The following is a 72,089-nucleotide window of genomic DNA, read 5'->3' as shown; positions in this document are numbered from 1 at the left end:
TGAAAGGTTGCATAGATATCATGATGATATATATTTTTAAGAAGGAAAAAAATGTTCAGTACTCAACTCTTTCCCATGTTACCAAACACCTAGCCTCCTGAACACTTTGTTTAGTTGACAAATATTTATTGAACAGCTAAAGCTCTTAGCCCAGTACGTTTTTTAATTTTTTATTCAACAAGCAAGCATGGATCATAGGATTACTCTGTGCCCATACTATATTGGACACAGGCCCTGCTCTCATGGAGCCCAGTCTGGTCAAAGAGAGAGAGAGTGAGGAAAAGAGAAAGAGAGAGGGAGAGAAACATCAACGAGAGAGAAAAACATTAATCAGTTGCCCCCCAAATGCACCCCGAGTGAGAATCAAACCCGCAACCAGGGTTCAAACCCTCAATCTTCTGATGCACGGTCCAACCAACTGAGCCACCTGACAAGGCTGTAAATCAGTTTTCTGAGTAAATCAATAAATAAACTAAAAATTTTTCTTTGTATTTTTTACTTTTCCCAGTTGAACTACATCTTGAATTAACATACCCCAAATCATGTTTTTTTCTATACATATTGACCCAAAGCCCACTCTGCCAGGTATTGTGCTAGGCACCAGCAACACACAGGTAGCTAAGACAGGCTCCAACCAGTTCCCAGAGTCAAGTCAAAGTGTAGCTACCGAGCCACGTGTCTTAGGGGACGCGTGCAGTTGTACGTAGTGTGGAGGTAGCTGGGTCAGATTTTAATGGGAACTGGCATAGAGGACCACAGAGGACTTTTAGAGGAAGCAATTTTTTAAGCTGAGTATTAAAGAATAAATAGAAGAAAGCCAAGCACATGAGGGAAAGGGAGGATTCCCAGAATAACAACAACAACAACAAAAAAGCATACTCAGAGGCCCAGAGTCAAGAGCGCAATGCTTCCTGGGAAATGAAAGCACTCTGTTGTGAGGAGAGTGGGTAGGAGGCTTCATTTCAAGAAGTAGATGCCCAAACAAAGTCTCGCACTTCTGTTAAATAGCTGGCGAGGAGAATCCTGCCACACCCGTGATTGGAGGGAATGTATCAAATGAAAATATAAACACCTTTATAATGGTGCATATTCCCAGAAGCGTTACACGCTGACACAGGGGAGTAAACGTCCCTGAGCCAGGAAGTTGCTTTTACTCTTCACGTAGAATCTAACCAGCACATTGTATATGAGTCGATGTATCAGAACTCCGCTGTTAATGTGTTGATTCACACTTTTAAAATGAGTTGCCGGAGAGGAGGGGTGACGGGGAACTGGGTGAAAGAGGTGAAGGGGTTAAGAAGCACAAATTTGCAGCTACAGAACAGTTGGGGGATGTAAAGTACAGCTTAGGGCATATAGTTGGTAATGTTGCAATAATTGTGTGTGGCTTCCGGTGGGGCCCGGAAGTATCGGGAGAACACATTACAAAGTACATGCTTCTCCAACCACCACGCTGCACACCGGAAACTAACACAAAATAATATTGACGTAAACTGTAGTTGAAAATTTTTTTTAAAATTTCAGGAAAAAGAAATAACTCTTACCCACCCCCTCCCCCAAATAAATACAAATTAAATAAGCTAAATAAATAAATAAATAAATAAAATGAGCACTTTTCTCAAAAGGGGGCTGTAAAGTGCTGAGAAGCGGCACGCGACAAGACATTGTAACATAACATTCCCCATGTTTTTTGTGTGAAGTTCCGCTCTCGCTCACTCGCCACAGAAAGGCCCAATGCGCAATACCAGCCCATTTTCTGATAGAGGGATTGGTGATGAGAACTTAGTCTGGGAGACAGCCAGCCAACTGACGTGCAAATAGAACTCAAAAAAAGGTCATGCTTACATGAAATCCTTTCTTATATTTCGATCAAGCATAGTTGAAAGCAAATCTCCCAAATATACACTGAATTTTTTTCCTCTTCTAAGCGGAGATCAGAAATGTTTGCTGCCAGGAGATCAGAAATGTTTGCTGCCAGTCGTAAACTCCCGCAACCTGAGGCTATTAGCCTGGATCATTAAGTGACTCCGTTATTTACGAGAAGGATTAAGATAAATATTCTTCAAGGAAAGAAACAATTGGAAAAACAGACATATATCAGCTAGTTCCATGGCTGATTTTTTTTTCCCCTTCCCTAAAATTAAATGAATTCTTCATTGCTATTATAAACTAAATATTTCCTTTGAGTCCAATTAGCATTGCTGAAAGAAAAGGCAAATCAACGCTCTGTTCTGCAGGCATCAATGTAATGGAAAATCAGGTCTTTTGTTCTAGCTTTAATAACTGCAGCTTGATTAGAGGCAAAGAAAGGCTAGGAAGGGAAAGGGGGGAAAGGAGAAGAGCTGCCAAACGAGTTCTGTAAGAATTCTCAACCTGTCTGCTCTCTGGCTCACTATTCAAATGCTAATTGAGCCTTTTGGTAAACAGAATGGGTAATCAGGGAAGACAAAAACAGATGCAGAAAACAAATGAAATATCACTCCTTATCCAAAGCAGCGTGGCATTTTTCTGATAAGCTTTGGAAGACTTAAAATTTTAAGTCCTTGGGTCTTTTTTTTTTTCTCTCCCGGAGAGAGTATAATTAATATAATAAAATAAATATTACATAATCGAATAAAAAAATGACAAAGAACTGCTTTGTTTCAACAATGAAACCAGTCATGTTATAATTAGATAAGAGGATTTATATTCACAGCTATAAACATGAAAGTAGAGCATGAGGCTGGATAAAGGCAAGTTTTTAATTCTTAAAAATTAATTACATGGCATTATTCTTATCAGTACACAGAATGCATTAATTATACAATTAATAAAAAGATGAAAGGGATTTTTTTTTCTTTCTTGGCAACCGTAATGTGCATGGGGGCATCTGGTTTTTATACCCAGAATTGTCCTTCAGGCATTCCTATAATCTCCTTACTAGGCAATGTCAGGACCCTAAACCAGTTAGCAGGAACATTGAACGGAGTGGGTCTCCGTGTTAGCGCTCAGACGCATTTCCAAAAGGTTATGGATTTCCATGTAATGGGGACCTAAGGTGTAATAGGTTTAATCTGAGGTCCTCTTTCAAAGATCCTCGGGAAGAGGCATTGTCAGCAACGTGTAATAGCCAGTGAGCAGGGGCGGCTCGCTCCCTCACACGGGGCTTCCTTAAGAATGACAAAGTGATTATCCTCGTACAACAGTTATTTCTCTGAGTGCTTCCATCATCGGCACAGCACCGATAACACCTTGTGTGCGCTGCTGTTTCAGCTGTGGAGACGTTTTCCAGCTCTAAATAACTTTTACGGAAGACGAGACGTGGCTGGGAAAAGACAGCTGGCCATTCGGAGCGCAGCCACAGGCCAAGTCCATTCGAGCAAACTCCAAGAGACGGTCCACATTCTCTGGCTGTCTTGCGATTGTGTTTTTATCAACTATTACTCGGAGTAAATGGGCCATAAGCCAGGGGCAGGGAACCTGTTGTTGTTATACACAAATTGTTGATGTGACCAGAGTCCTGCTGTAGCAATGGAATTTGCCTGGGCCGACCTGCAAGCAAAATCGTACATGGGAACGACATACTACAGATTCTCACCCCAAGAGATCTCCCGCAGCTACTTTCAGAGGATGGGTTAGTTGCTCAGTATTTAGTTGTGTGAACAAAGAAAGGAAATATGAAGTTATGTTTAAGAACAAAGAAATACGTAGACCACCAGTGGATAACCACTTAATAGTCTATTTTTTTTTGACAGTCCTGAAGACAGTATTTTAAGCTACTGCTTTTTGGTAAAGCATATGTCTAAAAAGGACTATTAAGAGCGGGGAAAAGAGCCCTGGCTGGTGTAGCTCAGTGGATTGAGCATGAGCCTGCAAACCAAAGGATTGCGGTTCAATTCCCAGTCAGGGCACATGCCTGGGTTGCAGGCCAGTTCCCAGCAGGGAATGCACAAGAGGCAAACATACATTGATATTTCTCTCCCTCTCTCCTTCCCTTCCCCTCTAAGGATAACTAAATAAAATCTTTAAAAAAGGGTGGGGGAAAGAGAAAAAAATCAAGCCTTCTTAGGTTTTCAGTTATAATGTGCTGAAAGCACAAAGTGATTGTTCTTATAAATATAAGGAAACTAATTGGTTATGAAAATACAATAAAAATTGTGAATGAAAAATAAATCCATCCAGAAAGTATCCAGCCAAGTACTGTGAAAAACAGAGACATTTATTGAAGAAGATACAAAAAAAGTTGTACACAGGACAATGATGCCTCAGTCCCCTTCAAAGTAATGACCATCTTGAGGACATTTGGTTCATTGGTAGTGGTTTGAACCAAGCCATTTGCAGCTGCAGCACAATGTTCCCTTGCTCTGGTAGCAGAAGCCGTGGAACAAATTTTGCCACCCCACGTTTCATGCCAAGATCCTGTGTCAAAATCTCGGACACCGTGGTTTTCAGAATCCCCAGATCAGCTTCTAGTTCTCACACTGTCAGTCGCCAGTCTTTGTTGATTGCAGCCAGTACACATTCAACCTTCTCAGATGTTCCCCTTGTTGCAGGCCTTCCAGAGTGTGGATCACTTTCAACAGATTCTCAACCACCTCTGATGCCTTTGTGCCACATTTTTATCTGTGCTGCATTCACTGCATCATCCCCCAAACCTTCTGAATCACCTGAATAGTTTCCATGGAGGAATGTTCAAGCTTAATGCAAAATTTGATGCAGATTCATTACTCGCTCAGTCGCTTTGAATGTGACAACCACACAGTACACATGCTCACTCAATGGCATCTACCGCCCCCACTGACTAGTACAGTGAAGTCATCATTGTCCACACATGCACATTCCAGTCCACTCTCCTTGGCTGCCAGGTTATGTTTATGTCACACAAACCATTCTTGTTATATCAATATATTAACAATGGCTGGAATTTTTTCTGGTCAGACTATATACATATATATACACACACATATATACATATATACACACATATATATACATATATATGTGTGTATATGTATACATATATATATGGTCATTAAAATCATTAGAGAAATTTCTTTCCCTCTTTTCAAAGAATGTTTTGACAGCTAAAAATCATCTGATACAAACACAGAGAAGTAGTCACTGCTTAAGGATCAAGTTGTGTATACTATATTTGATAATCATAGTTGCTAATACTCAAAAGAAGCTCTTGTTTTGGCATACTTTTTGTATTTCAACTGGCATCCGGGGTGTGTTCATCTAGATACTCAAATATGTGCACACACGTGTGTGTGTGCAAAATACATAACCTTGTTCCCTTGTTTCAACAAAATTTACCTTAAGACTATTTACATAGTCTAAAATTTAAACAATCAAGTTAAAGACCAATTACTCTGGAAATTATTAAGATGATGCATCATCGCCATAATATTGGATAGATCTGGTCAGTATAAACAACTCAAGAATACCTTTAACCCCTTCTTTTATTCATACGTACACAGGCATGGATAGCTCAAGCGCAAAATGCTTTCAGATTGGTCTCCCAGATTCATTCTGTGTATTGCAGAGGCACCCTCCCAAGTAACGCAAAACAAACTGAGGAAGCATTTCATCATGAGAATTGACGGTGGTGTGAAAAAGTTTAATATAAAATATTTCATCCAGATTGCTGATCCAATCCAGATCAAGCTGACTAACTATGACATTTTGTTATTCCAACTGTGGAAAATTACAGATTTATGTACGGTCCAGTTAGCCTTATTCCATTTTTCTGGATAAAGGTTTTATGACCCTTGTGTGGTGACTCTACTCAGTCAGCCTGCATAACTAGATTGTGACATTTCTTAGATGTAAGAAACAATCTAAGTGTACAATTATTAGTCAGTTTTATAAGATAGCTAAATTCATTGCTTAACACTATGAAACTGTAAAAACATATCTTATGAAAGATAACAGTATAAATCACGATGAGAGACTAATTTTTTGTTTTTGTTTTAATTTTGCAAGTTGCAACCTGTGGTAGTTCTGGACTTAACATCAGTGTGGAGCACTGAACCTAGGAGGCAAGGTAACTGTTCTTTAAAAAAAAAAATGAACAGTTATTTACCAAGAAGGAAAACTCGCACACCAAGAGAAGTGTTTCTTATTGTAATAGAAGACATACCGTAGTTATAACTGCTCTCATTGCATAGATAGCAAGTGGTAGGATATGCCAACAGATGTTTCGGGCAACCTTGTAAATAGACATAGTGCATCTCTATAGTCTTTCTCAATCTCTCCCGCTCTCTCTTTTTTCTTCTCTCTCTTCTGCTCTTACCCTTGGTCTATCTCTAACTCCCAGGCCAAGTTTCTAATCACCATGCTGACCCTTGATGACCCAGTTTCCACTGCTTCCTTAGCTCACCTGGGCCTTACCTGGGTCTTTTTATAGCCTTGTCTACACGTGGTCTCTCCTTCGCCTCCTCAGAAGACACCATGCTGACACAATGTTACAGGCAGCAACTTTGGAGTTTAAAAAAGTAAATTGTAGATATTCTGTCTATCAGTTTGCCATCTTAGGTAAGTTACTTTCTAAGCCTGTTTTCAATTTAAAATGTGAATAGTAATAGCATCTCCCTCCCGAGATTATTGGGTCAGTAAATGCAAGAGCTACAGCAGTGTAGAGCACAGTGTGAGCACTCAAATACCAACTGTTATTATGCCCACGTGTGTGACCCTGGGTGTAGGAGACCCCTCTGCCTGGAGTGGGCCCAGCCCCCAGTGGCAAACATTTACTGCAAAGTAACTTCCTAAAATCCATGCTAAACCTTCCTAGGAGGAGTGTAACCAGTTCAACCACTTTTGCCCTTTTCATTTGCAAATATCCCTCTTCTGTGATGTGATTAGCACCATTGGTTCCCTGGCTTCGGTAAAAGGTAACCACCCAAGGCAACCTGTAATAGTAAATGAGGACCATCACGGAATGTGCCAAGAAACCCTTTGAAGGAAAGGGCTGAGGCTTCTTGCTCCTCTTGAGAGAAAAGCCATGCTGTCCCTTTTCCCCCACAGGACTCAGTAGTCTGTGTGAATGTCTGATTTCATCTACAATGACACGGACACTGCAGGCCCGTGTCTGCGTCACCTGGGCACGCCGGTCATCTGCGAAGTGGGACAGGCATTTTCTACCTAACGAGGGGTTGCACTGCTGTTAAATAAAATAACCTACGTTATGCGCCTTGCACGGACTCTGACATAAGAGTCAGTGATGTCTAACCTTTCAGCACCTCTGCCCCACACACGGGAAGTAGAGCTGTCTGGGGCCACACATTCAATACATTGTGACGTCTCGTCATAAAAAAATAATCTCATCATGTTTTCAGTAAATTTATAGTTTCGTGTTGGGCTGCAATCACAGCCATCCGGGGCTGCATGCGTTCCACAGGCCACAGGTGGGACACCTCCAATTAGATAGTAAGTATTTATCTGGAAGTATATTTCTTCAGTTTTCCAAAATGTTACCTATCAAAGGATTAATGTCTTCTAATAAGTAAGACAAGTTAATTAAGTGATTGTAAGGAAATAAATATGGATCATAAAGGAAGAGGCGAGAGAGCCGAGTGCTGGGAACTTCCGTCTTTGGAAGTGACCCACGTGAGAGATGAAGAGAGAAATGCCAGAGCTTCCGGAACCTTGGAAGACAAGTGAAGAAGTTGTATCAAGGAGAGAGTGGCCAAGGGCGTGAAGTTCTGCCGCTTGCTCAAAACACAGCAGATGTTATTTTCTAGTATCTGGGAGCTCTCCTCAATCCACATTTCATTCTGTTTGTGTGGAAAACAGTGAAACCCAGACTCCCCTCCTTTGGGGTCTGGAATATTCATTACTGCTAAAAGTCACAGAGACGGGGTTTCGGCAACCCTGTATTTGCCCGCATGTCCACTTGCCTTATTTTTAAGCCTAATTTCTGACATTTCCCTCTAGATAAGATGCCATCAACTTGTTCCATTTTAGCCACTTACAGTTTGTGAGAAAAGCAGATTTTAAACCTGTCCTTAGTCCCGTCATTCACTGCAAGTGAACGTTTTACCATAACTGCAGGTTTGGCTCAACGCTAAATAGCTGCCCATCTCCTTGTGATGCTCATCTCTTGTCATTTGGTGTGAAAATATTTCATTTAAAAACTTTGCAGTGTTGATAAGTACTATTAAAACTATGTAAGCTGCGAACCAAAGGGTCACTGGTCCCACTCCCAGTCAGGGTACATGACTGGGTTGTGGGCCAGGTCTCCAGTAGGGGGCGCGTGAGAGGCAACCACACATTGATGTTTCTCTCCTCTTTCTCCCCCCTCCCCCTCTCTGTGAAATAAAGAAATATTTTAAAAAACAAAAACAAAAAACTATGTCAGCTTCACTCTTTAAGTTCCAAGTTGTTAGGCAGAATAAAGTTAACATAATGCTTTTAACACTTGGCACTTCCACTAAGCACCCTAACTTTATGCTGTTAGAGAATTGCTGAGCCTTTCTTAGTAAAGTGGACGGAAGTTCCTGATGTATGGACAGGAAACAGTGACAAAAAGAAAGCAGTGCTCCCTGGTGTTCCTGTTGACATAAACATGAGAAATGAAATTTGCCAGAAAAGAGTATTTTGTGGATGTTCTAAATCGGTGTTACATGTCTGCAATTGACTCCACGGGCTCCCCAACAAGGAAGCTGAGAGAAGAATGCTTTGCACATCAAAAGCCGATCCAGTTGACGATACTCATCTAGTTTATTACATTCCTAAAGCTTGGAACTGAAAGGAACTTTACTTCTGTTTTTAACTTTGCCGATTCCCACCAACTCATCTTCACGGATGTTTCTTCCTCAGATAGAATTGCGCTGCGGTTGTGGGTCATCAGACGTTCATCTGGCCTTATTTATTCTGTGCTTCGCCTTTTTACAGAGACGATTATATTTGCTCCCAAGCAATTTTACCCCAATTTCTTTGCGGTTTCCCATCATCTCTATTTTCTATCCCTTTAGCCATTTAGACATTCCATATTTTTAACATACTTTCAAGATATCAAGATTATATGTTTGCTCAACTGCTGTGTTGTTCTGAGCCCAATTTTTGAGAGACAGGAGTTGTTCAGAGGAGGTTTTATGTTTGAAAATATGTAGGGAGTGGCTAAACGCACAAACTCTAAGGACCAACTGCCTGCTTTAAGTCCCTATTCTCCTTCTGACGCTCGGTGCAACCCTAAGCAAGTCATTTATCATCTCTGTTTCTTTGTTTTCTGATCGATACAACTAGATTAATAATAGCATCTCTTTTATGGCATTGTTAGGAGGATTACACTGATTAATCTCTATCAACCGTAGGAAAGAGCACCACACAGAATAAGTGCTCTATATGTGCTTGAAAATTAGACTTATTTAATATCATAAATAACGGCACCATGCAGGAGATAGATGGCATTTATTTACTGCATTTCTCTCTGGTAGATATTTATGTCCAGCCCAACCTCAAAACCTAGAGAAAAGCCACATTCCTTTACTGGTGCTATCTGTATTTATAATCATGTGGCATAAATATTCATGATCAAACTCTGCCAGTGCCTGTAACTCTGTACATGTCCCTCTAATTAATACTAAAAATCATTAGACTGAAAAAAATATTGTAGGAATGTGGTTAATATAAAAGGAAGACTAGGGACCATATCAATTATTGATTTTCTAAAAGAATAATGACCCCAAAAGACACATTAAAAATTAATCATTCCAAATTGACTGTCTAGACTACCCTACACCTAGATGTAGACGATTCTGTATTTTTAAAAGGTGAATTATTATAGTGAGTTTAAATCATTAAAGACACACACACTTATGAAAATAAAACCAATGTTTATGTATTAAATATCAACAAAATCATAAACTGTTGGAAACTTCAGTTATCTAATTTGTAATTTGATAAAATTAAGAAAAAATGTTTTTAATCAAATTATGAAACTATAAGGTAAAATAGCTAGAGTAACCTCATTCCCTGCTTGCCAGGGACATCCAGATTCTCTTTCTGTTTCTCTCATTTGTTATTTTGGCTGTTTCATTAGTTATCCACAAATAGAAAACAGAGGAGTAAACTTGAGACTATAACACTGAACCATATTGCATAGATGTTTAATTAACTCAAAATAAAGGTAAGTGTGCTACGTCATTGCTGACAGTCAGATCTGGATGTTAACCAAGGCCACGAAGGTAGCTTCTGGGACGGAAGTGCCCACGGTATGGACATGAGGGAGGTACCATGAAATCAGATCACGTCAACATCAGAAGCCTCGCCTTCCTCTCCTTGGCCCACCTGGCTCTACTGCCCAGACATTACTGTTCTCGGGTCATTCATTCTCCAAGGAGCTCCCACTAATACACCATCATTTAAAATAATTTAAATCCAATTAGTTTCACATTTAAATTAAATTTTGACAGTCCATTCCTTCCTGCTAAATTCCATTTATAGAATCTCTCCAGCAAAAATATCTGCAAAAATGTTTATCATACTATTATTTGTAGCTCTGAATGTTTATAAGGGAAAGGGTTAATAAGAATGAGTTAGCCCTTTACACATTGACTAAAAGATTGCCTAAGATACATTGAGTAAGTAAAACTAAAATTTGTGTGAAAGTAAAAATAACCCTATTTGTTATATTCTATATACTTTATATATTTTTAATTTTTATACATGATATCATAAAATGCATATAGTTTTATCTATATGCATTTAGATACAGGCACAGATTTGAGTTCAGAAGAAGCTATGTGTTTACATACATATGTAAGTCTGTATACACATATGTGTACATATTAATCACCACTTACAGAATACTTTAAAATTCACAGTCCTGGGTCTCACTTTAGACCAACTGCATGTATCAGAATTACTGGGGCCAACCCAGATAATTCTGACAACCAGGCCAGGTTCGAATAGCCGAGTTTGAGACTAGCTCTTCTAGCTTTCCAAGGACTGGCTACTCATGCCATTAATTGTTTCAAGCCTGCCTATAATTTCTACTTATTATAAAAATTCCAAAAAAAATGTGTACTTCTATTTATTGAGAGTTTGTTTGCTACATTAAACAGTGCCTACTTTACTAGAACTTTTAGAAGGAATCTCGGGGACTAGTTTACCGTTTCAACAAGAATTTACGGAGCATGTACTATACGGCTGGTTCTGTTCCATGTGGTAGGAATGCAAAGTGAACAAAATAAGGAAGGTATGTCTCAGGAAGATAATCTTCCCCTGCGTATCACTCGACCGCTTCTACCACATGACTGCTTCTATCCTGTTGTGGTTCTCCGATGTGAGTGGGCATCCAATGAACCCATGAGGGAGATCTGGTTCAGCCAGAGATGACTTGTCTCCATGCTCACAGGTTCTGACTTACGAAGCCTGGGGTGAGGCCCAAGCATCGGAATGTCTAAGGATTGACCAAGTGATACTGATACTATGCACTGAGGACCACGGTTTTTGAGAACAACTGCTAAAATGCCATCTGTTTCTTTTCTTCCATTGCCTGACACAAAAGTGAGATCCAGCCCTGAAATCATCTCTCTAGCAAGAATGTAAGACTTGTATGTTAAGTGCTAATTTTATAACTGGCATTCTTTAACTTCCCTGATAACTAAAGCATATTTTATCTGGAGTTCATATACTTGTATAGGTATCTAAGCTACTTTTTTTTTGAAAACTATCTGTCTAGGTATGGAGAGAAATACAGTGAGATAAAGAGAAAGAATCTGAAGCTTATAAACACATGCAACAGAACAGCTAAAGTTTGGACCATCGCACTTGCCCTTTGTTTTTTCTGAGCGTCAGTCTACCCTACACAGTTACCAGAGCAGCTGAGATCAATGAGTTAATATTTATAGACACTTTTTGCAAAATGTAAAAAGCTATAAAGTGTAGGTTACTTAGAAAACCCCCAATCTCATGCTAATTTTTAGAAGGAAAACCTGAAACATCTCTTGCTTGGCCGAAGAGATGTTTGGTCTTGGCCGAACCAAAGACCTGTAGACCGATTGCATATAGACAAAAATCTTTGCATTGACCATGCTGAGTGTGACCTCTTTTCTCCCCAACAGGTGCATGTTCTTGGCCCGGGAAATGCTGTGTGCCACTTACTCAATGCCACTGAGGTGAGTGTCCCCTTTTGAATATACCTCTAAGTCTCTACACTGTGGAGAGAAGCCAGACACAGACAGGCTTTACCCCTTGAGTTTGCCATGTGTGTGTCATCCCTTCAGAAAAGCCCTGCTGAAGAGCCCTTTAAGAGTTTTCTAGAGAAAATGTGAAGAAATAGTCATGCAACTCACCACGTCCTACCTTCCCACTGAACCTCTTATTAATTAACATGTTAATGGTCTGTTTGAGTTCTTAAATTTAGTTTGAGAGACAGTGAAACAGCTATTTTCAAATTAAATTACATTGAGCTGGGAGAAGATTTTCAACCAACATAGGGCTTTTTGGACTCTACTAATTCCAGTTCTCATTAAGGTAAAAAAAAAAATCAATGCGTTTGAAATGGAAGTGTTGATATTATTGTAGGCTAAGTCGACTTCTGAATAACATTCCCTCTGTGAGAATGTTTTACCATGTATGTGACATTAGAAAATGCAAATTACAATGCTTAAAAAATAGGGGAAATTTTCCTCGGCTACCATAAGTGTCACCCAACTATCTGTTTGGGGAATTAGCCTACTCATAAATGGTAAAAATTAAGATTTTTATCTAGTACAGTAGACATCTTTACTGTTAATAGTTTGCAACAATCCTTTGATTTTCAATGGTGTATCGCTCTTAGCTCACAGAGCAAATTTCAGGCACAATTAATTATCTTTTATCTTCCTCCAAGGCTTTTCTTTTTATCAAAAGGATTTGTTTAGACTTCTGTTCTAATGGATTTTAATGGGAAATGCTATATTAGGTAGTTCTTAAACCAGAGCTATTACACCATTATAGACCAAATAGTTATCACTTACTCTCCTTCAATAAATAATTCTTAAATACCCCCATTTATATTGACTTGAGTTTTCTAAATCTTTAGATCATTTTATGTTGAACTTCAGAATGTCTTCTACTGCCAGTGTTTGGAATTATTCTTTTTTTGAACCTTAATTAGCCTTTCTAAGGTTAACATGCAGTAGCAGCTTGGGCTGGTACCAGAACTCTGCCATGTACAGGAATTACCTATGGCCATGCCAGAAGTTTCCAGTCAATGTTTTACTCCTGGAGGATGAGAGTGTTTCAATGCTTCTCAAACTTGGATGGGCTTACAAATCACCTGGATCCCATACTCATCTGCAGATCCTAATTTAGTAGGTCAGGAGGGTGGAGTCAGACTGTGCATTTCCTAAAAGATTGGGGGGAATGCTGATGCTGCTTTGAGTAGCAAGGGTTTAGGTATCATTGGTAAGCCAAGAGTAAATTTGACTCAAATCAAGGGAGTGGACCAGAAGGAAGAAAGAAACAACCAAACAGAAAAGAAGGAAGAAATAAGAATTAAAAAAAAAAGGAGAGGCTTAGGAACCTCCAGGACATCTTTAAACGTTCCAACATCCGAATTATAGAAAAGAGGGGAAGAGGAACAGCCACAAGTGGAAAACTTATTTGAACAAACAATAAAGGAGAACTTCCCCAGTCTGGCAAAGGAAATAGACTTCCAGGAAATCCAGGAAGCTCAGAGAGTCCCAAAGAAGTTGGACCCAAGAAGAAACACACCAAGGCACATCATCATTACATTAGCCAAGATTAAAATGAAGGAGAGAATCCTAGAAGCAGCAAGAGATAAGGGGACAGTCACCTACAAAGGAGTACCCATCAGACTGTCAGCGGGTTTCTCAAAAGAGACTTTACAGGCAAGAAGGGGCTGGAAAGAAATATTCCAAGTCATGAAATCCAAAGACCTACAGCCAAGGTTGCTCTATCCAGCAAAGCTTTCATTTAGAATGGAAGGACAGATAAAGTACTTCTCAGATAAGGTCAAATTCAAGGAGTTCATCATCACCAAGCCCTTATTACATGAAATGTTAAAGGGACTTATCTAAGAAAAAGAAGATAAAAAATATAAATAGTGAAAAGACAGCAGACTCACAGTTATTAACAACCACACCTAAAAGAAAAGCAAAGCAAGAGGACAACTAGATCGGGAGCAGAACCATAGAAATGGAGATCACATGGAGGGTTAGCAACAGGGGAGTGGGAGGAGAAGGGGGGAGAAGGTACAGAGAATAAGTAGCATAGACGGTAGGTAGAAAATAGACAGGGGGGCAGGAATACTATGGGAAATACAGAATCTAAAGAACTTGTGACACATGGACATGAACGAAAGGGGGCGGAATGGTGGGGGAGGGGTCTGCAGGGTAGAGGGGAGTAAGGGGGGGAATGGGACAACTGTAATGGCATAACCAATAAAATATATTTTTAAAAAATAAAATAAAATAAATAAATTTGACATAATGCATTTAATAATTGCAAGTCTCACAGCTATTTTGGAGGGCAGAGTTTGCTACTCATAAACAGCTTCAGCAGGACTGAAGTACGATAATCAAACAAAAACAAATATTTCTATCTTGCTTGACCTTCCTAAAGCAGAACAGATTGTTAAGTGAAAGGCATCTTTAGTCATTATCGATGCAGCTTTGTCTATTTGTAATTGTACATTGTAATATAGTTGTATTATTTTTCATCTTAGTTTGCCATTTGAACTAAGCATTTTGGGGGCTGAGTTCAGGGCACTGTAGAAACTCTTCATATTCCATGTGACAGAGTTTCTTAAAATGTGTTTTTTTTCTTCACCTTTTTTTGAGAAACTTCCAAAAGTGATGAACAAATTCATTTCAGGAGGGGAAAAGAAAAACACTTTTATCTTACAGATAGCAGTCGTGGGTAGTTAATATTTCCTAAAGATCGACAGTGTTTCTTAGGGCACTACAAGGAGTGTATGGAATATCAGACAACAGCTTCTTTGCCATCCAGTTGCTAGGTCTCTTAGAATACCTGCCCCCAAACGCTTTGCGCCTTTTCAGTTTTCAATAAGGAACATACTTCTTTAGGTTGTTTGTTTTTGTTTGTTTGCTTCTCTTTGTCACTGGCAGAAGAACGTTTAAGAGGCATTTCTTTCTCTAGTGGAACCTTCCTTCTGTTCCTAAATGTGTCATTTAGATCAGGGCAGGGATTCTGAAACCTCAGGTGCTTCAGGACCACCAGGGTCTGCCTGCTCAACTGCTACTTGCTGGGCTCCGCCTCCAACTTCCTGATGCAGTAGGTGTGATGTAGGGAGAGAGGACGGGCGCTTCAAAACAGTGTTCAGGTGAAGCGAATCTGCTGGTCTAAGGCTCGCACCATGTAGACTAGTACTCAACGAAGATGGACTTCCCTGTTTTTCTGCTTATGAAAGATGGTTCCTCTAATTATGAGGGTGTTCGGTTAAATGAAGAGGAAAGGGAGGATCAAAGCCTCTGTCTAAAACTTCAACACAGAAGCTTTAGGGGCCTCCAACCCTGAATCACTCAGTAAACGCCAAGGGGCATTGGCTTTCCCGTGTCCCCAGAAGCGAGAGAAGGTCTTTAGGCCACTTGGCCAGGGACGCCTGGTCAGAGTCTCCTACCAGGACAGGTGCCCTCACGATCTTCCAGCACCCTGGGATTGACCTTCATGGTGACAATCACAATTGTAATTATACCATTAATTGCAAAAAAAAATATTTGTTTACTGATGCTTGTTTTTTTACATTTTTTTTTTAGCCATAACTGTCTTTCCCAGCTACCTCTCTGTGTCAGTATCTAGTAGAGACTGTGGCCCATAGTTGGTATCCAGTATCTGCTGAAATAAATGGTGGAAATTTAATTTAAAGATTAATTTAAAGATTTAATTTAAGCACCTTAATTTAAAGATTCCTCTGTGTCCAGGAAAGCTATCTTTTTTTATTAATTATGACACTTTTTGCTCGCTGAACTCAGTCTCCGTCCAGGAATTATTTTCCGTACAGACAGCCTCGCCCGCTTGTCATATACAGCGTGTGAGATAAAATCTAATTGCCCTGTTTACAATGAACTCTATTCAGAAAGGCCCTCACTGTGTTCACTCAATATTCCCTGAGTTTTTCCTTCTACCTTTGTTCACACGGCTTCATTAATCTCAAATAGCTACTCTCCTCCAAACACACTCTATTTGTTGAAAACCTATTAATTCCTTAAGTCCTATCTCGAGCACCATCTTTTCTGTGAAGCCTTTTGGAATCCCCTTCATTAGATGAAATCTCTGATGACTCCGACCTTACTCTGCCTCACAACATAGTGATTCGTGTGCTGGTCTTGACCTTCTCACTAAAACAGCCTCCCCAAAGATGGGGAACACTCCTTCATTTTTTTTTACCATAACTTCAGTCATTAAGCAAATATGCACTGATCTCCTCGTATGTGCCAGGACCTGAGCTAAATTCTGGGGGTATAAAGATATACGAGACCTGATATCTGTCTTCAAAGGGGTCGCCATTTTCTAGGGCAGAAAGCAGATGTCTAAAGGCACAATTGTGGAATAATAAAGCACAGCACAGGGCACCATGGCGGGATGCAGAGAGAAATGACTACCTCCCTGTGGGCTGAGTATGGGGACTGAAGATACTAGAATGGTTAGGGGCAAGTAAGAAGCCCCAGAGATACGATTTTTCCAGGTGGGAACTATGTGCGGTAGATGTTCAGTTTCTTCCATGTATCCTACTTATTTGAATTGATTTAAACACAGCTCATAAAATGAAAATGAGTTAAACAAACTCTACTCTATTTTCTTTCATCTCTTTAGTTTTCTGAATGTCAGCTGCAATGTTTTTATGGATCCCATACCCTAACTTTCCTGCTTTCAGCTGCCTTTATACAACAGCACAATATGCCCAATTGGCCTTACCCAGGTGCCTGTTCAATGGACCCACACTGGTTGCCTCCTACCCTGTAGTTGTAACATTTTTCCAATAGGAGATAGCACAATAGGCCGTATCAGACATTTGGACCATGCCCGAGTAGTCACCCCCGTACCAACATATGTAACTGCACAGGCCGAGGAAATGAGACAAGAACCCGAGTCCAGTTTTTGTTCTCGGCCAGGCTACAGCCAATACAGGGTTAGCAGGATCACCAAGAGAGATTTCAGAAAGGGCCCAAGACTGAGCCCCTAAGCCTACCTCTCTTTTTCAAAATACCTCTCCATCACCGTTGAACCCTACTCTCCCTTTCAGACACAGCATCAGACAGTTAGGCCTAGAGATTTGTTTCAGAAAGTGTGGCTGGGCGTGACTGGTTCAAACTTTTTAGTTTGAAGCACCACCACACTGGGTAAGGTGGCAGGCGGCCCACACACCGTATTTTATCCCAGGTAATCGTCGCTGATCTTGCAGGCTAACTTAGAAACGAAGGCAACCTCCATAATGTTCTTCCTACCACAAGTTCCATAAACTGAGAACTAGAATTAAAGTCAACTTAAATGAAATTATTTAAAGATCAAAACTTTTACCTTTTGCCCAATGGCCTCCCCCAAACCCCCTCCTTTGCTGTGCCTGGTCCATAATTAGCTCTTTCTGTCCACAACATGGGGGAAGGGCGGTCATTGTTTTTCCCTGCTCCACATCAGGGACATAGAAACAATTTTAGAATTGTTTCTTTTGTCCGTCCCTCTCATCGTTATGGTTTACTTAGGCAGAAAGAATCGAAACCGTACCTGATAGTCTTCCAACAAATTGTTCACTGAAGCTTTAGTGTCAGTGGGACCCAAGGAGATTTCCTGACTGCACCTCCTCTCACAATGGCTTTAGGAGGAGGGAGCAACTGTCCTCCCTTCCCAGATGACAAAGGGGGACTTCAGATCCAGGTGTCTGGTTCGATAACCCGTGTTGCTTTTACCGCCTCCAGCAGCTGCTATTTCACGTCATCTTGTCGGGGCTACAGACATGAGGACATGATGAGTTTGTATTTGCCACACTGCACCAGGCTATTTACACCAATGACACTGTCCTTCCCGCGTGTCCTTCCCGTGAAATTCTCATCCTGAGGTTGGGATCGGTAATGATGTTCTCCTGCACTAGGCTTCTAGCTTCTGCGGTTTCCTCTCTCTTTGACAACCACTCTTTCCTCTTTGTTTCAGACTCTGTATCATCTGTCTTTGATCCAAGCACCTCTCCTTTCTTCTCCAGCGTGTTTCTTCCCCAGTGGCCCCCCAGTTTTATTAGTCAGGATTTCAGAACTACCTTTCTCTTTCAGCTGTAAGCTTGGGGCTTTCTCTTCATCTGAGGTGATCTCATGCCCATGCTGTTTCTTTCATTTCGTTTTCTTTTGCACGTTCAACCGTATATTCTTTTCTGTTCCCCATTATTCTAGATTTTATCATACTGCCTTCATCTTCACGAACACACTGGAAAGGGTTTCCCCTCCCTCGCATTTCTGATAGCAGCCTTTTAACTATGAGGAAGTACTATCAACACCCTCGTGATTCATTGTATTGATCGTGCACCTATTTCTTCAGGTGTTTGTGTGGTTTTTGATTTACTCGCACGGTGAGCATCTTCTCTGCGACCTAACGAAAATGAACTGGCATGTTTTGATGTAATTGTCATTAAGGCTCAAACTTCACAGGGATAGGAATTTATCGCAAGAGATAGGAAAACGTACTCACACCTGGAACCACAGCACCTCATTAGTGAGGAATAGAAACATCTCCAGAAAATAGCTTCCAGAAAACAGGCTGGCTTCCAGCCATTTTAAATCAGTGGGTTTTCTATTTTAAGGCCTTTTCACAACAGTTACTAAATCTGATGTGAAAGATCAATCTTTCTTCTCTCAGATTTATATCCATTACAAGATACTGTAATGGATTATATAAATTCTGTCCTCAGAAAGATTTACTTAGTACTATCACACAATGCATAAATAAAGTAGAGAATAGCCTAATTTTTTTTAGTAACATAAGTCAATCCCTTACACTGGGGTTGTAGTTTAGTATTTCTTTTCTGCTTAGTAGAGGAAGCAAAAGCAAGAGTTTCCAGAGCACGGGAACTGTGATGGCTAGCCCCGAAATGCAATGCATCAAAGCAACACAAGGTGTCGCTTTTACATAGGCCTGGGCTCCGTGCGACCCCGGGTGGGGAAAGCACCAGGCAGGTTTGCAAATGCTTCAGAAGCAACAAACGTGCCAGAATTCTTACTTTGGCATCAGTATGTGTAACAACATCTTGAAAAGTACCCCCGAGCTGGAATTATCCCCCCGTAGCGATATAAGCCCTCAGAATACAGCGAAGTTTCCTCTCCCCTTTCTGGAAGGCACAGGGGCTCCCTGTGAGCTTATTCTCAGGGTCTAGCCTATTCTTCCTCCACACGTCCTTTCCCTGTGCTCTTCTCCCACTTTAATCGGAGGCCTGATCTATTGCAACAGACCCCCGACTTCCTTTTCCTGGCTTTGCCCAGGTCACCCGCTTTGCACATTGCTTCTAAGCTAACCCACAGAGCCAGTTCTCATCCCAGCGCTCCTGTTTCCCTAGCATCCGTCTCGGCACACATAGATTGCTAACTTTCACTTGCTGCTACGGCAAAGTACCACACACGTAGTGACTTGAAACAACACATATCTGCTGTCTGTAGATCAGGAGTCTGATTTAGGTCAAGGTGTTCGTGGAGCTGCGGTACTTTCTGAGCTCTAAGGCAGAACCATTTCCTTGGACTGTCCCGTTTCTATGGGTCACCTTGGCTCATGGCCCCTTCCCTTGTCACCAAAGCTAGCACCATGGGGCTAAGTCCTGGTGCCGCTTCCCTGGTTGTTCATAATCACGACTTCCTCTAATTGTTTTAAGGACCTTTGTGATTCCCCACCCAGGTAATCCAGGCTAATCTGACTTTGAGGTCACCAGGTTAACGACCTTAATTCCATCTGCAACATTAATTCCCCCTTGCCATGTATTTTAATAACTTTATTGGTTCCATGGACATCTTTTGGGGGGGGAGGTGTCATTATTCTGCCCACCACACAATGGAATTGAAAGTGCTTCAACATCTGGTCCAGTTGAACTCTCCATCCTAACCCCCTTCCAGGGGACATCCTCGTTTCTCGTGTGTCAAGCGCCCCAGCCACACCAAACTCCCCGTGCACGGGCCGTTATCCGTTCCTGCCTCCCGCAACCTGTTCATGCTGTTCTCGTTGCCTAGGCGGTTGCTCCGTAACATCTTAGAAAATGTCATCTTCAACCTTCAAGCCCTCTGCTCCAGGAAACTCTGAAATTCAGGGGGAATCGATCCCTCCCTCACTTGTGCACTCAATATATATTAGGCTTGGCTCCCAAAGACACACTTTTCCCCAGCCATCCCAACCATAAAATCCTAAAAGGTGGCAGACATATTTTGTTAAATGTTTGAAAGAGTGTATTGCATACAGGTTAGGCTGAGCTGCCACCATAAACACAAACACACCCCTCCCCACCCATCAGTGGTTCAACAAAACAAGCTCTTGCTTGTTCATTTACAATGCAAAGCAAGTGTTCCTGGGCTGCGGGTACCTCTTCATCCACGTTGAGGCCAGAACTGGGCTCCTTTCATATATTAGCCCTGTCATTCGTCAGCCCCTTCTTATTTTTGAACTCAGACAGTAGGAAAAAAAAAAGCAACCATTCAAGAGAGTCACTTGCCTTTTAAAAAACCTTGGCCCGGAGGCCGCTTCATTTCTGTTTACATTCCCTTGGAGAAAACTGAGTCACATCATCCAAAAATGCGGGAGAAACACATTCTAATCACATACCCCCCCCCCAAATTTGATTAACAGGGAAAGAGAGTAACGGGTTTCATTGGAAAACTGTGATCCCTCCTATACACAGAGTGTTGTTAAGGAGTCTGGCTCCTGCATGGTGCTTGCCTATCGCTGGATGGAAGTCACACTCCCACCCTACGAGCTCTTGAAGTGTTTCCACGTGCATCTCCTCAGCCCTATAGCCCATTACTTCGTGAAGCATGCCTGACATTTGCCGAAACGTAGGAATCGGGTCCATTTAATGGGGAAATGTTTAAGGTGGATATAAGTTTTACATTGTACAAGAATGTTCCTTGAAGAATATTTATTAAATACCAATTTGGTAAGAAGAATATTAATTGCCCCTTAGAGGGCCATTATGACCTGGTTACATAAAGGGCCTATGATTCTAAAGTCTTCAGAGAGATCTTTAAAAGGCAAGAGGAAAAAGAAGCGTTATTCTGCAGTATAAGATGTCTGGCAAGATGGTAAGAAAAGGCTTATAATAGGACTTGACAAAAGCTGAGATACTGGCAAGAATGTTAGTTCATAGCATGGTTTTGGAGTAAGATGGATTAGTTCTGCTTTTATGGGTATGTAAGCTAAGTGAATTAAACTGTCACTTTTAAGATATTTTTTAAATGTATTTATTTTTAAAGAGAGGGGAATGGAGAAAGAGAAGGAGAGCAACATCAACGCCAGAGTGAAACATCAGTGGGTTGCCTCTCATACACGCCCCCAGTATTGACTCGACCTGTAACCGACGCACGTGCCCTGACCAGGAATGGAACCGGCGACCTTTCACTTGGTGGCACGATGCCCAACCAACTGAGCCACACCAGCCAGGGCTACACTGACATTCTCTACATCTGTCAAAAAGGGTAAAGGCTTACACTTTGGGGGAAGTATAGATTTAGTAAATTTTATAAATTACTTACAATGTCTGATCAATAAATACTCTAAAACACTAGGGTTTATTGTTCTTAAACATCGCTGAACAAGGAACTCTGTATTAACCTTTTAGATTTTTAAAGTGCATGTACCAGGGAGAGAGACAAATGGAAGTTTTTGAGCTAAAAATGAGGTCAGGAAAGCTGAAATACAAAGAGCTGATGTTTACAAGGACAAACCAAAGATCTTTCAAGGTTTTTATATTTACAAGGACAAAAATATAGAAGTTCTTTGGGTTGACAAAGCAAAATAGTTTTTTTTCCCATAAGGATTGCATTCCAAGAGTAAAACAAATACCCGAGAGGGTGGGTGGGGAGAATCAATCTGCCCTCGACAATGATGTGCCCTGCCTTGTGATTTCTACATTCCAAAGTGGCAAACTCATAAGGAAGGTTGAAAACTCAATCCTGAGTTAATCACAGGGAACCAAAGGCCCAAGAAAAGAAATGCAGGGAAATTGAGAAGAAAATATAGCTTCCACTCTCCATAAGAGAATAAGATGAATATTGATAACTACAGACCAGAGCTTGACCTTTGGCCTTTAAAAGACCCCAGGACATTTCCCCACCAGGAAGGACATTGGTGTTGAGGAGCATATAACTACCATGCCTTCCAGGGGTTGGACAAAACCTCAGGTATCTGGCCTTCTGGCCCAGGGTCTGTGGTTTCCTATTGTAGGGGCCATCACTGAATCCCTTTCCATAAGTTTGCTGTGGCTGAACAAAGAAAGCAGGCCTATGCAGATTTCTACAGAAATTAGGATCCCATGAAAGATTTGGAGGAGATGGGGAGGCCAGTATCGTGCAGAGTGCAAACTGGTCTTGGAATTCGAGAATTTCTTGGGTTGAATTCCATGGAAGTTTTGCCACTGACCTGTTGTTCCTGAACTATGAAACATGAATATGTAAGCTAAGGGATAGTTTTTCTTGACAAATAAACAATGAAGAAATACTGTGGACAGTTAAAAAAAAGATTTTAGCACAGTTACCCTAGTTCCTCAATGAAGAAACTGCGCCTGTGAAAACTGCACCTTCAGAAACTCCACTGCATTGAAAGCATACATCAATTTTTCAGGGGCAAACTGATTTCGGGAATATGACAATGTAGGTAGGCAAAGTAAGGGTCTTATAGTAACCACACGAGCTGATTAGAAGAAGGCTGGCAAGTATAAATCGGCAAAATGTTATGCTGGAGTCCAGATAGGTTTATTGAAGCCTCTAATTACATCCTTCTGGGCAAGATATTTTTAACTTCAGGTAGGTGAGATTTCCTCGTATAAATATAACCGGTTGTGTTTCCTTACTTAAGCAAAAGTGACAAATGTGTGTGTTACCCAACAATAAGTTTCTTTTTACTTTAGGACTTTGACTCAAGTCTTACTGTACATTTTACTAACCGAAGGAACTGGCAGGAGTGATTTTAAAATTTCAGAAAAACAATATTATGATGGGTAAGCATGTGGACCTTGAAACTGGGGGACTTAGACCAGGGTCTCGGCTCTGCCACTTACTGGCTGCGCAGCTTCGCACAAGTGCGTTAACCATTCTGAACCTCAGTTTCCTCATCTATACAATTATCACAGAGGAAGAGCATTTGCACATTGCATGGATTATATACCTATATGGAACTTTATGGGATAAAAACACCTGTCATATAGTAAATGTCATTATGGTGGAGATAATTACAATGTTGGTGTTCCTACAGATGCTTCCTAAAGACGCTTCAACAACAGACTTCCCAAACAGAAACAAATGAACCTAATCCAGCAAGATGAAAGTGAACTGCCTCGTGCAAATTAAGTAGAACGATGTTTTTGTACGGGAGGGAATAAAGAAGACATAGTCTATCAGAGGCAGGTATAGAAACACTTGAACCCTTTCAGAAACCACATTCAGTGTGAGTCAGTGAAAAGATGTAACTACCAAAATACCTACCAACCTCTTTAATTGCACCTGTACAGATAGAGAAAGTAGTCTAAAGCCAAGAGCAGATACCCTGTGCTTTTTGCTGTCAAGAACACCTGATAATCTTGTAGGGGATTCAAGGTCCAGTCTAAGCTGAATGCAAACAAAACAGAAACATATTCAGACAAGACCAGTCAGGAAAGAAAAAAAAATGTGTCATTGAATAATGACTTGGAGAGCAGGGCTGAGGTTGTTCCTATTTGGGACTACTATGAAAAATAAGCTGGTGGGGATATTTTTCATATACCGTATTTTGCTGTGTATAATGCGCACCTGTGTTTCTGGCCTAAACTTGCAGGGGGAAAAAGATATTTCACTTTTGGAAATATATGATCTTTTAATTCAGCATATTATTTATTTATATTTAGAAACAAAACTAATTATCCTATTTCAGGGAGTGATTTTGCATGTGGATGTCTTTTTTGCTCTCTAGAGCTACACTTTTTATTCATAAGCATGAAGAAAAGAATTAAGAACATTTATATAGATAGGGAATTAGTACAACTCATGTATAATGCATATCTTTCTTTTGCCCTCCAAAGTTTGGGCAAAAAAATATACATTATACATGGGTCTTTCTGTGGACATGCTTCCATTTCTCCAGGGTAAACACCTGGGAGCAGGATTTCTGGGCTATGTGGTAGGTGTATGTTCCACTTCATCAGAAGCTGCCATTTTCCAAGGTGGTTGTACCATTTGACATGGATGTTTTACTTTGTGGGTACTTTAGTTAAGTCTCATTGATGGATCATTTTATGCTAACCTTAAAAACACAGATTTCTGGCTTTCTTAGGAAAAAAACTGGAAGACTGACATTGGGCCTATATAGCCAAAAAATAAGTAGAATTGAATACTCACCAATGCTTTTAGGTGGGAACATAAACGGTCCGATTTCCCATAGATCTCACACATCACTGCAACTCAGCGCAGCCATTTGGCAGCAAGGGACACACACCTCTATGCATGCGTTCACACACCCGATGTCATGGGGGACTGGCAGGGTCCCAGCCAGCGTTTGCCGCTTACAATAGACCATTGTTAATTCATATTTGCATGTGAGTAAGAACTTGAGTTTCAGTGCGCACACGTGCAATCTCAGAAACACTTTTACTTTTTCCTTGCACCCANTTAAAAACACAGATTTCTGGCTTTCTTAGGAAGAAAACTGGAAGACTGACATTGGGCCTATACAGCCAAAAATAAGTAGAATTGAATACTCACCAATGCTTTTAGGTGGGAACATAAACGGTCCGACTTCCCATAGATCTCACACATCACTGCAACTCAGCGCAGCCATTTGGCAGCAAGGGACACACACCTCTATGCATGCGTTCACACACCCGATGTCATGGGGGACTGGCAGGGTCCCAGCCAGCGTTTGCCGCTTACAATAGACCATTGTTAATTCATATTTGCATGTGAGTAAGAACTTGAGTTTCAGTGCGCACACGTGCAATCTCAGAAACACTTTTACTTTTTCCTTGCACCCAGAAGAGGCTGAGAGAAGGAGCAGCTGAGGAAGAAGGTTCTAAAGAAGGGCTGGCTATCCCAAGTCACGGTTTGTATAACTTTGGGATATGTCCCCAGCCTAGTATTCCGTTACTTACTTAGTTTATACCTAATGATACGAAACACTGTTGCTTATGCTGAGGTTCTCTTACCCTTGCAAGGTGCTTCAGTCCCCTGGGGGGAGAACCAAACAGATGGAGCCCCTCAGGCTGCAAATACAGAAGAGTTAGCTGGATGTGTGCTCTTCGTCCTTGATGGGAAGATTCTGTCACTTTTAATTCTCCGGCTTGTTTACTTTGCTACTACATAAGAACTGGGGTTTGTTTTTAGCGGCATTGATTAAGTTGTCATTGAGTTTTAAGATGGGAAAATAGAACTTTCAAATTTCCCACATGAATTTAGAGCAAGCCAGACATTAACATCAAGGTAAAAACATTTATCAGGGCAAAGACAGAATAGGTGAGTATCATTCAAAACCGTTTAAAGCTCACAAATGCATGGGATTCAGATGTCAATTTGCACATGAGTATGTATCAATTATTATTATTTAATATGAATAAATGCACCAACATGCTTCCAGCCCAAAGAATGAATAGCTCATTTATTTGTATACATGTTTGTGTTCATTCGAAACACAATTTGCATCCACATTTATTTTCCAACAGCCATTAGAAATGGGTCCTGTTACTAACAGTTAGGAGTTACTGAGCCAGGCATTATGAAACTATGCAGCACAGTCTGATAGTTCCTTATACAAACCCTGAGATCAAAGTTTCTCAGACCTGGCAGTCTTGACAGTTGGAGCTGGATAATCATTTGGGGGGAAGGAGAGTCCATCCTGTGCATCAGAGGATGCTCAAGCAGCATCCCTGGCCTCTAGCAACCCAAGTTGTGACCATCAGACATGTCTTAAGGCATTGCAAATACCCTCTGGAGACAAAATTACCCTGTGGTTGACAATCATCACTTTAAGGGGAATGTTATTATTTCTATCCTCTAACAGAACTTTTCCAGGGACACAGACCCAGCAAGATAAACATCTGGACAGGAACCTAGGCAAGTTTGGGTTGACAGCTCAGGATCTTTGCACGAATCGATATCGGCTCCAATTGATTTTAAAGCTACGTGACCCAGGTTGCATCTATGTATGTCAATGTGAGAGGCTTCCATTAGTTTTTACTTTTATGTATACATGAATTGAGCATCTACTATTTGCAAAGTACTATTCCAGAGTAAAAAGTGATGATGAAGTTGACTTACCCACAGCCCCTGGAAAACATCTATCTTGTCTTTGGTAAACAACTAATTCACAATTGAGGGCAGAAATTTCATGCATTCAAACGTGCATAAAGGTTGAAATATGCAGAAATATTTCTTAAAGGTGACCTTTTAAGCATTCTAGTTCCCCTAAAGCTTTGGCATCATTGCAGAAATGTGTTATACAAATGATTATGACCTGTGGTAGCTACGTCTAGAGAGACATACACATATCCAGAGAGCACCAGGGTTGAGGGTGAAAGGAAAGGTAGCTTATAAATTCTAAGGCAGGGATTAAAATAGAATGGGTCCCAAATTAAACCCATGTAGTCAGGATTCTTTGATTTAGATCAAATAATCATTTTTTTAATAATTTTATTTATTTATCTTTAGAGGGGAAGGGAGAGAGGAAGAGAAACATCAATGTATGGTTGCTTCTTGTGCATCCCCTGCTGGGAACTGGCCCCTACCGGGAACTGGCCTGCAACCCAGGAATGTGCACTGACTGGGAATCGAACCGCGATCGTCTGGTTCACAGGCCCACGCTCAATCCACTGAGCTACACCAGCCAGGGCCAAATAATCATTTCTATATTGATTAATATAGTTCTTAAGTCAACCCACCCCCTATTTTCCTTTATTATTGCTTTTGTGTAAAGTGATGTATTTTTGGATATAATTTAGGTAGCATTTTAACAACCACAGTAAGAATTACAGAAACTGCTTTGATTCCAAAATCAACATACTTTTGCTTCTCTTAAATGTACAAGGTCAAGGTGCTTGGTTTTAATGTTCTATCTTGAGCCTGGACACCGATCCCCATCAATGTAGAAATCAGTATTTTGCAAACCATTGTGCCAGACACTGTGGGGGATATCACACTATTTGCCATCCAGTTGGGAAGCCTAAACTTAAATTTATATGTATCTTCAGTTAATGAATTGAATTTAATACATATGTTACCTCTACAGACCAGTATCTCAGGTAAAATAAATACGAGTTAAGAATAAGTGCTTAGGACTTTGGAGAGTTCATCTGCATTGTTCTGTGAAAAGGGCTCAGTCAATGAGGAAATACTCAGAGCTGCTTCCCAAACTGGAACAAGTTAAGGAGATAAGACCCACTGAGTGAGTGAGTCATCAGGATTTTCATCCTTGTCTCTTCTATCTCAGGGTCCGTATTTCTCTCCACCTGCTACATTTTTTCCCCTACTGGCACTGTTTAATATTGTGATCAGTTTTGATCACATCCCTTTTTGTAAACAGAATATCTTCTTTTATTGTTTGTTTTTCTTATTTCACACATGAGGTATTAGTAAGGAGTTGAACACTGAGGGTGGGGGGGAGATCAGGCAGCTGTTATTCTGCACTCAGTGCTCTCTTAGCTCAATTACTTTCACTCAGCCATGTCTTATTTTCATGAGAACATTTTGTTCAAGGGGCATTAAGATTTGATTTTCAGATCATGATGTCACTTGCTTGCTTTCATGTGAGGTTTTTAGTACCTAGTGAATTAAAATCATAGGAGAGCACACTGAGCAGATTACAATTCTTTCAGACTTACTCCCCTTTGTGAAGACAGCTACATGCATGCCACCTAGTTTTATGGAGGGTTCATTCAAGGAATAGTGAGAGACAAATTGGTTTAGAAAGTAGGTTGAGGCCTAATTGTATATGTGTTTATTATCTGATACATTAAGAGATAAGGGGTAGAAAGGAAAAGAGATGGAGAAAAATTCTTATTGTAAATTGGCTATTATTGTAGGAATTTGTGAACGAGCATTTAGAAACCAGTGTTTTATCAAGTGAACAGGAGAAAAAATAATAAATCACATAATAATTAACAAAATACTATCTGCCACAATGAAGATCACAGTAGAACATAATCTACTTTAGTACATACTCAAAGTACATTGTTTTCATGTTCATTATATATTAAACATGAACCATTGAGTAACAACTTCCCTACACTTCCTTACCTATCTTTCTCCAATAATTGTGCGGTAAGGAGGATGAGGTAAAGGGAAAAAGTAAATGAGATCTAATTACATAAAAATTAAATCATCAACTGTCATTCTCATACTGTGGAGTGGTAAATGGAATCTCATGAATGATTAAACACGAGAACAAAAATGCTATTATGATCATTTCTCAATTGTCTACAACAACAAAGGACAGTTATAACAATCAAAATGTCATCTATGCTTAATACCAGAATATTATTAGTACTTTGATTCTTCATGTGATTTTTAATATGTCAACTGAGTTAAGAATGTACTTCATCCCAAATAATGGCAAAAGTCTTCCTGACAGGTTGCTATGCAATAAGAAATTTTCCTAATCTGTTCCTGTCTCTTAACTGTGAGTCAATTCCTATGTCAACCCGAGAATGACCATTATCTCACACTTGCCTGATGATAATTTAAAAATATATACGATAGAGAGTAAAACAATGTTTACTAGATGCTAAGGACTTTTATTTAACTTTTTTAGAAGTGGGGGAAGGGAGGGACAAAGAGAGGGAGAGACACATTGCTGTGAGAGAGAAACATCAATTGGTTGCCTCTTGTACGCACCCCGACCAGAAACCAAACCCGCAACCCAGGTATGTGCCCTGTCCAGAATTTAACTGGTGATCCTTCGCTTTGCGGGGTGATGCCCAACAACTGAGCCACAGGTCAGAGCAAGAGACTATTTTAAAGTTATGCATTACTTCTCTGAATCTCACGATATTCTTACAATATCTCTCTAATGTATTTTCTGCTCAGAGCCCTCCGAGGACCCCGTTTCATCTCAGAGTGAAAGACCAAGACTTTCTCATGTCCTAGGCATCATGGCCACAGAGCAGAGCTGTTTGCTCCTTGCTCTGCTGAGGCAGATGGGACTTCCTATGCCGTTCCAGCCCCATCCCTGGGAGTGGCCATCGGGATTGCTAGTCTCCCCTTGAGGGTGCAGTATTTCGTGGTCCCCGTTTACTGTGGGTTTGGCTTCCCACTGGACCCCCAGCCCTGGGGAGGCAGGCACCCCCTCCCTGCTCAGCCTGAGAACTATATGCAGTTTACTTAGAAAAGCAAGGGCTCAGGGAAAGGCCATCACTGATCTGGGCTCCTGCTCTTCCTTAGGCTGACAGTCTCTTTTTCCCACCCATTCTGTCACGTCGGGTCTCTTAAAGTGTTAGGATTCGAAAAAAAAAAAGTCCAGGAATATTTGTGACCTTGATGACTAACCCATATACACATCTTATTTATGGTTAATGGAATATAATAGATATTCACAAGTTTTAAACATGCATAAGCTCTGTTTCTCCAGAAAAACAAGGGCTGTCCTTAACCTCCTTTTAAGACAGTCAATCTACTTTGAGCACAATCAACTGTTGAGAAAAACATCCTGCTTATTAGCCTTAAATTCTTACCCTTATAATTGTGATTTCAGTGGTTTCCAGTCCTGCCAAAGTTAGTCAGACCTGAAAATGCGATGATGTTACTACATTATATTTACATGGTATGAATAACTGGAAACTGCAGTTTCCTCCCACTCTTTTGGACCAGCTGGATAGGCCGGGATACCCCATAGCATCTGCTCGAACTTCTGAGAGTCTCAGAAGTAGTTAATTTAGAAGAGAGCAGCAAAATGGCAAAATGTATGGTAGAGATATAAATTAATAAAGTGAATGGTAATAAGGAATGATCTACTTTTTGATTTTTAATTTAATTTTAAAGGTATAAAAGCAAAACTATAAAAACTTCCATAATTCTCACAGTACAAAAATACATTACAAAAAGAACAGTTATACTGTTTTTTTCCTTGCCTTTCCAGTCCTGTTACACAGAGAAAATACTTGCTACAAATTTAGTATGTGTTTCTGGTTTCCTTTACGTATGTTTGCATATATTTTTTATAAAACTGAGATTATATTACATACCACTCCTGTCTATTGCTCTTTTTTTTTTACCTTAAGTGGGTATCATGATAACTTTATAAAGTTATTGCATAACTTTATGCATTTTTTTTAAATGTACAAGTAGAATAAGATATATGTTGGCATAAAGGAAAATTAATACCCATGAATGGAATTATAATTAAAAAGCTGCTTTACATTGTTTTTAAGATTATACTATTTTTCTTTTCTTCTCATAAAAATAACTTACTATGGAAAATATAGACATTATCTATTATTTTCAACTAATAATACAAGGACTACATTTCTATTTTTATAGCTTTCTGTGATAAACAATTCTGCAATGTATCTTTATTTAGCTAAACGTTTGTATATATCTTAAGAAAAAATTCCAATAAATATTATTGTGTGTGATATGATCATTGTAAGGCTTTGCTATGATGTACTCACCAAACTTGATGAAATTACTCGCATTCCCCTGCCTCAGGTAATAATTGATTATAAGCGAGAACTTAGAGCTCTCCGGTGTGACAGCTGTGAGCCACCCATGGCTTTGGGGCATTAGAAATGGGGCTAGTTCAAATTGAGAAGTGTTGTGAAAAGTAAATATACACTGGGTTGCAAAAACAGCATGAAAAAAGAAACAAACTATATCATTAATAATGTTATATCGATTATACGCCGAGACTAAAACGCTCTGATGCATTACACAAATAAAATATATTATTAAAGTGGTTCTCCTTTGTTCCTTTCTCTTTTTGTGATCTGGTTACTAGAGAATTGAAAAGTGCATTTGTAGCCACGTTATACTATTACTGAATAGCGCTCCTCTACCATTTTGGTTTTGGTTTGTGTCTTTGTATGATTAGACCTCTCATCTTGGAGAAATAAAACGCACAGTGAACAAAGAAGAGGATGACCCCCCGAAGGAACTCGCTGGCTTCCATGCAGCCGAAAGTTCTCCACGTGCCTGGGGAGCCCATCGTGGATCCCAGAAGCAGGAAGTAGGAGCCTGCACAGCTGATGAAATCAATTTCCATCCATTTCCAACATCCCTTCACTTCCTTCCCTCTATGATGCTGAGGAACCACAAAGAGGGACCACACAACTGGAAACTTCCGGCATTCACTTCCGTGTGAAAAGCATGAATAACAAGGAATAAAACACCAGGGCTAGGACCTGTGTGATTGTGTCCCCTCACATTCACACAAGAAGGTGAGGACTTCTTAACAAATGCTCTCATGAAAGACACCCATGGCGTTCCTTGTGCCTTCCATCAAGTGAGGGCCCAGCAGGTAAGTGCAGGCAATGAACAAGGAAGAGGGTACTCACCAGAACGTGACCTCGTTGGCACCCTGACCTTGGACTGCTCAGCCTCCAGCACTGTGAGAAAGAAATGTATGTTGTTGATAAGCTTCTCAGTTTCTGGTATTTTATTAGAGCAACCCAAACAGACTAAGCCCATCAGCATCCTTAACAAACACACACTGTTTCTGGGCCGTGCATCGATTGAACCCAATTATTTTTCACTGTATGAATTCAAAGATATTTATCACAAGGTGGCACTGGAGCTCCTTCCGAGTCAAAGATACGTTCAAAATAACTTTGATTCAATTTTCATTATTATATGGAACTTATTATTTTCTAAATGCTAAAAGATTAGCAGTTCAAGGAGTTGATATACAAAACCTCTTCAGGAACAGAACAGTCAGTTAATTAGCTCACCTTGTTTCCAAACATGCTAAATAGTAGCTATGTTCATGTTCACAATATTTTAAGATTGAGCTTTGAATAGAAGCAATGTGGTTTTAGGAAAATGAACAGATCTGATCATCGAGGTATTTGAATGCTTAGCTATAACTGGTAAGATGACCTTTTACAAGTTCATTGCCTGTCTGGACCCCTGCTCCTCGGCTGGAAAAGTCAGGTTTGTACTAGAAAGCTGAAATACTTTAGTTGTATTTTAAACTGTTCTCTAATACATAATCTTAAAGAAATTCTTAAATAACTCTTAAAGAAATTCAACCAAGAATATAAATTGGAGAGAGAGAAGAGGCATAGGGCACAGTCAAGTCTCCTTATCCAGAGATGCTCCCAGGGAATTCTGGGGGATTAGAAATGATTTCCTTTCAGAACTTTTTGCACTGAGCTCATCTGAGTGTCCATGCAAGCTCTCTTACTAGCAAACAAAAGTCAGGCACTGAATGGAACGCGTTATTTGCCATTCCCAACAGCACCATATCTTTGAATGTGGTATTGTTTTAAAATATGACAAACCTATTTTAAGTTTTGCCACTGTAAATATCAAGAAAGATATGTACCCTTCATTGCCTATTTCTCTGGGGTTTGCCCTTTGCTTATTCTAGGTGTCCCTGCTCATTCCATAGACCTGCCAAAAGGGTCACATTTAGGCAGCAATGTTTGGTATGTGACCCTTCAAGTTCAGCGCAAGCTGACTGGATCCAGAACAGATGTGACTCAGAGACAATTCAATAATGGCATTGACCAGTATTTGTGCACGACAGCCTTCAGAAATTTGAGTTGAGCCAATCAACTTTCTTCTCTTGGGAATGGGATCTAAGAATTGCTAAAAGAATAAACTCATTTCGGTGGGAAGTGTACGTGGAAAACCAAGAGGCAGGAATGAGCTCTGACACGTGGGCTGAGAGACTAGGGACCTGTGGAGACTGAGGAGGTCATCTGAAAAGGGAGGGCAGACATTCCATGACAGAAACATGAAGCTAAGCTACAGTCCATTTTACTTTCAGTAATATTTTTCTTCTGTTACATCTAGAACCAAAATAGCATCACTTAGTTATACATCACCAATCACACTGTTCATCTATGGTCACCGTATTATAGAACAAACATACATGCTGGCTTTGATCCTGACTCTTACCATGTCCGCATCTCTGTAAAATAGGGACAATCTATAGCTGTCACAGGACCCCACTGGACAGCAATCAAAATAATGTAGGCGAAGAACCTTTACACCATGGAGTAAAAGGTTTCTATAAGATATTAATACAGTTTTCAACCACTTGTTACATATCTGGCTTTTCACTGGGATGCTTTTGGCCATTGCACTTTAACTCAAAAAGGAAGCTAATTTCTGAGTCTGTGGAAACTATATGAATATGTGAAATAATCCACAGAAAGAAACCACTGTGCTTTTTTAAAATCATGAATTTTTAAAGACATTGGCTAAAAATGGTTATTTTTCCTTCCTTAGGACATGACAGTTGAAATCCTTCAAGGTAAATGAATTTCACTTAGAACAAAATAAGAGACATTACCCTAAGCAGGCCAACAAGGCCTTTCTGTGGCACTGCCTATGTGATATAATGCACTTCTTTTTCCTAAACACGCCTGCCCATGGCCCTATTGATTTAATCTTTGTTCAGGCACCCAGCCCCAACCGACAGCTTAATTTTGTGACCATGACTTCTCTGCAGCCCCGTGAGAGCTCCAGGCTGGTGACAGGTGACATCACTAGGTGTTGGAATTCACAAACCAATTAGGATTACTACAAGTCTGTGTCTCCGTATTTTTAAGGGTGCATTCTTTCCCACAGTAAGAGAACATCCTTTTGGATTATTTGGCATTCTGAATATTTAAAGTAAAAACCTTACTTGTAAGAGTAGAGAAATATTAGAGTACAGTGTTGAAGTAAATAGGTTTATTCCCCAGTTAAATGGCAACTTTTGAGTAAAGGAGTAACGGTTTCTCTTTTTTCTTGAAAATTCTTGACAGGGACTTACAGAAATTAAGGTATGCACTCAATATTAAATTTGAAGCTGGCATGAAAACCCTTGAACTCTACGGCCACTTCCAATAAGATTGACTTTAAAAGTTAAACCAGGGTCCTTTTCCAGATTATTTTACTTCTTGGAAAATATGCTGTTGGTAACAAACTTTCCCAGTCTTAGGCTGGAGGGTTAATGTGTGGATTCCTTTTCCTTCCATTGCATTGCAGTTGTTTGGTTCACATGCAATTTGAAGAGTAATAAAAACTTCATATGATATATATTTTTTAACCTGGGAAATTTTATATTACTTTACACCACATTTGATTTCTTGAATGACTTACGGCAGCCCTTTGAAAATACATCTTTGGAGTTCACTATCTTAGTCACGCTTCTTAGGGTTCTTTATTTGTATTTTTTGTAGACAATGAAATCACTTAATGTCATTTCAAGTTCATCCTATTCCATATGCACTTGTACACAAAGCTGGGGTAATTCACTTATGTAGTTCAACACCCCCTTTGTTGCAGATGGTAAATGTGCAGATTTCTCCTTCAAGGAGGGAAATTCTTTCACAAAACAACTGCATATTCTGCTCATTACTTCTCCTTGCTGATGCTTTTGTATCGTTATTACACCCTGTCAGATTAGTAATTAGCAGGCAGCCTCCATACGACATAAATGCATCTCTCCTGCTTTCATAAAAGCCCCTTTAGCGACTCAAAGCATAGAGCTCTAGATGACAAAGATAGACAAAATAAATAGTATAACCAGAAGCGCATTGCATCACATAACAGCAAGCGCCAGTGCAGCATTAGGTTGATGCATTTCTTTTGATCAAGGGGATGAGTTGCGATTGCTGCCTGAACAATGGGCTAGAGCCTAGGACAGGTAACTGTGACCTTTGCAATGTTGCTGTTCCTATTTGAATAAATAATTGAGTTACTAGCCGTGGTCATAATCGGAAGGAGAAAACCAGTCAATGAAGGGAAGTACCCTATAATAAATCTCCTGAAAAAAAAAATAACAATAACAAAGGGCCAATCCACAGGTGGACTCAAAGATGCACAAGCCTGTGACACAGCCACTGCCCAGCAGAGTCGGACCGAGATTGTGTCTATTAAAAATGGGGTCAGAGGGAGAGTTGGCTAACACAAACCAGTATTGAGGAAAGGTTTAGTCTGCTTGGCCAGTTCTCAAAAGAAAAAATAACTCAATAAGCAATAATCAAGGTAAAATTTGTCTGCGAATTTCTGTACTAAAACTGCTGAACAAGACTGGTTTCTAAAATCGCAGAGCCCAGGGCCAACAGAAGCAGAGGGGTGCTTGTGTAAAGCAGGAAGATTTCCACCATACTGACAGCAGAGCCTTCCACCAAAAGGGGGCGCCTTCCACCAAAAGGGGGCACCTTCCAAGTGTGGCGGTCTGTGACACTATGCTGTCACATGCCTACAACCCTGGCCTTGCTCCTGAAGGCAGGTGCCCCTGGACTGGCCTCAAGCTGCTCTCAAGTGAATATCATCTAAAAATAACTATCTCTTGGAACTCTGTAAGGAACAAAGAACGGCAAATATTTGGAGCAGCTCTCTGAATTGTAGAGAAGTTTTTAGAAAAGGAGTCATTTTCCCTGGGTACCATACCGATTTTGTGTTCTCAGTGCCAGGGGTACCAATAACCATGGTTACAGCTAAATTATGACAGGATGCTGATGATCAGTGCGCAGCCAATGACTACAGCTTTCAATCCGAAGACACATCAAAATGACGCACAAAGCACAGACTGACTGACAGCCTTGGACAGACAAACATAACTCAACACCACTGTTATATGTATGTAAGGTGGGGCGCAAAAAAACCAGAATTTATGCATAAGAATTGTGTATTTATTCTTACATGTTTAAACCTCAGTCACCTTCAGAGCACTCTCCATTGGATGCAATACACCTGTCAAGATCTTTCTCCCACTGCTCAAAACGGTTTTTGAACTCATCAATGTTGAGCCTTTTAGTGCTTCTGCTGTTTTTTGTTTGTTTGTTTGTTTCACCTCTTTCACATCAACAAACATTTCCCTCTGAGGACTTCTTTCAAACCACAAGAGAAAGTCACTTGAGGTGAGATCAGGTGATTAGGGAGGGTGGGGCACCAGGGTCATGCCATTTTTGGTCCAAAACTGCTGAACACTCAGCGTGGTGTGGGCGGGTACGCTCCTATGTCACCCATCATGAAATGGGCAAACACAGTGAAAGGATCCTCCAAAACAATTTCAGTGAACCCAAACACAGTCTCTCACAACAATACCAGCTGGTACAGAGGGCAGCTGGTACAGCTAATACAGATGGGTTGCTAGAACATTCACCTAGTGGCGGGAATCCCGTATTACAAGGGGCCCACTATCCAGATGATGATTCCATGTTTGTTTGCATGTTTGTTTATTTGTTTTAGATCACCCTTGTAAATGAATTTTAAGATACCATCTTAAAGATAGAAAATATTCATTCCTTCATCCATTTATTCCACTAATATTTACTAAAGACTTTGTGTTTCAAGTACTATTTTAGTCATTGCAGTTAAAAAAGTGAATAAGCCCTAACCAGCAAGGCTCAGTTAGTTAGAATTTGGAACTTGGAATCTTGTGATTAAAATAAGTAACCAAAGAGTATATAATGTAGACTCCTTCCTGTGGTATTCTAATATAAAGAATGACTCAATTGTATTATGACCTAGAGTGTACAGAATCATGATTTTTTTTGCTTGATTAGTGTCTACTTTGAGTACCTCATTATGCTAGGCATTTTGAAAAATTAAAAAATACTAATAAATCATTGTTATACATTTTAAAATGTGGATTATGTAGTTGGAGAATAAAGAAAAACACATCTGAAGACACTGGGGAAGGTATATCATTAAGGGTAGACCATATTGGGAGAAGATCGACAATGTGTAGCTAATCTTGCAAGGTTTGTCCTTTCTTTCTAAAGTTAAGAAGAGAGGTCTGCTCTAGTTAGGTAAGGGATGGAAGAACCGCCTAATATACATTGACTGAAAATGTTTAGGGATTGCCGATTTTTCATTCCCAACTCTTTCTGAGGCATACAAAAAATATAAGAGAATCAACAAAGGGTAACAGAATGAAAGAGAGACTCCTTCATTCCTTTGATCCATCTCTTATGGGGAGGGGAAAAAACTTTTATATAGAAATGGTTCTTATTTTTAAGCAGATTATAATTACTTCTGAAATGTCATTTCTATAAAATTTTGTTCTTATGTTGACAAATCTATATCTATATTCACCCAGAGTTTGGGTCTATTCAAAAATCTTCCTTAATGATGGGAGTTTTTCCTTTAAGATTTTGCTAGAGATTGTATTGTTTCTCATTGAAAGATTTGTAATGAATATATTATAAAGGCACAGACCTGTAATTTAACCTTGGAGAAACATAACTTCTAGAAACGGCACAGTTGTTCTACATTTCAGGAGGACTGTGTAAGCAGGACAGTGGAGTAATCACTTTCTTAGTCAAGGCTTAAGGTCACATGTTTAGTATGAATTTCATTTTGTCTTTCTGATTTGTTCTCAAAAACTCCTTTAGTTCAATTATAGTGAATCGCCACGTTTGGATACTATGACCTCACTATCTGTACCACAGCTCACTGTGTTCAACCAGTTGCAATTATTTTTTCACTCTCCATAATTCAAAGTTCTAATCGAAATTCAGCCACACTAATAAGATATCATAGTCACAATAGTTCACATTCCCACAATGTATTTTAAAAAGACAGGAAGAGAAAAAAATACTGTTTCGGTAAGAGGGAATCTCATTGACTTTTACTGAAATAGTTGGTCAGATTTGGGGTATTATATAGGTGAATTATATAACTTTGGAAGTACTAAAATGACTTAAATGATTTAAAAGATCCATGGCTCTTAATTTTCTTTCAGCAGGTTTTTAATGGATTTTGTCATAAAATATACTTTTATAATAATAGGTTTATTCATTAAATGGCATTTGCAGAAGCAAGTAGGTACATCAGAATAAATGGAATGAACGACATTCTCATTTTTTAAAAAAAGAAGCTAACTGTAAGACAAAACATTGTTTTCTGCATTTGCAATAATAAATACTTGGGTTACTCATGTCTGAGTTTACTCATGATCAGCTTTTTTAGCTCATTCATAATCTCGACCACCTCCTTTCTCTGATCCAGTCCCAGTTCTAAGCTCTCGGATGTAAGAAGACAAGCCATTAACAAAATAGTCAAAATCTTTGCCTTCCTACATCTTATGGTCGGTCAGTCTAGTGGGAGCTAACAGGGAACAGATACATAGATATGTAAATTATTAAAATTTCAAATAGTGATAAATATCATGAAGTGAAACAGAGTAGGACATTGAGAGGGATAAAAGTGGGGGGGGGCTGTTGTGATAACAGGGTAGTCAAGAAAAGTATTTCAATAGGGGTGATGTATTGGCATAAACCTCAAAGACATTGCTTTAGAAGGTATTTGCAAACCTGAGGGAGAGTCTTCTAGAAAAAAAAGGAAAAACAAATGCAAAGATTCTGGGTCAGGTATGAACGTTGTTCCTCTGAAAAACAAGAAGATAAATGTGACTAGAACCTACTGTTCAAGAGAGAAAGAGGCAGGGACTGGATCATGCAGGAAGGCAAGAACTGACTTAGGGAAGGCCATGCACACAGTGCGGAGGAGGCAGTGTGTGTGCGTGTGTGTGCGTGTGTGTGCGTGCGTGTGCGTGCGTGTGCGTGCGTGTGTTTCCAAAGTGAGATAGCCAGTGCGATGTGGTTTAATTTTTAGTTTTGAAAAAGAGCACCCTCGTTTCCACAGGACAAGGACTGAAGGAGGAAAACAGTTGTTCCTAGACTACAGGGAAGTGATGAAATAGCATGCATTACGGTGCTTATGTTGCTAACGATCCAGAGGTAAGATGTATTACATTATCGTTCCACTCAGAAATCCTAGTGTTTGCTTCAGAATCAGGCAGAGGGCGCTAAACTGATTTGATGGTGTCAGTTTCACCCAAAGGAACTCACTTAAACGATATTAATGGAAAGAAACAACCATAATTCAAAGTTAATCCCTGGCCTACAGTTGTAAAATTCAGAATTATTTGCGCATAGTCTTTCCATCAGGTAGTAGGAAGGGAAAAATGTCTGAGAAGGAATCTTTTGAATGGTGGTCACTTATTTCTGTTGAAAAGAGAGTAGATATACCATGCACATAGATACGCAGAAATTAAGCCCCTGGATAGATCATTATAAAACAGCAAAAGAAAAATAAAAGCTTGCACTCGTTGCCCCAGTGACTGTATAGTTATATAATAGCTATCTAGCAATCCTGTGCAATTGTAGTGGTTTAAACAATGGCTACATTTTTGAATGTCAGTTACTAGACGTTCTGTTACCCGGTTTACTTCATCTGGTCGACTCCTCTCCTCACTCTGATGTGAACATTATTCTTACGCATGTTTCTAAAGTCGAGGACATTCAGGTGCAGGATCTTTGGGTGAGGGTTTCCCCACCCTACCTCACAGAGCCAGCGATTCCCAACTTTGCTGGGTGGGGTTGGAGTGGGGGTGGGGGTAGGATGGGAAGTCGGAGTAGGGTAGGGGTTGGGATTGGGAATAATGCCGAACAGTGAAAAAAATACATCCACTCAGTTTTCCTTAAGGAGTTAAAAATAACGAGCTGATGAAGACTTTTTCCACTGGGTGTTCTGAAACAGACAGTGGCAGTTTGGTCTAGCAGGCGAGTCCCACCGCAGCACACACACTGACCGTTTTAAAATCAGCGAGCCAACGCAACCACCAAGGACGTACATGCACCAAGTGACAGCATAATTAATCCTCTGTACACAATCGATGAAGAATAATAATGCTTCTTGGGATGTGAAATATAGTAGAACGATCCTGAATTTTCTCCGAGTGCTGATGTCAAGTCACCATTCGATGAGTTCTCCCCGGAGGAGACTGTAGCAAGGACAGCCAGGGCTGTAGATTGTGAGCTATGAAAACAATAATATGAACATTGTGCCAACAGTTACAATTTATTTGTTGGACTCATAGGTGAGGCATCGGGGCTAGCCGGCAGGTCCAGTTTGAACTAGTGTTGGTGATCCGGTGCTGTGTGCTACATCATTGCTTTCGGTGTTTCCTTTAGCTTAAAAACATAATAAAGCTCAAACAAAGCTACTTTCTTTGGACAAATGGAGCTATGGATACAGATTTTAATAATGTTACATTATAAAGTTCCTGGAGTAATGTTACAGCATAAAGTTACTGGAGGGCTAGGGGACGGTTTTTTCCTGACTTCTGGTGGGAATTTTATGCACTTAGACATGGGTGCAGGCATAAAAGCAAGGTAGAGTTATTTTTAAAAAACATGCAAAATTGCACTTTGGGGGCTAAAACGTAACATCAGAAAGCAAAATCACTAACTGAAGGACATCACTGGGGCAGTGACAGGTCATGACAAGACACGGAATTAAAAAATTCAATAAATTATTGTTTAATGATTAAATATGCAACAAATGGAATAATTTCCTTAAGAAACATCGATCGTAAGAAATCTTTCATTTGATTGCAGCTGTGCCTTGTATTCCAGTGGGCTTGGGCAAGTCACAGAGTCCCCCAGGGCCTGTAAATAGTTTAAAGTCCTTGCCGGTTCAGGCTCCGGAGTAACAAGTGAGATGTATGTCAGAGAAGAGTAGTATCGAGTTTTGTTCAATGCTACCCTCCAGTTCCTGGCTGGGCGGCACCAATGATCATTTTAGCCACCATGTTCCTTAGTTTCACCATCTTGTCAATGAAAGTAATAACTCTTTCCTTTGAGAGCTTTCTTTGAGGATTCATAAAAGCAATGTGACGTAGGTCAAGGTCTGAGTGCTGTGCCATAGAGAGAGCAGGAGCTCAGTACTTGTTCGCATCGGACCTTCACTGTGCCTTATAAAAAGGGACAAACCTTCAGTGAATGTTTACTGAATATAAGGAACAAGCACGATCGATGGTTTCACTGGATCCAGATTCGTGCGGTTGAGAACTACCCTCGGCTCTAGTCTGTGGGTTTGCACCGATGATATGCATACAACACAAAAACACCCATCTGCTATCTCTGCCCGATGAGATCAGAAGAACGTGCATGAAGTAGTTGAAGCTACCCTATCAGACGCACAGGCTTTCGCAAAACAGAGAGCCTGAGACAACACTTCACTTCATACGCAAAGGGACGGAGTGGTGGAAGCATGAGGTCCATGTGGAGAACTCGGAGACTTAATGGGTAACTGAAAGGATGTGTTAGTGCGCGGAGAGGGGACAAGAGCGCCTCTGGAGGTTAAGGAAGGAAGTTCAACTATCACTGTTCAGAAGTACCATCTTCCTGGACACGGTTAAATAAATTAAAATTTATTTTGAACTTTTGGAGGAGGAGCTTCAGTAAGTTGGAAAGTAAAATGCAAGGCATCGAGGAAACATATTTCCTCTCTGACTATCAATAATCAGCTCCTCACTATTTCAGTCCTGGACCAGTTTAGTCTCTCACGTCTCACTTTAGATGTTCCTCTCTCCTAGATTCTAGAGAGCAACACTCATGAAAGGCAGGCCTCCCTGTCCTGTGAAAATGATCCGATGGTCTTTTGAGAATATTAGCCTGACAGAGATACGTCAAGTAGAGGGAACAGACTGGAAGGCAATGGGAGGCCCTCAAGGAAACGCCTTCCTTAGCCCAGCCGGTTAAATAGAAAAGGCCTCAGCCAGTGTGATTGATACAGGGTGCAGCCAAGGGGGGGGCCCAGAAAAGATTTGGAATAGTGTCCAGAACTCAAAGTGTACAGGAATATTGGAGGAAATATTAAGATATCCTCACACACCCCCCCCAAGATGTCAGTTGGGCTAAGGGACAAATGGAGCAGGGCCATTGAGAGCTGTTTTGCATAGCAACAGTTTTGCAGCTAACCTCTGGAATGGTATTTAACATATCTATAACCTTTAACTGGTTTCTTAGATATGTTAAATAGCTGTGGCCAAGTTTTGGGCCAGGGAGAAGTGAGTAGCTAATCAGGCTGGAATTGGGGGCTGCTTCTCTGAGATAGAGTGCCTGCTAGAGTGGTATGTGGCTTTAGCAGAATGAGGAACCCCCTCTTGGCCAGGTGAGGGGGAGAGCCACTGTTTTGGAAAGATGTAGACCCCTGTAGCCATTAGGAGGGAGAGCCACGCGGTTTCAATAGAGTGCAGACCCCCCTCTTGGCCAGGTGAAAGGAAAAACCACGCAGCTTTGCCAGAATGGAGATCCCTGCGGCCAGGTGAAGAAGAAAGACGCTCTTTTGGTGGAGTGCGGCTTTGGTAGAAGAGGCCCACGCAGCTTTGGCATGCTCCCTTTGGCTGAGTGGCCTGGAAACCAGGAGAGACTTTGACTAGAACTTGGTACAAAGAACTCTTGCCAGTGAAAGGTGCCTCATGACTTTGGATTAATTGGAGATCCTGCCTGGACAGGCAGGCGACACAGCTCACGTGCCAGCGACCTGAAAAATGGACGTGTGCTCTTTTCCTGATTTACGGTACCCGGAGTTGGGACAGTGGGAGAAGGGAGCGCTGTGTGTGTGTGTGTAGCTGTATACCCTTAAAGACTTTGATATTTTAAGGAAGGCATTAGGCCCGAATAGCATTAAATAAACATTTTGTTTCCTTTTCACAAATCTCTGGCATTGAGAGATGTCTTTCCAATTGGCGGCGGACAGAAGAGCCTTATAGATATTAGTGTATCGTCCTTGGGAGGGGCCCCTGTTTTCTGTAGCAGTTTTTGGCATCCCTGGGTGGGCCAAGTATTGCCCCCCACCCCCGGACCCTTGTTCGGTAACATGATGACCTCACTGGAAATAAACCAAAGTAGATAGTGCAGGATGTGGACAGGGGTAGCTCAATATTGCACATATTTAGTAGGAATAGACTTGCTCATTTTATTTCACGATGAATTCTAAAGCATATGATAACTTGAAGTATGGATGGTGTATAACAACCATTTTGAATGTGATCACAGCTTTATTACCACTGGTAGAGGCAGTAATAGTGCTGAATTTCTGCAAGAAAATAGCCTCCAAGTTGAAAATCCAAAAATTGTCTTAAGGTTTTAGAATACCAGAAGTCTCTCAATCACTAAATAGCAATATATATCTTCTATTGGTGGGGAGGGGACAGGAATTGGTCCTGAGTATTTTCACAGCACGAACCACAATATTAGAATGTGAGTCCCCTAGAAAGAACAAATTTCTTTTTCTCATATTTTAAAATACAAATTAATCTTGAAAATATTTTAGAGACTAAAAGATAGGGTCTTCCTTTCTCCAATGGATGTAAATTACATATACATTTCAGCTGTTGGCCATATTATTTTGGGAAACTTCTCTGTTTATTCTAGATCTTCTCCACTCCAAGTGCAGAAAAATGGCTGGCACACTAACAATAGAATGTTAGAGAAGGTTATAATAGTTTAAACATCAGTTTGTCTGCATTCATCCGACTCTGTAATCTCTACTGTGGATATATTAGATTTGTTTGTATTTTTAAAATCTCATTACAAGTTCTGAAAACAGGAAATTGCTTCCACTATGAAAGATCAATGTGCTCTTGACTCCAGCACTTTCAACAATGGCTTATCTGTGCTGACTCGGTTGTGGAGTATTGGGGAGACGAGAATGAACTTGGATTCTCTAAACCATCTGAAAAAAACGGGAGTCACTCAGCAGAAAAACCACAATGTCATGAATTCTTCAACTTAACGATGCTTATCCGCAATCATTCAGTGGCTCAAAGATGCAAAACCCTAAGGTTCATCCCTACTTTTGTTGTAAAATTCTCTTTTTGAGGGAGAGGGGAAAAAGGGAGAAGGCTCATAAGATCAAGGGTAATAGATTTAACTTAGAGAAAATTGAATTACATCATTCCCTATCATTAGGTATGGGGGAAGGAAAAAAAAAACAATTCTTTGAGATTGGGCCCAAAACATAAAGCCAGATCATTTCAACTTAGAAATAATCACCGAAATGAAGGCCCAGGATGACTGATTTTGTTTCACCTTGGTCAAAAATGGCTGAGATGCATTAGGTAAAATTCTGCTTTTCATTAACAGAGCCAGTTAACCGACTCCCACAATAAGCACCGAAGTGGCTGAACTTGACACACATTTGTGTCTTCTGCCTAAACCATTCGCTCTTGCTTTTGTCCCAATCCTTTTGCCCAGATTACTATCCTTACCCCTGTTTTCCTTCTTTGAAATATTATATCCATTTCTAGGATTTACTGTCAAGCCATAAAGCTCTGTTTCTAGCTGACCACTGAAATTCTACCAAAAAGTTCTAGAGGCAACTCAAACTTCATACATTGAAAACCTAACAAGTCCTGGCTAGTCTAGCTCAGTGGATTGAGCTTGGGCCTGCGAACCACATGATCACAGTTCAATTCCCAGTCAGGGCACATGCCTGGGTTGCAGGCCAGTTTCCAGCAGGGGACTCACAAGAGGCAACCATACACTGATATTTCTCTCCNGCCCAGATTACTATCCTTACCCCTGTTTTCCTTCTTTGAAATATTATATCCATTTCTAGGATTTACTGTCAAGCCATAAAGCTCTGTTTCTAGCTGACCACTGAAATTCTACCAAAAAGTTCCAGAGGCAACTCAAACTTCATACATTGAAAACCTAACAAGTCCTGGCTAGTCTAGCTCAGTGGATTGAGCTTGGGCCTGAGAACCACATGATCACAGTTCAATTCCCAGTCAGGGCACATGCCTGGGTTGCAGGCCAGTTCCCAGCAGGGGACTCACAAGAGGCAACCATACACTGATATTTCTCTCTTTCTCTCCTTCCCTTCCTCTCTAAAGATAAATAAATAAAATCTTAAAAAAAAAAAAAAAGAAAGAAAACCTAACAAAGGGTTGACCTCACTCTTACTAAGCATTCTTCTTGTCTTTTCAGCTTGATTTCTAGTGCAACTTATCATCAAGTCTAAATTTATTGGAACTCCCTTCTCTAATTATTCACATAACAAAGATCCCCAAATTAATTTTTTTCAGAAATCCTTCCCCGAGTTTGAGCAACCCCCTCCGATTTAGAATTTCAATGACCTGCAGTAAACTCACAGGAACTTTGTATAAATACGAAATGGATGGCCTCTGCTTTCAATGCTCCACTTTCCTGCCAAAGTGGTCTTGACAAATCCCATCTGTCACCCTGTCACTCACTCCCTGAAATCCTTCAGTGATTCCTGTTGCCATCAGGATAAAGTACCAAGCCCTTAGCATGCCTCCAAGGTTCTTCATGAACTGGCTGTAATGTGAACACCCCAGTTCTCTCTTTCTTCATACCTACTTTGCATTTCACACAAAAAAAGGGGTTTTTTGTAATTAAATTCTGGATACATCAAGGCACTTATCATTACCTCAGCATACTGAATCCAAATTTTAATTATTCCTTTATTATACAAGGTGAAGTGAAACAGCATTAACAAGATCATAAAGTAGGAAATTGACACAACTATTCCAAATCCCATTTTTCTAATATGTTCTTAGTCTTATCTGTGAACAAAAACATTTTTTCAAGATACCTGTAGTTATAAAATAGGCAAAATTTTATAATTTTTTTCAGTTCACTTTAAATACTAATATATTTTACTCTAGGATTCCTTTTTTTTTTTTCAGTTAATAGTCTACTGAATTTTTATTCCCATCTGGAAGAATCTAGGTATCTTGCCTGTTATATCTGATATGAAGCCATCTTTGACTTCCTTGGGAATTAGTTAAAAATTTGAATATTCCTTTCTTAGTCATTGATGGAAGAGCAGACCTAAAAACAGTGCGTACATGAAGGACATAGCAGCACTCTCAACCACCTGACTCAGTGACATCTGTGAAACCAGCCAAGCTACAAGAGCACAATGGACACTCCTTTCACCTGTCCCCAGAACAGTCACCAAGACAGATCACATGCTGGGCCATAAAGCAGGACTTAGTGCACTTACAAAGGTTGAAATCCTAGAAAATATGAGTACAGCAGAGTTACATTAGAATTCGGTAACAAAAAAAATTGTGGAAAACCTCCAAAATATTTGGAAATTAAACAACACTTTATAAATAACTAATTCATACACCGGCTTGCAGTGCCTGCAGCATCGTGGATGAGACATGAGACAAATTCATGTGGACTGCCGACTCCTGTGGAGGAAAAAGGATGGCACGGCTAATCCCTCAAGGGGGGTGCGCCTCGGAGCAGCCTGGCAACTCTCTCAAGGGGAGAGCGTGCTGACCCTTGCCTAGACAGGCTTTTATCGCTTTTTTTTGCACAGGAGTTCAGGTACAACTTATTAATCATTGTCAAGCAGTAATCAGTAGATAGTATACAAAGACCCTTTAGGGCTTCTTCTAAGTCAGGATCTTTCCATTAAAAGGCTACAGAACTTTGGGAAAACAAACTCATTTTCTACCTAGGCCTTTATCATGTAACTAAAAACATTCTTAGCAAAGCAGGCTTCACAGGATTGTTAGGATTTTTTTCTTATGCCAGATCACCTCGGACCCTGCTCTAGCTGGCAAAGGGCTGCACCGCCTTCTCCATTACAGGTTTTCAGGCTTAAGAGGATTAGAGTCAGGAAGCACTTCTCCCAGAGGAATTAGGGACTGAGCTATGTCAGAATAGCCGGGGGCGGGGGGCAGGGTCCATCACTCCCTCTTTGTTGCAGCCCCCGAGTCCTTCCATGATGGCCTCCCAAGTGATCATGCCTGGCTTAGGTTGACCTCCCCCCTCTGAGGGGTCGTAGCCGTTATAGACTATTGACAATGCTTTGGGGGCAGGGGAGTAAGTTGAGGCAGCGTTTGCTACCAGAGACAAGCTTTGTCTCCTTAGTGGCTCGAATTCCGGAGGTTGCTCACTCAGCCTTATCTATGGGGGGTTCACAGCTCTTGAAACCAGGTAGAGCAGTTCCCAGCAAATAACTCACAGGTCAAAGAAGAAATCAGAGGAAAATAAGAAAATATTCTGAACAGAAATTGAAACAAAAAATACCAGATTTTGTGGACTGCAGTAAAAGCAGCGCACAGAGGGAAACACATAGCTTTAAATGCATTTGAGAACAGATGACAGGGTTCAGCTAATGAGTTCAAATTCCAACCTCAAAAACTTAAGACAAAGGGTAAATTCAACACAGGCAAAAAGAACAAATTAAACTCAGGAGGCAGAAGGGAGAAAATAAGCAAAACAGTAGGAATCAATAAATAAAAAACAGTAAGCACAACAGAGAAAATCAATTAAACCAAAAGCTGGTTTATTTAAAGAAAACAACAAAAGAATGAAACCAAATGCCTGGTTGAGACAGAAAAGAGCAAGAAGGCACACGTTAACAATGTGAGGAATGAAAGCAGGACAGTGACTAATCCTGCAGATGTTAAAAGATAATTAGGGAGTACACGGACAACTTTATGCCAACGGAGAACACAGCTTGAGATAAAATTGTTTGCAAGCACAAACTACAGAAGCTCACTCAGGGAACAGAATTTATCGTTAAAAACTTCCCCACAAGACTAGAGAGGATACCAGTTTTTCACAAATTCTTCCAGAATCTAGAAGAGGATATCGCTTCTTTCTAGTCTACTGATGCTAAATATGGACATAAAAAAGGGAACTGAGAAAATTCTGAGAATAGTTGTTTAACTCACACTTCAAACCTGGAGGCCAGCATTACTTTCTTAACAAAAACCAAAGACATTACAAGGAAAAAAAATTACAAAAATACCTCATAAGCATAGGTAAAAAATCTATATTTTAAGATAATGTATCCAGCAATATATGAAAAGAATATGATATCATAAGCAAGTAAAAAGTCCTCTAGAAATTAATGTATTTCACCTTTCAAAAAGAAGAGAATTTTTATGACCATATTAACAGATTCAGAAAAAACACTTCTCAAAATTCATAATAAGAACCCTTGGTACACTATAAATAGAAGAGGATTTCCTCAGTGCAATAAAAGATATCTACCAATCTATAGCTAGCCTCATACTAAGATCAGGAACAAGGCAAAAATATCCATAGCCAACATTTCTATTCCACAGGGAAATGAAAATACAAACCCAAACAATGAAATGACATTTTTGGGGGTTGGGGGGGGCAGGGAAGGATCAAACTACCAACACATGCAACATGGGTAAACATCAAAAGCATTACATTAAATAACAAAAGTCAGGAACACAGGACTATGTATGATTCTATTTCTGTATGACATTCTAAGAAATGCCCAAGTCTAAGCCTCAGGCTACAAAGCAGGTAAAGTGGTCGCCAGGGGTAGAGAATGAGAGGTGTAATTAACACAAAAGGGCACAAAGGGACTTTCTGGGACAATGGAAATATTCTACATCATGATTGTGGTGGGAACGATGCCACTACAACACCTCAAATTCATACAATTAAAATGATGGAAATTTTGTATGCAAATTATATGTAAAACATAATTTTAAGGATCAGAAATTTTCTGAGGAAAATTCGTTGGATTTGTTTATTAAAAGCCAGTGTGCTGAGAGTAATGTTCAGAGCATTGGGTAGAAGGCATTTAGCCATTGAATGCTGCCTCACTTATTTTGGACAATTTGCATCCGAAAATACTTATATACACGATGCAGATGGAAAAAAGACCTGAACTTGCCCTGTTGTCACTAAAAGCATTTTTACTTTTAACGTAAATATTCCTGTGATGAATATTATTCATTAAAATGCCACAGTTCTCCAATATACCAGGCAGCCTGGCTATTAGAGTTCCTAAATGCTTATATCATTCCATTATCCTCCATCACATGAACTTTCGCTGTTCAGATAAATAGTATAAATTATTTTCTGATATTGGGCATACACATAGAGCAAAATGATCACCTCTGAAAGACACTGTTTCTGATTAGGTACTAGGTTCTCCCCAGAGTGCAGTGAAATACTTTATTGGTGGTTGCCAGTGCAATAGATTCTAACTTATCTTTCATCTGACCTTAAATATAAATGAAAAACAACGCGTTCATTTCAAGGTGTGCCAAGAATAAGTAAGGCAAATTGAAATACAGGCTTTAAGCCTCTTTGAATTTATATTCTGAATCAAGCTAAAGAACACTGGAGGCCATGATTTTGTTTTTTAATTTATTTGGGGGAGAATGAAAAGAACAGCATTGAGCATAGATAAAGGGCAATTCATCATTAATGTTTCTTTAAAAGAGCAAATCGGAGGTATATGGGACTACAGATTTTCTAGGTAGTAATTAACATTTCACCTGAAGGTGAATCATTTTTCTTGAAAAGCATTCATTCAGACATCTTTCTTATGGAGTTAATATGAACAAAGTAACCTTTCCAGATATTCTTTCGGGGTCATTGATGTTGGGTAAAACTGTAGTATCTTACAGTTATTCACTGGAATTATTCAAATTTGGAATAAGGCATAACTTTCAATGAGGGTCAAGTGAATGACACTGGAATGTAGCTATGGAATTCACTTGAAGAGCAGTTCCTTGTAAATGAGCCAACATCTTGGCCCGTGGGACTTCAGAAAGATTACTATGTAATATACCACCACGTCCGCTTTATAGACGTGCTTGGATAGGAAACTGCTCTTGGTACCTTTACTCCCAGTGAAATCTGCATCTGAAAAAAGTCCCTGACTCAAGTGTTCCATGTTAAGACTGTGTACTGATTGTTCATATTTACCCTGCTAAGAAACCAGAGAACCATGGCCGTCACAAATCCTCGGATTGCAGAATGATACTCTACTCCAAAACACAGGAGTGGAAAAACACAACTAACATGACTGTTGAGAACCGCCTTAATTTTTAATTCCTATAATCAGGAAGGTAAATTTAAAGTAGCCAAGTAAGAATGAAGAATCCTTTCTCTGCCTGCCATCTCTGGTCGTGCCCACCAGGCTGTATGTAAAACACATACAATCACTTGAATGGTGACCAGGAAGAGAGACAGTGGAGGGGAAAATGGGTTTAGGAGTCACACAAGGGTAAAATCACCTTGAAATGAGTTCAGTTATGCAAAGATCGATAGCAAGGAATGGAAGCAGCTGCCAAGATTTGGGGTACATTGTTGTTTACTTCCACGTCTCTTTTATCATAGAGAACATGAGCCTTTCAAGTCTTCCTTCCGGTGCCGGGGAAAATTCTTCAAGTCACAAATTATCACATTTCATGCATAGTCTAAGTCTGTTTTCCTTGGAAATGGAAAGCAGGGATACTCATTACCTAACCAATTTCTAGCAATTTTGCTTTCCCCCTTCTTTAATTGTAAGATCTCTTAGCTCCTGTTCAATAATTTAACTTGCATAAATTTGCTTTGGAAAATTAGGCTTGTGTAACTCTCCTTGGCTTTCCAAACTCAAATATATCATTTTATTAATAAGTAGATATGGCAATATAAATTGTTATTGCATTAAAATTAGCTTTTAAAAATGTTTTTATGTTTCTTTACCCTAAGAAGTTTTACACATTTCCAAAAAGTGTGAAATAAGAAAGGTTTTACTTTTAAAACTACTATAAAACATAGTTTTTTGTAGCATTTTTTTCCATTCCTTTTTCCACAATCCTAGTTCAGTTGCATCAATTCATCCCTAGAATATTTGCATTATTCTCCATTCTAGTTGTTTCACACTGTCTTTTACACCACCCCTAGATTAACCTTCAAAAATAGTGTTTAATGTCTTCATGAATAATACATTACTTAGAAGAGAACATGGAGTTTTCCATTTGTTCAAGAGCTGGTAAAATTCGGCTTCAAGTTTTCTTTTCCAAAATTTCTCCCATTCTTCTCTGCCTCTAGGAAATGTCACTTATGAATCCCAGATGGTATCTTTTCTTATATTCTGACCCTCGGCCGAGAAATATGCAACTTGAAGCCTCAACAGCGGAATATTTTTATCTTTTTTATCCCCAGTCTGAACTCCAGATTTCTGTAAGGACATTATCACCTACTTAGCATTCACCATTCAATACAGTGAATCTAAATTCACATACCTGAATATCTAAATATTTATATACATACACACATCAGTGATAAATTCATATATATGTGTGTACATACATACATACACACACACACACATATACATAGCACACATGAACACACAATGAAAACCTATGGGACTGTTGACCCAACACTCCTTTTTGGCAACCATGGTGTCTATCAGCATTAGCACCACACGAATGAGCATTTTGTACAGCGTGACCCTTTCCACTGACCACAGTTGATCGGTCTAGTGCTCATCCAATGGAAGAAGACATCAATTCTCAGGTCCTTCCCTGGGAATGTTAAAACTTGCATGACCATTGAGTCACTCCTTGTCCCACAGTTGAATCTCTAAAATACGAACACAGGACATCTCAGGCATATTTCATGGCCATAATATGGATTGTGGATTACTCACTATCCTTCATCCATTCAGACCTCCTGGAGTTTCTTATTCTGCTGAAACTGAAGGGCTAAAACTGCCTTTTATACGTTTCCTCTTAGGTAGGATTCTGGGGAGGCTTTGGACTCTGCCAGTCTAGAGTCCTTGAATGAGACAAGAATTCACATTTGAACCTCTGGGGAAAGAGTCACGGTACGAAGCGCAGGTCTTGCTGGTGTGGAGTGGGACAGAGACAGAAGGGTCTGCAAAGAATAGCTACGGTGAAGACTTCCAGTGTTTTGGAAACGTCTCAGTCAGGACAGAGGTGGCACTTCTCTGTGTGGTTTTATTTGTTCAGCCTCCCCAGGAACCCATCAGCTATGTAATAAATGTAACAACTCTCCTTCTGTCGAAACTACCCAGAGGGATTTCTTTGTCAACATTGATCTCTGGACAAAGCTGGTCTGTAGTGAGAGAGCGCCGAGGTCAAAGGCTGGGATCATACGAATGACATCTGGTGTCCTGCCTGGTTCCAGACACACCTGCAAGCGTCAGCATACCTGCGGTTCCTCTTCTGTTGATTGGTCAACCTTGTCCTGGACTGTATCAGCCAATAAATTGCACTTGCTGCTTTTACACTAGTTTCTTTGGTTTCTATCATTTTGACCATAAAACATATAACTAATATAATGTATTTCACCAACCCCACCCAACTCCTTATCAGAAAGGGACATATGATTACCTTATAGCCAAGTGTGCATATCACCCTATATCATGAGTAAAAGATATTGACCTAAGAAGCTTTTATGGTTGATACTTCTATAAATATCTAAACCAAAATATTTTCTCTGAGCCTCTTTGCTCTATGACCTATACATATTTTATTTATGTTATTATTGGGTGTGATTATCCTCAATGAACATTTCACATAAGAAGTGCTCCTGAAAGTTTTGAACTTCCAAAGAAAACCCTGGTCATTTTAAAAACTTCAATTCCATTTAGTATACCCAAGAATAATCCTAATAATTACATTGGTTTTTCCACCAGTGGAAATGTCAGCAACGAAAGTTTAAGCATATATTGCATAAGCCAGCAAATATTCCATTTCTCTGAAGAAGAAAATTAGCCACCAAAAATTGATAAGAGCAGTCCGACAGATGCAGGAAACAGGGAACTTCAGTGCCTTTGAGGCCTATTAAATACTTGAAGATACATGTAATTTAACTACTGATTCATCCACTAACCAGGTGGATATAGCAAGAACCTCCTTCCATCTCCTTGCAGGACATGCAAACATTTTTCCAAGAGCAAGCACCTGTTGTGGAGAAGGTACCTGAAGGAGGAAAACTGTATAACCAGCCAAGACCTCCATCTGATTTAAATGAGCTTAGACTTGCATGAGGCAAAAAATAAATAAATAAAAATAAAATAATGAATCAAAAAATAATCCGTGAATGATCAAATGTCTTGACTCACCACCAAGCAATGAATCACCTCTATTGGAATGACAAGGAAGAAGTCCAGCAGCACTTATTAAATGCAACTCCATTTTTTATTGCTTATTTTTACTTTGCTCAGAGGATTTAACCTTTAAATGCACATAAATGGAAAGCGTTTTTTCCAGTTTAAATTTAGACATAGAAAAATCAAAGTGAATGAAAGATTGTTTATCTTCTCCAGCATGTGACGGGAGCATTTATAATCTCACAGAATAGCTATTCCTTGGTTGGTAAATCTATGCCTAGAGTAAATCGAATTTGTCATGTCCATTTTGTATTTGGTGTGTCTTGCGCTGTTACGAATATGCCAGGTTAGAAATGTCAGTGACCCTGTATCTGAGCCTATGGAGGAAAATATGCTACTCATCTCTTTCCATTCTTCCTTCTTTTCTTCTTCTCTTTCCCCATCTCCTTCTTCTTCTTTTTTACATTATGGACACATGGAGGGACACCATCAAAAAAGTTTAGCTGTTGGGAATTAGGATTTATCTTACATGTGAACAGAAGGGAGATTGTCTATCTGAGGCAGTTTGACAAATGGCAGAAGATTCCTTCCCTGTAAGCTATCATAAAATATCGCTCTGCCGGGTCTCGGATATTCCCACCTGTCCTGATTTAATCGATGGTGTTGTCACCAAGCCTCCAAAGATTCCTCCCTGACAGAGGTGTGTACTCCCAGGACATAATTTTTAAAATAGGAAGAACCCAAACAAATAAAATCCTAAACCATTTGCACGAGTGTGTGAGCTAATGACTGAGAGATGCTATCATATATGTTTTCTTGCAAGGTGCTTAGAGAAGGAAACAGGAATAAGTAGATCTCAACAGGAGAAAAGATGGTTAAGGCTGGAGCCTGAGGCCAACGGTATGGCGCCTCCTGAAGGCCACGTTCAGCACCCGACCCTGGTGGCAAGGAGGGGGAGGGGAAGAAAAGGAACTAGAAAAGAAAAAAAGTGAGATAGCAGTTTCTCTTTTGTTCTTCTATCAGTCCTACACGTTTATTCTACCTAGGTAGCCCCGGGACCATTGTTAGCATGAGCTACCCCTTCACTGACTCTGGGTCTCACCACCCTCTGAGGCCACTTAGAGTTGAATGTGCTGCCGCCTCAGGGTGCATTTTTAAATCAAACTTCATATTAAAGTGAAAACTATTTAATGGGAATAAAACTGGACAAGATAGTGCATTTAACTGTTACAATTATTTATAGAAACGATTATACATATGATGCGATTATATATTTTTTTTCCAGTAAGTATGTTAGGGAAAGGCTGTGTAAGGTGAAATGCATTATCCCGAGCCCAAAATGAACGATGAAATTTTATTATATACTTAGATTCACAATGGCCTCTTTACACATTTCTGCTTTGTAGACAAATGAAGATAAAACCATACATTAAAGAGTAGTCCCGATTTTTTTAAGTTTTACATTTAATGACAGAAAAACACTTAATATTCATTTTAAGAGCCTAGAAGCAAGTATACCTAGAGGTACCATGCACATATATATTTTTTTACATCTTTGTTATAGTGATATTTCTTAAATAAATCTTGACAAGTGTTGGTAGTGATTTCTTGAAGTCTCCATATAGATTTAGTCAAAACTACAATGTAACTTTTGTGGAGCACTATAATATCAAAAAAGTATTAGTTGAGGTTTATCTTTTTTAGATATAAACAGGCTGTCTTTTTCCTATAGGGACTGGCATCAGGCGTTGAAGAAAAAAAAAAAACACATGAAAATGGAATTCGACGCCGTCAGCGGAGCTCTTGCTCAAGGGCGGCTCTCATTCCCCCGAGCTGTGTGTTCGGCTCATCTCCTTGTTATCTCACGGGACCCGGAAACCACAGACAGGCCGGAGGCACCAGGGGACCCCGCTGCAATGCTCTCAGCCACGGGGAGTTTGCTGCCATGGGGGGCCAGCCTCTTCACCTCATCCCGCCTTTTGGAAACAGCTCTCTCAGAGCGGAGTTGGGAGTAGCTCCCCTGGAGGCTCCCAGCTTGGTTCCAGCTCTGTGGCCTCTTGACAAGGTGGGAAAACAAGGAGCTCAGCAACTGCTTTGTGAGAAACAGTAATATCACTTCGCTTCCTCTTTAACAATATCCGGGTTGTAAAGGAAAATATTTTACAATTATCATGGCGTGAAAAATGCACAGCAAGAGCATCACAGTGCTATAGATTTCATTCCATTTTCACCAGTTTACTATATGTTCTCTCATTTGGGTCTTAAAAAAAAAAACAACTCCTCGTGCCATATGTTGTATCTGTTAAGAAGCTTTAGTTTGCAAGTAACAGAAAATCCAACCCAAACTGATTTGAGAAGGGGAAAAAAGTTGGTTCATCTAAGTGAAAAGCCTAAATACTCTCAGGCGTAACTTGATCCAAAGGTTCAGATACTGGTCGACACCATTTCTACTTTCTCTGGTCTCATTCTCATCCTCACCCCCCCCATATCGAAGTTCTTTCTGACTGGATCATCTTACCCATCTTACTATTGCACATGGTGCCTAAGGTACGCTCTTATGCACTGTGGCCAGAGGCATTTTGGTGTACTGATGAATTCATATTTGGTAGCATATGAATCAAAATATTGTACTCTGAAGCTGGGTTTGATCCCCACTTAAGTCACAGAGACTTCCAGGGAGATTCCTGGCATTCTAAAGTCTACACACGGATTCCAAAGAAACAAGGAATGGTGGCCAGAACATTTATTCCTGAAAAAGAATACAGTCATATATTTGATCCATTACTTGAAAAAGAAAAGGTAAGGCATCTCCCCCAATAATTGGAAATAAGTTTGCTCTTTAACGATAGAAAATAATGCTTATTGAGTGTTTGATGTCAGAAACTGAGCTACGTGCTTTATTCACATAGTATCATTCAATTTTTATAAAAGCGAATATAAATTAGAATTGCTACCATCGCCATTTAACAACAAGGAAACAACGGCTTAGAAGGTTAAGCAAACTGCCTAAGGTCAAACAGACAGAGAAAAGTGGAGCCAGGATTGGAACCCGGGTAGTCAAAACAAGGCACGTGTCTGTAAAACACAACCCTCTCAGCACTGAATCTGTAAGAGCCTAGGTACACAAATGCACCCTTAGAGAGGTTTCTCCTTCCTGCTTGAAGTTATGGATACCCACCTAAAATCAACAAGATAGTACTGCAAAGGAGGTTGGAGAGCTATGACCACATGGGGGGAGACAGCTGCAGAGCAAAGACAGGCTCAGCGATGCAGTCAGGGTGAGCTCCCCTGAGGTAACAGGCCTGCAGCCCATAAGTCCACTGGAAGGGTCATTCCCAATGGAAAGTGGAGGACGCAGGGCATTCTCTCCCAACTCTTTAAACATCCAGTTTGTTCTTTTTGGTCTGATTAAGATCCTATCCTCCAAGGAACCTTCTGATAGAGAAGAGTTTTCTGAAGGTCTGCCTTTAAGGAGAAAAGGAACTGTCCTGTGGGCTTTCAATGTTCCTGACTCTAAATGGCTATTTCCCTTTTTACATGAAAAAGGGGCTCTCTGTATTTATACTTCACTCTCAGAGGAGCCATTGTCCAAATCTCTGTTTTTCTGAGCCCACAAGGCAGGTTCCTACCCTGTAGTTTCAGAGCCTAAATTCCTTTTATCCTGCATGTTGTTCCAGTACCATTTGCTGAAAAGTCTATCCATTCTTCACAGAATTGCCTTTGCTCTCTTGTCAAAGATCAGTTGACTATACACGATCGTCTTTTAACAAAAACGAGCTAGGTTTCTGTCGTGCCCCTGTGTGAATAATGATCTGTCCAAATGTACTGTTTACTCAGAATACCTATGGGAGGTTAATGCAAACTACCTAAAATAATTCAAATTGTAAGATGAGCTACAATAGGACACTGACTCTGATATGACTGCACGGTGAATTCTTATTAAAATAAGCGATATCTGTCCTGTTCTATGGAGGGATGGCATGCCCCATCTTCCTTTTGTTTCCCCATTGTTTCACATTTATGTGCAAGATACTTAGTAGCTGACCACAACTTGAAGATGGATATAAACTACAGAATGGTTATTCTGACTACGCACAATCACTAATGAAAGCTTTCAGAAGCCTGGTTGAGGACCTCAAAGGTATAGGAAGGTATAGAAAAGGTATAGAAAGTCACACGTCTGTTCGAGTAGGATATGAGAGAAGAAAGCTACAGCAAGAAATCGATACAGGTTGCTGGGGCTTTGTTCGTGTTCCTTTTCCTTCTTTCTCTTCCTGTGTCATTTGATTTCATTTGCATAACTAGCTTCTGATGAAATGAATCCTGACTCTTTAAGATATTAGCATTACAGCCTGGATCAAACTGTATAAATCAGAACCCAGTGATTAAAATTCATACAGACAGATGGATGTAGATGTTATAAATTGCCGTTGCACAAACCTCATATTATTTTAGAACTAATGACTTTGCACCTGGAAGGACAGGTGACAGGTGTCAGTGAAGAGAAACGAATTATGCCGGGCTGCTGGAGTTTGTGCCTAATATTATTCCTCTACTTCGGAAAAGCACTCTTGCATCTATGTAAACCTTTTACTTTAACAAAATTGAACTCACGGCCCCCGGATAATCCTTTGCTTGCATTATTTTCTTCTCCTTCTTACAGTGATCCTTCCCATAATTATCTGCCCTTAAGACTGACCTCATAATTTCTGAGGCCCCATGCGAAAGGAAAACGTAGGTCTCCTGTTCGTAGTTGAATTCAAGTCTTTAGGAATTTCAAGGTGGTAATAACAGAGCAATACCAGGTGGGGCGCCCTCTGAAGGGGCAGGTCCTGTGTGATGGTACAAGTCTTACCTCAGTACGGACAGCCCTGCGTCTCCTAAACAACCATCTAGATTACGTGACACCTACTCTTTCACACCTGCGCCAATGTTAATATTTCCTTTCTCCGAAGTCTCATGGCATTCTACTACCTTATACAGCCGATGATCACTCATTCCTATAGCTCTGCCTCTTCCAGAACTCCATCGACTTTACCCCATCAACAGTCAAAATCAGGACTCTCGGGATTACGTGATTTTTAACGTGTGGCTTTTATTTTTTTTAAGATTTTATTTATTTATCTTTAGAGGGGAAGGGAAGAAGAGAGGGAGAGAAATAGCAATGCGTGGTTGCCTCTCGTGCGCCCCCTGCTGGGAGCTGGCCTGCAACCCACGCATGTACCCTGACTGGGAATTGAACGGCGATCCTCTGGTTCGCAGGCCCATGCTCAATCCACTGAGCTACACCACCCAGGGCTAACGTGTTGATTTTAAATTTAAAGTTTAATTTACAAAATCTGATCATTTAAGGTCAGATTCTAACACCTGTGTGATCACACCACCGTTACCATTTACAAAAGGCAAAGCTTTAGCCAAGCGAGTGGTCTGATTTTCAAAGTCCGTTTATTTGACCTTTTGCTCATAGTCAATTTAGAATATGGAACATTGTAAATTCTTTTCAGAGAGAGTGATATGGATTTTTCTAAAAAAGATGCGGACTTACACTCAAAATGAGCCCTTATTTTGTGACACCTTTTTTATTTACAAAATCATCATTTTCCATCTCTGTTCTGTAGCCATCATTATCTCCCACTGACAATTTATCCTAGACTGGCATCAGATTATCATAATTAAAACATCTGGAATATATTATTTTAATTTATATTACATAGATCTTGAAAGTATTAAATGAATAAAAATAAGAGTGGGCACCAATAACTTACATGTGTGTGGATGGTATACCAAGGACATAGGTATAAAGGTATACTCAACAAATATATGTCTTGAGTACTTTTTAGCTACAAAGAAGAGAGAAATTCTGCCCTCAGGGAGTTGATGTTCTAGTGTAAGAAAAAGCTTTAGTGCTTACGAGACACTAATAAGTTCTCTATAGGAGAGTTGCAGGGTCAGAGAGAGAAAATGACAAAAGCATGCACTCCTCTGGGAATCTAAGAAAGGTTTCAGTGTGTGAATAAATTTTAAAGGTAACGAAGAACCAGCCAAGCAAAATTGTGAGCAAAGGAAGAAGGCTCTGAATTGAGGATCCAGAGTGAGAGCCAAGAGAACAGAACATTTGACTCAATGCTAAATTATCTATTCTCATTGTCCTGGACTTATCGCCAGCCTTGGTCACTCACTGCTCTTTGCTGCAAGTTCTTGGCTTCCAGACAAAACAATCTCCTTGGCTTCCTCTGCCTCGGTGATGTTTGCAGGAGCTTCCTTCTCTAACTTTTCATGTCACGGACTCAGGACTCAAACCTCATTTTGCTTCTCTTCTCTACCCTTGCTCCTCACTTGATGACCCCCTCAGTGGGGTGGCACTCACCATCATCTCTGCCACAGGGACTCCTAACTTCCTGTCTCTGGAAATAGGTCCCTTACCCATCAGGACTCATATATCCAAATTCCAGTCCATTTTCACATTTGGATGTCTAGTGGACAGTTTTAATTCAACAAGTTTCAACACTGAAATCTCAGTCCCTTGCCTGGGAAATAGCCTGACTCCGCTGTGATCACACCATTCCCCCGATCCCATGTCAAGGCAGCCTCACTTTTCCAGTGCCGAATCCAAAGACCTACAAGTACACTGCATTTATCTATTTTTCCATGCATCGCATTCAATTTGTTAGGAAGCCCAGTTGGCTCTCATTTACAAATACACCCTGAAACCCAATAAATAAAAGAACAAAGAGAACAGAGAGTTCACGAAAACAGAATAGCTAATGGCCCTTCAGTGTATGAAAAGATGTTCGATTTCATTCATAATAAGATAAATGAAAATTAAGTCTAAACCAAGATACTATTTCTCATATATCATGTTGGCAAAAGTTCAAAGGCTTGACAGCGCAATCTGTTCAAGGCTGTGGAAAAAATGGCATGCTCACGTTTGACATTGGGAATGAAAAGCGGCACACCTATGTGAGGAGGAATTTTTACAAAATTAAATAGAACTACAGATACCTTTCTTTTTTGGCCCAATACTTCTACCTCTAGGATTTCTAGTAGTGTGTGTGTGTGTGTACACATATATATGTGTATATATATACACACATGTATGTGGGTGTATATACATATATGTATATATACATATATGTGTGTGTATATGTGTACATATATATGTGTATATGTGTGTGTGTGTGATCCTACCCTATGCCAAGGTCATCTAGATGTTATTTGTAACAGCAAAAGATTGAAAACAATTCAAATGCTCAATAAAAGATTGTTGAATAACTTGTGGTACATCCACACAATCAAGTACTATATAGCTTTTTAAAAAATAAAAATGCATATTGTGGTTTTGTGTATCTGTGTTATTCCAATGAAATTTACAGAGTGAAGAATAGTATATAAACCTATTTAGTATATAAACTATTATATACTATTGTGCTATCTGGGTTTAAGGAAGGAAAATGAAATGTAATAAGTAGTGAAAAAAGGGGACTTCCGCCAAGATGGAGGCATAGGTGGAAACACTGTGCCTTCTCCCACAACCAAGTTTGAATACAACAAAGGTTTGGAGAACAAAGACACACCCAAAGACCAGAAAATTGTATTATACAGAGGTCCAACAACAACTAACCACTCAACCGGGAGGGTAAGGGGGGGGAGCCAGCAGCGGAGCAGGGTCGAGCAGGATAGATCCCCCAACCTAGGCACGCAAGTGGCCCGGACCCAGTCAGGGTGTGGGGCAGACAGACCGCGGTCGCACATTCGAGCACAGTGAGACAGACCACGCAGGCCCCAGGGGGAGGGGGCTGACGGCGGTGGCACACTCACGTGCAGTGGGAAGAAACGCGCGGGCCCTGGTGACGGTGGCAGCTGCCGCACCTGGGGGGCCGCAGCGGGAGGCGGCAGACGGGACGCCATTGTTCCTCGTTGACCCCGCCCCCACATACAGCGTCACAACCCAGCGACTGAGTAGCCCTGCTCTGGTGAACACCTAGGGCTCTGATCCTGCTACAGAACAGGCACAAACAGCCCAAAAGATGGCGCAAGAAGAACTCAAAGTCCCAGAGCCAATAACTCTAAGCAACAGAGAAATTGCCAGCCTCTCAGAAGCACAGTTCTAGACACTGTTTATCAGGATGCTCACAGAACTGGTTGATTATAGTCACAAATTACAGGAACATATGAAGGCTAAACTAATTGAAATGAAGGGAGATGTCCAGGAAACCAATAGTGATAGAAAGGAAACTGGGACTCAAATCAAGGGAATGGACCAGAAGGAAGAACAAAACATCCAACCAGAAAGGAATGAAGAAATGAGAATTCAAAAAAATGAGGAGAGGCTTAGGAACCTCCAGGACATCTTTAAACGTTCCAACATCTGGATTATAGGGGTACCAGAAGGGGAAAAGAAACAGCCACGAGTGGAAAACTTATTTGAATGAATAATAAAGGAGAATTTCCCCAGTCTGGCAAAGGAAATAGACTTCCAGGAAATACAGGAAGCTCAGAGACTCCCAAAGAAGTTGGACCCAAGAAGAAACACACCAAGGCACATCATAATTACATTACCCAAGATTAAAGTGAAGGAGAGAATCCTAGAAGCAGCAAGAGATAAGGGGCCTTTCATTTAGAATGGAAGGACAGATAAAGCGCTTCTCAGATAAGGTCAAGTTCAAGGAGTTCATCATCACCAAGCCCTTCCTATATGAAATGCTAAAGGGATTTATATAAGAAAAAGAAGATGAAAAATATGAACAGTGAAAGGACAGCAAACTCACAGTTATTAACAACCACACCTAAAACAAAAGCAAACCAAGAGGACAGCTAGATCAGGAGTGGAACCATAGAAATGAAGAACACATGGAGGGTTAGCAACAGGGGAGTGGGAGGGGGAGAAGGGGGGAGAAGGTACAGAAAATAGCATAGACAGTAGGTAGAAAATAGATAGGGGGAGGGCGAGAATAGTGGGGGAAATATAGAATCTAAAGAACTTGAGACACGTGGTTATAAACTAAGGGGGGAGAATGGTGGGGGAGGGAGTGTGAGGGTGGAGGGGAATGAAGGGGGGAATAGAACAACTCTAATGGTATAATCAATAAAATATATTTTAAAAAATGTAATAAGTAGTGAAAAAAGAATAAGGCAAAGGCTGATTTTAAAACAATGATTATCTATTGCAGGGTTTTGCAAACCATGGTCTCTCAGCCAAATACATCTGCTGCCTGTTATAGTAACTCATCTCTTTGCAGATTGTTGATGGCTGTTTTCTCACTCCAGGAACAGAACTGAGCTATTGTCTAGGAGACCGTATGCCTTAATGCCTAAATGCCTAAATGCCTAAATGCCTAAATGCCTAAATGCCTAAATGCCTAAATGTCTAAATGTCTAAATGCCTAAATGGCCTTAATGCCTAAAGTATTTTTTCTCTGGTCGTTTACAAGTTTTCTCAACCCCTGCCTGGTCTACAGGCATGGAAGAGTACAGACGAGAGCAGATAGGGATGGAAGCAATATTTCTCTAAGCATATTTATTAGTACAACTCAATCTTTGAACCATGAAACTATTTCATACATTCAAAAATATAAAGATAAGAAACCTTAACAATGAAAACAAAACAATCTAACTGTCCAACAAATTGATGAAATAAAGACAGAACAAAGAAACATTTCAAGGGACCTCAGACTGCGCATGACTGCAGCCTCTCTAACATTTGGATACTACAGCATTATATACTTCTTGATATGTTGCATCATTCAGCTCACCGCTGTATCCAAAAAGCCTTCTGTCAACAATATTTAACCTGAATCTAATCAGGACACTCAATTTAACTTCCAATTGACAGAGAATATTGAAAAGGCTAAACAACACCACTATTAGCAACCGGGAATGGTTAATGTGTGGGATTTTCTACAAGGCCAATTTTCTGAATTTTTAAAGTAATGCCATGACAAACAAAATTAACAACTCTTCTAAATTTAAAAACTTAACCCTCACATAGAATTCATGAACCTGGATTGGATCCTAACTTGGAATCATATACATATACACATACACCACATACTGTAAAGGATATTTTTAGAATAACTCACATAATTTGAATCAAACCTAGATATTGAGTGATACTACAGAATTCCCAAAGATAAACATGACAAAATGTTAAACATTGCTGGATCTAGGTGCTGGTTAAGGAATGCTTATCTTACTATCCAACTTTACAGTGAACTTTTCACGGTAAAATGTAGAACACAAAAGGGTGTGTGTGTGTGTGTGTCCAGAATCTGACCACTTCTCAGTCTCTTCCCTCTCGGAGTGTCAGCACCCTGGTCCCAGCCATCGTCATCTCTCACCAGAATAACCACAGTCACCTCCTCTTTAGCTTCATGTCACTCTCCTATCACTACCGGGGTCTGCTTTCCCACACAAAAACTGGAGTTTCAAATGGAAGGTCATTCAGGCCTTCGTTTAGTAACAAACATTCTATCAAACATTCTTTTGTTAATAGTAACAAACATTCTGCAACAGCTCCCCCATTTCATTCGGATTCAAAGCCAAGTTCTTACAATGGCCTCCAAGGCCCTCATGCTCTCCCTACCACAACCTGCCCCCTCACCTGTCCAAATCACCGCCTGCCTCTGTCACCTGGGCTCATTTCATTCTAGCTGACATGGCTCCCATGCTTCCTTAAATAGTTGGGCTTCTTCCCTCCGTAGTCTTTTCGCTGGCTCTTCCCCCAAAGAGACACACAGCTACCTTCTTCACTTCTTCTTACTCAAACATAATTTCACTGAGGCCAACCACGATCATCCTGTTTCAGTTTGCAAACTGCCAGATTTCCCACACTCTTCCCTCTTATTATTCTGCTCAATTTTTTATATTAATATCACACCTTCTCTATTTGTTTAAATATTTAGATAGCCCTTGTCGCCTCTGACATACTACACATAGTCATGTTTATTTTTATTCTCTGGCTTTTCCTGGTAGAAGGGAAGCCCCAGGAGGGCAGACACGCTTGCTTCTTCTGCTCATTGACATACTGGCTCCAACTTCTTTAAATTTTATAACTAGCACACAGTAGGTCAGCCTCAAAAATATTTGTTAAGTAAATGAAAAAGAGTAAAGAAAGTAGGTAGGTATTAGCTCGTATAGAATTGAGATGTGGTTGTTTTGGTAGCTTATGCGAGATGTTTGTTCCATCATGACCAACACCACCAGCTCCTAGTAATAGTAACAAATACTTTCCTTCAGAAGGCTGACTGATGCAGGGCAAATCATTGCAAACTAGAGCTTAAATCTACCATGCTTCTAATTATGCTAATAACACTCAAATTCTTCTATCCATGAAGAACACATCTGCTTTAAATAGCAGAAATCCACTGGGTGAGAATTATTGAATGGTTTTTGTGATAAATAATTTTCTGACTTTCAAAGGGTAGAAAGCAACCTTAATATTAATAAATTTTCCAGTTAACTTCAAGTTTTTTGAAGACAGTGGTCAATTCTTTTTGTGTACCCAGAACAATTGTCAAAATATAGCAAATAAAAAAAAACTGATCAATAAAAGGCATATTAGTGAGGCACTGACAAGTCCCAAAAGTTCAGAAGGTCACTTGGGGTTAAGAGTATGCCATTTTTTAAGAAATGAAAAAGTATAAAAGAGAAAAAAATCAAGTGCTAATGAAGGAATACTCAAATAAAGTAGTAGTCATATTATTCTAACAAATTCTATATGCAAAGCATACTTTCAGAACAGAGAATCAGAACAGATTTTAGCACACACTTATGTAATACCCTTTAAGCAGCCTGGGTGTACATGTCACTGTTCAGAATCCCAGTAAATAGGCATTTCCCAACTTGAGGAGAACAGCAGAATCCAAGTCATTTGAAACAAGCTCCCTGAATGAAGCTCGGGGAGAGGATCATCAATATTTAAGCTCATTGAAAATGCTATTTAAAAAAAAAGTGATAGATAATATAGGTGGTCCGAAAAACCTGGAGGGAAAAGTTGCTCTATGAATAGAATCTCCCAAACATGGAAATACTGGCCATGAACCTCAGGGAAAGCAGTCAGGAAACGAGAGTTGTGAATTCGAAGGTAAGGAACAGAGAACCCAATTCAATCAGCAAAAGTATGAGCAATTTCTACAAACTTGGTACCTCAAAATATGCATGAGCTGAGAAAACTGAATTTTTTTTTTACTTTTGAGCTAATGAATGTAAGAAGTATTATTTGAATAAGAAGAGGAAGGAAGAGCCCGTGAAAAGGTAAATACTAAATATATTATTTCTCATAAAGTACAAAGGGGTCATTCCTTAGGTGATTTTTTCAGCCTAGGAGGCTGACCAGATCTGGTCTTTATAATGTGCTATTTCTAAAATTGCCAGGAGTAAGTCTGACTCACAGTGTATCTAGTCTGTGTGCAAATAAATCATTTCACTTGATTTTAAAAAATTAAATAAAACTATTTTCAATTTTATTCAATAAAATCAATTGATATACCTGGCTGGTGTAGCTCAGTGGATTGAGCATGGAGAGGATCGTGGTTCGATTGAGGTTCGATTCCCAGTCAGGGCACATGCCTGGGTGTGTGTCCTCGGCAGAGGCAACCATACATTGATATTTCTCTCCCTCTCTCCTTCCCTTCCCCTCTAAAGATAAATAAATAAAATATTTTAAAAATCAATTGATATAAATAAATTAATTTTGGTCATTAATGGTAAAATCTTAGTTTACAAGTTGACATGGTGGGCAAGTTATTTAATTTCTATCTGCTCAATTATATTATTTATAAAAAGAAAATAATAATATAACCTACCTTTTATTCATGGTACATATGAAGTACATAATAAATGTTTGTTACTTTTATTGTATAACTATCTTAAGTGTAGTCAAATCTTCAAACCAGCTAAAGAATTTTGAAAAAAAATTTTAAATGTGCTTTTTTGTATATTTTATTTTAGAATATTAGTGCTAAATTTATATAGTTCTTTGGTATACTCATGAATAAACAGGCCCAGAAGACATATTTTCTTAAAATAATGGTAAACCTATTTCTTGTACTCCTAATCCAGGGACCACCTTCCAGATCAAAGCGATTATTTTTTGTTCAGAAAAGTTAAAATTTCACATTGACATATTATAAAACTTCCCAAGTTCATTGCTTCATCACATTTCCATCACATTTCTATTATGGTGAGGATATTTACATGGGTCAGGATTTATTTTAAATTGATTTCAAGGTAAAAATTTGAAAATCAAAGAGAGAGATAACTTACTTTTTAATTGGCTGTACAAAAAAAAAAAAACCCACACATTTGTTTTAGCACTTGTCTTAGTCTGTTCAGGCTGCTATAAAAAAAAACAAAACAAAAAAAAAACTCCAAAATACCATAGGCTGGGTGGCGTATAAACCACAGAAATTGATTTCTTGTAGTTCTGGAGGCTGAGAAATCTAGGATGAAGAGGCCAAGAGTTTCGGTGTTGGTAAAAGCCCACCTGGTTCACAGACAGCTGTGTCCCCACAGATGGAGAAGGGTGATGATCTCTCTGAGCCTCTTTACATGAGCGCTAACCCTACTCAGAAGGTCTCCCCACTGCATGACCTGATCACTTCTCAAAAGCCCCACTGTCTAATGCCATCATCGGGGATTAGAATTCCAAAATGCGACTTTTACTGGGATAGTAAGATCACAATATCACTTCAATATAAAATAATTGGATGTTAACATGCAGAAATGTACTTAGAAAATTCAGATTTCGAAGAAGATTGCAGTTGAATTTTTTTTTTCTAGCTCATTCTCTTAGGTTGCTAGGAATGCCGTAAAAGCAAAACACAGGTGTCGGCAGGGTTGGTTTCCTCTGGGGCCTCACTCCTTGGCTTGCAGATGGCTGCTGTTCTTCTGCCTCTACACAGGGCCACCCCCTGGTGGACAGTATAGCTTTCTATGCCCTAATCTCCGCCTTATGGGGACACCGGTCATGTTAAATTAGGGCCCACACTCATGGTCTCATTTTAGTTTGATTACCCCTTTAAAGGTCCTACCTCCAAAGATGGTGACATTCTGAGATACTAAGGTTTAGAGCTTCAACATGCTAATTCAAGAAGAACATGGTTCAGTCTTCTTTTAAATAACTTCAAATTGTATAACATCACATGCCTTAGTAATTTACTCTAATGTAAAACTGAAATTTTGCTCTCTGAAGCCTTTTACCATTCTTGCCCTTCAAGAAATATGACTTTGCTTAGAAAAATGAACTGGTAAAATATATTCCATCTGGTTACTTTAAATAACCCAGGGAGAGTCTTTAGAACAAGCTCATGAATCATGTTCTTGACTTTACTTATGTCAAAATCCATTTTGGGGCCCTTTCTCCCTGAAAATGGTTAATGATCCGTGTACTAGCTGACAATTCAGAATTCCTTCCACCTCCAGGCCACATCACTGCCTGCATTTCAGGGGTACAACTTTCCATCCCACCACCGAAACTGGCTAAATTGTCATGCTGTTAAAAAGCAAAAGCAGAAAGGACGTCAAAACCATAGCAAATCTGCATGTAATTTGCTCTGAGTTGCCAGCTTCACTTGTTTTAATAATCCTACCTATTTTGCTTTTCAAGCATATCCTTTTTCATAAAGAATAGTGAAGAGACATTTAGCTACAATGCATCTTGCCTAAAGATCTAATACATTTTTCCATTTTCCATTTTCATTTGTGAAATTAACTTATATTTTAGAGTGTGATCTATATAAAATGGAAAAACATATACATAAAAAGGCTGGAGGTCTGTTGAAAATCGAATTGCGTTCAATTCTATGTGAGTGCAGTAGGAGTTCAGAAAAGCAGAAATACAAAGTCAATCACTGAAGGTTTCCTGATGGAAATGGGACCTGAGGAGGTCTTGTAAGGAGAAGTGTGACTTGGATAGAGGTAAGACTGACGGATGACCTCTCTGAGACATTGGTCGAGGTCTACACAGAGGCTTCAGAGCAAGGATTAGGTGATGCATAGGCCATGTTGAAGACTATTTAAAATAACTGTGCACGCTGTCTTTTCTGTATTTCATGGGGTATTGGTTATATGCACATGACCTGGATGAAACATTGCAGATATAAATGTATAAATGTCCAACACCTCTCCTTCTCTAGCTTCCTGAGAAGGAAATGATTCTCATTTTGTTCTGCACCAGTTGGGGCTTTTATATGCCTGTGGGATTAGCAGCATGGGCAGAGGGACAGAATGAAAAAGAAATGACAGAGCACAGGTAACCCAGGTATGGCTTTCGAGCTACTTGGCAAAGAAAAAGATGTCTAGGAGGCTGAAGGAAGATGCTGGAGAAATACGGGCTGGAAGCTTGTTAAGAGTCATTTGGAGGGATGGTCCACACAATGAATCAGAGGGGAGAGAACTGGCTAAGGTGTACCTGAAGCACTGTGGCTGCATATTCTGTCTCTAATCTCCACCACATCTGCTCCACCGTCTAATTCCCCGGTGATACTTCGCAGCCAGACTGCTTGGATTCTTTCTCCATTTCATCACTTACTAGCTGTGAGATCCTCACCGCTGCTACTTAAGAAGTCATTAACCACATTACGTCTGTCTCAGAAGGGACACCATCGTGAGGAATAAGAAAGGAGAGAGCCGCACAGTCGTTGTAAGCATTATCGTTTAAAAGGCGGGTGAGGCACATGGCATTAACTGTATGATCGTGGGCAAGCTGCGTTTTCAACAAAAAGTGTGACAAACTAATGCCATCATCTATTATGGTCTGCCCTCTGATACAGCAATACTACCTATGTTATCCCCGAGAAACAGTCATGTAGCCTTTTCTTCAACTCTCCAAGCTTCTGTGTCCTCTTCTGTCAAATAGGGATTGCTGCCGGGTAAGGTTCACGCAGGAATGAAAGACACTGTTGGCATGAGCATAGCAGGAGGCCAGGCACAGTGCCAGCCCTTGGTGCTTCTTCTACTCTGTTTATTAGAGGAGAAGAATGTTTTATTTTGCTTCCTTCTAAAAAGATACCTTGTTTTTCCTGGAAATAAAATGTATTCTTTTTTTTTTTCATGTTTCATGATTTGAGAAGAAATTACAGAATGCTTTTTCCCCCCGATTTTTTTATTTAATTATTTTTCAAGTACAGTTTTCTGTCTATTACTCCCATCCCATCCCACCCTTGTGCTCCCCCCTCCCATTTCCACCCTTCTCATTTGTTGTCCACGTATGTTCCTCTAAATCCCTCCCCTATTTCCCCTGAAATTCCCTCCCCTCTCCCAGAACATATGCACCCCAATGTTCATAGCAGCACAATTTACAATAGCCAAGAGTTGGAAGCAACCTACGTGCCCGTCAGTAAATGAATGGATCAAAAAACTATGGTACATTTACACAATGGAATTCTATGCTGCGGAAAGAAAGAAGGAGCTCCTACCATTTGCAACATCATGGATGGAACTGGAAAGCGTTATGCTGAGTGAAATAGGCCAGGTGTTGAAGGACAAATACCATATGATCTCACCTTTAACAGGAAGCTGAACAACAAAACAAACAAGCAAGCAAAATATAACCAAAGACACTGAAACAGAATGCTTTTTTAAAGAGATAAAGACACTTCCTCTAGCACTGGTCTGAATTGGCTTCACGAAGGTGAATCCTTGAAACTCTAACATGGTACCATGTGGACAGTGTTCCCCTTTGCCATTCCTAACAAGGCTTCTATAGGGCATTCCCCTTGCTCTAGGCTTGGGTTGCCTAAATGATCAGAAAGAAGCATGTGACTTCCTTGCAGATTTCCATTAGGTTTCAGCTCACCTTCCAATGACAGAGAAAGACCGTAAACAAATATGGGAGCTGCGTGAGATTTTTCTGTCATTAATATTAACAATCCACTTTGTAGTCTCAATGCTCACCCAGGTTATGTGGCAAAATCTTATATTTAAGCACATACTGAGTCATGGACTACGCATATTTTTTAATCCTCAGAGCAGTGCTTCTTAACTGTTTTCTTCATCACTGTCCCTCCAAAGAGCTCCCGTTGATCATTTTTTCTAGTTGCCACCTCTTTGCAGCAATGAAATACAGACATAAGAGACATAATATATACCCATTTATGTTCTATACCTATGACCATTCTTTACACATATAAAGAGCAAGAAAGAACAAGACTCCTCCCACCACTGCTATCAGGAACCCGTTTTCACCCTCAGGGCAGTGGTGGGGGGAGGTGAGGGGGTGAGAAGGTCCAGGCTGAAAATGCATTCCCTGGAGTTTTCCTAAAATAATTTTGTTGGTTATCTGTAAAAGGAGCAGGAGACGGATTCCCTGGATGTTACTTCCTTCAGCTAGACTTCCACCGAGGTGGTGCATTCACAAGGATCAAGTTAAAGGAAACTAGGAAACTGCAACTCAGGACACATGCCAGGCATTCTGCTGCTTTCAAATCCTCCTCACATTTGTATTTCACCTTGTGTGGGCAGGAAGTATAGCTCTTCCAATCCCAGACACAGTCAGTTATATTTTAAGTAAAAATGAATGTTGGTTCAAAAACACATCCAGTAAAATTATTGTCTGAAGTTCATAGTAATTCATTTCTCAGCCTCTAAAGTTCAGACAGATAGGCCACGATGCAAAGAAAACCTAAAAGTAAATCCAAACAAAGACTGTAGCTAGTCTAATCAATATTTCTATATAAAAAGAAAATTGTCAGCAAGCTCTTTATTAGAGAAGATGAAACAGAACAGAAACTTGAGCAGGCACTTTCGTGAGCAGCAAAGGAAAAGGAAGGCGTGACATTTTGTAACCTAAATTCATAATATAATTTAATTTTGATTTCAAAGACACAAACACACCTTGTTTTTGCCAAGATATGATTCTATTTTCTTAAGCTGAGCTTTATTTTTTACCTTTAATAACTTCAAACACTTTATCAGAAAAAAGGAAAAACTTTCAGATACGTTTGGAATATTTTAACTCAGTGGTAGAATGTAATGAATGTTCCATATTACCTTTAATTGAAACATATATATTGGGAGTAAAATTCATAAATCACAAGCACAGAAATAAAGAACAGAAAGCCATAAATTTGACACATTTTACATTAAAATAGATACATCAACTATTAAAATAAATGTATCTCTTACTAAGAAAATAGATCAAAATCAAATCTAATAGTTCACTTACCAAATCAGACATCCACTATTGAATCATTACTTATTGAATACTGAAGAAGATACAACATCTATCAAATCAAATACCTTCTCTAGTAAATCAACCTCACCATCTGATTTAAAACTGTCTCCTACTAAATCAAAAAACCACCCAATAAATCAAAGCAATATTGCATCAAAGAATTTCATTTAAAGCAAATATAGTTCATCACCAGACAGCATATATCATAGTAAAGGTATCATTTATTAAGAGAAAGATATGCCTTTTGCTACCTCATTCTTTCAAGTGGGTTCTTTTTTTTAATAATTTTTTTATTTAATTCTTGTTCAAGTACAGCTTTCTGTCTTATATTCCCAACCCTGCCCACTCCCCACCCCATGCTCCCTGCCTCCCTCCCATTTCCACCCCCCACCCTTAGTTATTGTCCATGTGTCCTTTATACTTATTCAAAAAGTGGGTTCTTTTTGATACAGTACGAACTTTTTCAGGCTACTTTTAACTGTTATTTTTAAAAACAGATTTTCTAAGCAAATAATACTACAAACAAAAGGGGGTGTTTGAGGGTGTTTAAAAAGTATATATTTTTAAATAGCTCCAATGGGTTAGATAAGCTTAAATAATTTAACAGTGGGCGGATTTTACCTCATTCTTTCTATTCTAGTAGGTATGATCATTTTTTTGTTGTTTTATTCTGTTTTCGTTTGCTTAATCAGCTGCTGGACAGGATTCTGGAAGCAGGGAATCAGAGTTATCTTTTCTTTCCCTATTTTTATAGCTTCAAGGTCTCCTCTCATATTGTAACATTTCCTTCACCCAGCTGTTGCTGAAACAGAGCAGTAAAACTCTGGAAATGGGGCAGATACAGAACTGCAAGAATATCATTGTAATTCCAAAGTTTCCTGGGAAATTTAATAGATAATGTTTTCTCCAAATTTATGTTAGAAAAATATAGTTCTTTGCATTTTTTATAGTTCTCTGTATTTTTTCCTTGAATGCAATGTAACCCCACATAT

This window comes from Sturnira hondurensis, unplaced genomic scaffold, assembly GCF_014824575.4.
Source record: "Sturnira hondurensis isolate 20B ecotype Veracruz unplaced genomic scaffold, ASM1482457v3 Scaffold0000022, whole genome shotgun sequence".
In the NCBI taxonomy this organism is placed as follows: Eukaryota; Metazoa; Chordata; class Mammalia; order Chiroptera; family Phyllostomidae; genus Sturnira; species Sturnira hondurensis.
Note: the sequence above shows the minus strand (reverse complement) of the source record.